We start from the raw sequence: 70,495 nt of genomic DNA on the forward strand, positions 1-70,495 counted from the left end.
TATTTGATTGAGCCTTGCAATTACACAGTTTAGTTTTTAATCAGCCTGAGCCTGTAGATGAGGCAGTGACTCACCTTTGCTACAGGAGCAGGAAAAAGCTCCTCCTCCTGACCCCCCCTCCCCCACATCAGGTAACCTGGTCAGCTGTGCTCTCTGTCTCTTTCTCTTTCCAGCCAAGGAAACAGAGAGGATCAGCCTGCTGGTATCAGTGTGAGCTCCACTTTCCTCTTTTATGCAGACTTGTAACATACAGTCAGAGGATGATCAGTGACGGATGTTCAGCGTCTTTTGTGGTCTTTTGTTTCCTGTGGAGGATCATTCCTGTCAGAGGAGGTCAGTTTGCTGCTCCTGCCTTCATCACTAAATATTTGCTCAGTTGAACCATAAACCTTTTTTTTTACAATCTCACTTTTAAAAATGTTATAAGAGAGCATTTAACTGTATGGAGCTAGATTAACTTGTTAGGATATGAAGAATTGTTTCCTTTTAGAGTTGCTTCGATCAGCTCTCAGCAGCCTGTTTGCTTTGTGAAGATGAAATAGAAATGTCAACGATCTCCTGGGTGAAAATGCCCTAGGTAAACAAAGAGCAGAGCCGCTGTTTGAATCCAGTGGTGCTGAAAAATAAACATGTGCTAATATGATCTTTATCTTGAAAGAGGAAAGGAGTCATTTTATTCGGTGTGGTCCGCCCAGCCATCATTTATTCAATAAGAGTTTTCTTTAATAGATGAAACCTGAATATTTTCAAATGTTACATTTGAGTTTAAAACATAATTATTCAGCTGTGATGAAACCCATAACCCTGGTTAATTATGGACCAGTGATGTCAGTCAGAACCACTAAGAGTGATTTTTGTGACATGCAGTGGAAAAGATGTGACGGTACAAACTTTCAGTTAAAGATTTATAAATAATGATGGTAAAAATATGAGTTTATTACTCAATTATCTGTGTGTCAAACTCAATTTTCAGTACACCTGCTTCCTGCAGCAGAGCCCCGCCCACTCTGTGGAGTGAGAAAGAGATGTTGGAGCCATTCATGATTTTACATATCATTTGGATAGCCTGTGGAAAGCACAGCATGCAAACCAGGGGATTTTAATACTGAAAGTTGGAAACTATGTTCCCTTCGCTCCAAGCATCTTCCAGATCTCGGAGCGTATGTCATCAGGGCCGGTTGCCTTGCCGTTTTTCATTTTCTCTATGGCCTTCTTGACTTCCATGGTTGAAATCGGTGGGGCGGGCCCGAGGGTGGGTTCGACACTTCTTGGAATTCTTGGTTACTGATATTGGCGAAGTAGTCTGACCATTGCTGGAGGATCGCTGGCGGGTCGCGCAGGACCTGGCCGTCAGGACCTTTGACTTGCACAACATGGCCGATATCTTGTTTGGGTCGATGGCGGGCCATGGCGAGGTGGTAGATGTTGGCCCCCTGCGGCGTGTCCAGCTGGCTGTAGAACGCCTGGTATTGGTGACTTTTTGTCGCTTCGCTGCTGATTTCAGCGATCGGTATCAGATCCAGTCGGCGCTCTGCTGCGAGTTCCACCAGGTCTTATACGCCAGCTTCTTGTGGCGTATAAGACCTGGTGATTTCAGTGAACAATACAGCAAAACATGAAGATTCACTGACGCCTTAAGTGGTCTTCAGGAAAATCATCAGATTGCCTCGTGAACACAGACTGAGAGGCGGGGAAACTGTCAGGCCCACCCCTTAAACAAAGGGTTGGGTACTTGTTCACACCACAAACACACACACACACACACACACACTCACACAGACAGATGTGAGAGAGCACCAAGAGAAGATAAGGAGAGAACATGGAGATCTGCACAGGGAGACCAGAGGACCATGACACAGGCTGATTACAGCTCTGGTTCTTGGAGAAACTTGATGCAGGACTGAACAAACTAAAAGCAGACATGTCTTTGAGGCAGTGTTGTTTCATTTATACTCGCAGATGACATTAAGAAGCTATTGTGAACTGCTCCTGGAATGAACCTTGCTTGGTGTCCTCTTACCTGATCTTTCAGATGCTGACGTGTCCTGTGTTTTTATGGAGAGATGCATCTTACCGTGCAGTTTCCAGAGCGGCTTTGATGGTATCATCCACTGGTTTCAGGTGACAGAGAGAGACCTCTACGTGCACTCATTCTACCTCAACAAAGACCAGCTTGGACACCAGGACCAGCGCTTCAGAAACAGGACTTCAGTGTTCAATGATCAGATCTCCAGAGGAAACGCCTCACTGCAGCTGACAGGGGTCAAGGTTGAGGACCAGGGCAGATATAAGTGCCACACCAGCACCATCAGAGGAGACCAGGATTCATTCATTAACCTAAAAGTGGACGGTATGAGAAACATGCAGTAATACTGAAAACTACTTGCTCTTATCAGATATTACACACGTCATTAATTCTGTTAGATACTACATATATAAATCCTGCACACACACACACACACACACACACACACCCATAAACATGCATTACCATTATGATCCCTAACTAGTGTTAGGGATCATTTTTCTAAATGCAAAAATGTATTGTTAGTATCAATAATTAGCACAAGAACCTTAAATGTTTATGGTTATATTATTGAATGTGTATTTATCTTAACAACCCGACCACAGTTATTGGTAAATGAAGGTTCGTTTTGTTTTACAGCTCTGGTGCATGAAGTCAACATCCAGCAGGTAGGAAACAGGATCACCTGCAGCTCAGAGGGGATCTACCCTGAGCCTGAGATCACCTGGTCCACCAGCCCTCCATCCAACATCACCCCCAGCACCACCACAGTGCAGCAGCCTCATCAGCATCTTTACAGCATCAGCAGTTTTCTGTTTTTTTCACACAGTGCTGCAGATGTGGGCTACAGCTGCACAGTCAGCACTCACAGAAACAGGAGGACGGCAACTTGGAGGCAGCAGAGTGAGTATGAAGTCTAAACCCAGAAATGATTCGGTTCACTTCTCCTCATAAAATACAAACTCGGATTAACGTGTTACTGAACTATGTTGAGCTGAAAGTCCTAACTTAAAGTTTTATCACTTGCTGATGTAAAAACGTCTCTGACTGAAGAACCTGTGTCATAATACGACCATGTGATGAGCTTATGATCCAACCGAAGGTACAGGTGTGAATATTCAGACCAAGAGCAGCAAGAAAACAATGATTATCTGATCTGATAAAAGGCACACAGCACATTGTCCTGGATCCTGGCTGCTTTCCTCATTTCCTGAATGAATGAATGAACGTCACAGCTCTCATTTCATTCCATGTATATTTACTCCTCTTTCCTTTAGTCTCTCTTTTCAGTCTCTCCTCCTCCTCCTTTCTGTTTCTCTCAGGGACTCTCTGTAAGTTTTCATCAGATTTATTACAGCTTGTTTCTTATTTGCTAAGCCTGCCTCTTGTATCTGTTTTCTCATTCTCATACCAGAAACTTCAGTACAGATTTTTTTATGAAACTTTCCAACTGTTCACACTTCAAATATTTTAGTTAGGACTGAGACTCGTTACTCACAGGGTTTATTTTAATAACCAGAGGATTTTGAAAATTTACCAAAACATGATCATTATTATTTCTCCAAATTAATGTTAAACCCTAAACAGGATAATCAGAAGACAGTGATTGATAAATTCATGCTGCAATGCATGAACATTACACTCAGTTGACGGTGCAACAGTTTAGGTATTATTAGGTATCATTATGATACCTAATAATACCTAGCCTTCTTTATTGTAGAGAGTGCAGCCAGTGTGGCTCAAAGATCACAACATACCCACAGTGATGTCTTGATTCATGCTTGAACTATGATTTATGAGCCCATACTGTAACCTTATGGAAAATATTATTTCATTTTTTAATGTATTATGTTTCTATTAGCAGCTCTGCAGAAACACAGTTGGTTTTGTGTCTTTGCTTCTGTTTTTCAGCTTCAGTTATTGACGGCTACTCTGAAACAACGATCTCCTGCTCCAACTTAAGCCCTTCACTAACAAGTCTTACCTGGAGATTCAACCACAGTCAGACCATCCTGACACAGAGCGGGTCTGATGGCAGCCACACCGTCTCAGAGGGGTGGAAGCAGCATGTGAAGGATGTATCAGAGTCAGGCAGCCTCACACTGCAGGACTTATCTTCAGATCAGGAGGGAACGTACACGTGTGAGCTCAGCGATGCTGAGGAGACGCACGTAATCAACACCTTTCTAAAGATACACAATATTAACGGTAAGGCAGCGCAAGCTGGCAACTCCTGTCTACAGTATCTACCTTATTAACTGTAACATCTGTGGGAAATCTAAACACTGGGGAAACACCACATGGTCTCCAGGTACTGTTGTTTTAAATGAATCTTCCTCTTCTGATCATCAGACAGCACAGCCATGCCACTGTGGGTTAGCATTTTAATAGCAGTGATGGTAGCAGCAGTGGTAGCAGCAGTGGTAGCAGTCATCCTGTTCGTGTACTGTAAAAAGAAAAAAGGTAAAGGAGCTCCTCCTTCACAGAGAATGAGCTTTAAGTTCATTTGGTGTTTGTATTGATGGTTTTTCATTTCTCAGGTCATCAGAAGAAAAACTGCAAAGAGCCACGAAATGCAAAGAGCCGAGCACTCACTCAGCTGTAAGTCAGCATTTATTGACTTAGTCATTAGTCCTTTGGAAGCTTTTCCAGCTGGGTTGGGCCAAAGGTGGAATTAGTTGCCAGGAACATCTCTAGAATGGGCGGGGGATGTTCCTGGCAACTAATTTCACAGTCAACTAAACAAGGGAAAAAAAATTAGACGAACCGCCTAAAACGAGGAAACACTCAGATATCAAATTAAATTTGATGCTGTCTGAATGAACCAGGCCAACTGCTGTGAAAACTCCATGTTTGGTTTCTGCATCCTGAAGGATGATAGACGTGAAGCTGAGAAGTTTGCATGTTTTTGCTCGCAGAGAAACGGTGAACGCTGACGCAGGCGAGGACACAACCACAACGATGCTTCATCAGAACCACGAAATTCTCCCAGAGAAGCTCCACGTGTGACTCTCTCATCATGCAGGCAAGAATCGACCAAAAATGAGGCACCGATGAATCGACGAGGCACCGATGCCTGAATGCACTCATGTTCTGACATTTATTTTCCTCCATTATGTCAGGAAAGCAGCTCAGCTGATGTTTCAGTGGAAATGTGTGTTCTGCACTTGAGATCATGAATCAGCCCAGGATGACTGATGATGGACAAAAACATTTCACTACACAGTTCTGCAAACAGTATTTCCACATCAGCCTGAGAGACCAAACAAAACCAGAAACACGCGTCCAGCCGTTGATTCTAATGTGCAGCCCTGCCATTACCTGCATGACTGACACCCTGCAGCCATGTTCATTCATTACAGCCGGCCCTGAAGAACCCTGCACGCTAACTCAAAGTCTGGCTGTGCTGAACATCGTCTGTGGCATACCTTCCAGGTAACACCTGTGAGAACTGAGAAACACTACTGCTGGTCTCTATCAAAGCTTCGAAGAAAAATCTGGATGAAGTTCAGACTATCTGCTCACAGCATGCACATGTATGCACATGCAGACTGGGATACATGCGCCTCTCCCTGGATGATACCTGTAGATCAGGTGTTGCTGTTCTACCCCAGCTGCAAACACTTCACCTTGGAATATTATAATAGTAACACATTTAATTATTTACAAGCACATTATGTGTAATATGTGACTGGGAGAGATCAGCTCACAGTGTTGGCATTCAGGGAAACTCTTCATCTTTCAGCAGCATGAAAACAAACTCCTCTGAGTCACAGCAAACTTCGTTTTCATTCAGAGGACATTTACAGTCCAATAAATCATGCTTCATTTTTTTCTTCACACACACACACACACACACACACACACACACACACACACACACACACACACACACACACACACACACACACACACACACACACACACACTTTTTAAATCCACAATATGATAAATGTCATAGTGCTTTACATAATGACGACATGTATAAAATTAAAATTATTGCAGGTTGTTTTTTTGGTCTGTTGAACAACAGCGAAGGAGGAGCACTGCCGCAAAGCGCCGTTCAATCAGATATGCTGCTCTGAAATGTATAATGACCTTTGACCTTAGTGCTGTCTTCACCGCCGTCTCTGCCGCTTCCTGATCGCGCCTCTTATGATCCTCGGCATCATCATCATCATCGTGTCTAAACGTCAATGAAGAACTAATCCAGAAGTCACCGTTTACATTCTGCTTGTGTTGCTTAAATCAAATTTGTTATATTTTATTTTTATTATTTTATTAAATCCTCTATTTCTGTGTGTGAGGACTGTATATGTTTCATACACACACACTAAAGGGGAAGAAAACTATTCTGAGTTTGATGTCGCTGATTTTATGTCCCAGACGCAAGGCCTTTACGTCACACTACGTCACACCGGCATTAAAGTGTGCGAAGTGAGACTGCGAGGCAGCGCGCAGGAGACGATGAAGCGGGGCTGGCTGGCTCTGTCCCTGCTGTGCTCCTGGACTCTGGCAGAGGAAGGTAAGACCTGCGCCGGCTGACCCGCTGACTCCGGTTTAACTGGTTTTCATGTTAACTGTGTTCCACTGTCAGTATTACAGATTTATCATCTTCAGCAAGTAGCCGAAGTGTCATAAGGTCGCTGACACACAAAGTTACACCACTTCATGCAAATGCATGTGTCAGAATTATCTTCAGATACTGATGTAAGTTATTATTATTATTATTATGCATTTAAAGGCTCTCCTCCTGGACTCCAGTGTGCCTGATGCTACTGCTGAATTTTACTAATACAGGTCCCAGTTTTACACGGGCAGCCGCCTTTTCTAACGTAACATTGTGACATTACTTTTGCACCGAATGAGTAAAACATCGTCATGTTTAATCAGCTGGGACAGCTGCTGCAGGCTTGTTTATCCTCAGAGTAACTTCATTACGTTTAAAAGGAGGGCCTGAGGGCGCTGAGCAGAGTGAAAGCAGAGTCAAATTTGATTAAGGAATCAGAACCAGCAGCAGATTAGAATCAAGTACAACAGCATCACCAGATTAATACATGCACATTACCGTGATTACCGTGTGGCATTCATTCATTCAGTGGTTTTAGTAATGCATATTTCTCAGCACAGCAGTTTCCATCCCCTTAAAGCGTGCTGGAAATGAAAGAATCAGTGAAAACATGGGGCTTCCAGCTGATTTCACATCAAAAGTCGGAACATTACCGTTTCCTGACCAGTTTGTGTTCAGCACGAGTGACCGCAGACTTCCTTTCCAAGGTAATGTAATATTTTATATAATGTGGACCAACGGAAGCCACTCTGCTTCCTGTTACTGGCACTGATGTGATCCTCGGGCTCTAAAAATGACCTCGGTCCATTTTCTTTGCAGGGCTTCTTCACAACAAACAGCAAAACAAAGTTTCATATTATTTTAAACCTAATGATCCGTTTGTTCCCGTCTATCACCTGGAACATTTGAAGGTTTGATTGTGACAGTTTTATGCTTTCACAGGCAGAACTCACCTGGGCTTCCAGTTACAGGTTTCATTTGTTTTCTCATTAATCGAGTGAGAATCTGTAGGTCTGTCAAAAGGACCAAAAGATGATTTTATTCACCTTTTGTGTCTCACCACAATTTCTCTTTACAGACATTTCTTAATGACTTTAGGCCACAGAGTCACAGCCCCATTACTCATTCTCAGACTGTCCGGGCTTTTTTCTGTCTGATGCAGCAGATCAATGTGTCCATTTCACTGACACTTCATCTGTCACGGCTGCTCCGATAAAGAGAAGCTAAAGGAATCTACAGGAAAATCGCTGCGTGTGCAGTGCTGGGAGAAGGCAGGCAGAGACATTTTAATTATGTAGCAGTCTCTGTGCATTTGTGGTCAAATGTTTACATCCACTCATCACAGGCATGAAGATCATGGTGATGATGATTGAACTGTTCTTTTTCCAGGCTGGATGATTGTACAGCAGACATCTTTAATTTAATTGATTTGAGGTGAAGTTGAAGAATTTGGAGGCGGTCCTCCTGCTTCATTATCCCATCCACTTTGTGTAGTGTACCAGTTCCACCTGCAGCAACACAGCCTGAGAGCCTGATGCTCACTGGGGGTGGTTTGACTGTTGGGTTTTCTCTGTATTATTGTAGGGTCTTTACCTTACAATATAAAGCACCTTGAGGTGACTTGTGATTTGGCGCTATATAAATAACATTAAGAGAAACTACATGAAAATGTGTGCGTGCGCTGCTGAGAGAAGATGTGCATGAACTGATCTCTGATCGCAGTTCAGTTCTGCTCAGTTTCAATAAAATCTTAGAAATCAAACAGTCTGATCACAGATTCTAAAACCATAATAACACATGCTTTATTTTCAGCATTACCATGAAACTGCATATGGCAAACTTATTAAATCGTGTTTCTATGATTCATTTAAATATTATTTGCAAATGTTTGTGCTCTGGAAGGGAATCTCCTACAAATACACACACAATAAAGCCAGCCACCAAAGTACCTGCTGCGTCCACACCTCCCAGTCAGAAAACTGCCAGCGTGACTCTTCATTAAATCCAACAGGAGCTTTTTAACACTTAAAGAAGCTTTTGCTGTGTTGCAGACTGGTTGTAAATCTGTGCCATGGACACAGTTATTTGTGCCCTTCATTAAATATGTATTAAGATTTCCTCTTAATGTGCGGAGACTCTGCCAGGACTGAAAATGCTGCAGTTATCAGCACTCTGAAACACTGACAGTGTGTTGGATTAATATCTGAATATTAAGTAACAGAAGTCTGCAGCAGTGCAGTGAGACCTTACTTACACAGGGTCCCACTGCATTATATTACTGGGCAGAAGTCCACATCACAAATGTGCTTGCTTAACGATTCCATTAACGTGAGGACGCATTTGCGTGATTACATTACACACGCTGTCCCTCCGGTCCATTCAGTGGCTTCACTCCCCTCAAGCAGGGCTGGACTGGTAATCAGGCGTACTGGGCATTTGCCCGGTGGGCCGACCGTCCTCAAGGGCCGATGCTGCTGGATTTTTTAATTTTTTTTTTTTAAGAGACCGGCCCACAATTCAGTGGGGGCGGCCCATTGGCCCATCTTCAATATAGACAGTGGATGGACCCAATCAGGACATAGGATGAAAGCGGCCCCACCCTTTCTCTGCGTGGTGCTCTGTAACTCCCGCTAGTAGTTTCAGTGTTGAGCGCGTGCGTTAAAGGAGAGGCAACATGGAGAAACCGAAGCGGCAGAAAGGAGAAGAAGTTACGTGGGAATAAACTGACAAGAGTCGCTGTAGATGCTACAAAATGTGTAAAGATCACAGACAGTGGCGGTTTCTGATATGGGCGACATGGGCAGCCGCCCAGGGCGGCATTTCATCTAGGGCGGCATGACGCCCCCCTTCCCCCAATGCATTGCGATCGCCGCAGCAGCGCCTACCGCACTACTCCACTTGTGGGGTAATGGGCGCCCTCTGCCTGCTGTGTATTGCATGTAGCTTTCTGCAATGGTCAGACAGGTTGTAACAGAAGGAAAGGGGCAGGCGGGGGATTCTCTGTCTCGCTGTCACTGCTTCACTAGATCGTCACACACACACAGCGCTGCCCCGCCCCCTTCTCCTCTCAGCCTGGGGTGCGAGTCAAGTGAAGCAGTGATGGCGTGAGAGTGAGACAGTCAGCCGGGTTCATTCATTCATGCCTGTACAATTTTGGCCTGGTTACAGCCAACAGTAACTGCTGAATTATAAATAAAGGCAACTCACCCAAAGCTCTGTATATTTACCTCCGCCAAGGAGGTTATGTTTTCGGTTGCGTTGTTTGTTTGTCTGTTTGTCTGTCTGTTTGTCAGCAGAATTACTCCAAAAGTTATGAACGGATGTCACTGAAATTTTGTGGAGCGGTTGGAAATGACAAGAGGAAGAAGTGATTAAATTTTGGTGGCGATCCAAATCACGATCTGGATCCAGGAATTTTTTTAAGGATTCTTCAGTATTGCGGGATACAGGCAGAGCCTTCCCCTTTAAGAGACACCACCCACTTTTCTCTGCCCCGTGTGTGTGTATGCGGGCTAGCGTGGGAGACGAGCGCGAGGGAAAAAGTGTGTTCGGTGGCGGTGGAAAAAGGAATAAAAGTTCTGTTGCTAAAATCCTTCGACTTGCTGCATTTCTCCGCCTTGCTGAAGCTGACCCACATGGATGAGCAAGTTAGTTACCAGCCACGAGCCAAGCGAAGTAGAGACCAGAGGTCTCCCTACTACGGTTAGGAGCCGCGATCTGGTCGAGGTATCACACTATTGCGGGATAGGGGGTTATTGTTGTCTGGGAAAGATGAAAGATTATTTCAAAGTATTTAGATACACGTATTACAGCGTCAGTGACCCTATGGCCTTGGCGGAGGTTTGCGCTCTCTGAGTGCTTCTAGTTAAATATATATCACACCTGGTGCTATTAACATGAGTTTCAATGGAGGTTTTGTTGTGTTGGGCTGGCAACTGTCAGTCAGATCTGACAACCCTGTGGATGGGCGGTGGTTATAACCCATTCAGCTTCAGTGCAAATTACGGCAGATGGAAAAGAAAAGGTCAAAGCCATCAGCTGTGCAGTTTAGGAATCAAGAATCAAGAATCAAGAATGCCTTTATTAGTCCCACAAATGGGGAAATTGCAGTTAACAGAACATCCATCCAAAACAAAAGCATAACACAGACAGGGGGGGACAGATGTCTGAGGTCATGCAACCGTTTCACAACGGCGCTACCTTTAGCAGAGAGACAGAAAGAGATACATTGGGATAGTTAGGTTCAAAAAAATCATCTCATACTGTGTTCATAAAGAACACCTTACGAGGTTCCAAAAAACACCTCAGCAAAAAGCATATTGCACATATAAAGCCGGGATAGCAGTATGGTGGGTAGGGTCAGGGTCAGGAGGGGACGCAGACGGAGACGAGAGGGTGGGGGCATTGTGGAGCCCAGATGCCAGCTCCCAGGCAAACAGTTTGCTGATAGTGATGGAAGTTCATCAGCAGCCTTGGTACACCAGATCCAGCTTCACAAATCACAGAGAGGGCTGAGGGGGATAGCGGCCTTCACACATAGTTCTGGAGAGATATGATTGCCAGCCAAGGCCGGCTAGGGAGCCGAATTCTGATAATGCAGGTGTTGTTTTGGAACAGGCTGCTTGTTTTTTCAACAGCCTTCAGTCTCACTGGGAAACCATTCAATAAATCCAATAATCCAAATTCATTAGTTACCGTCCTCACTGAGCAGAACCGTACCTTATCTCCAGATCGAACCCCTCACACCTGCTACTCCCCAAGTCTACGGCTCAGGTTCATCAGGCTTTGAGTCTGAGTCTGTACCATTCTGGTCAGCCCATCCACCTGGGTCGGCAGCCTCTGCAGATGTCGAACTGCCGTCCAGGTTTTCTTGATTTCACGGTAAATCAGGTATCCTCCAAGCCCAAACAGAAAAGATACCGCTACCAGATAGCCAAATATGTAAGCGTCTTCCACGTCTTCCACCTCTAGGGCCGAGAAGCACACAGGTCTCCACGAGCTCCAAGAGTCGATGACGTATCCAACCGGGTCTGTTCCACTCGGACACGCAGGCTCCCCTTTCCCAGATCTCATAGTGGAAAAAATTCGATCCATGGTCTTGAAGGCCCAGTTTGCCAAATCCATATTGCTCTCAATCTTATTCTTATTCGAACAGTGTGCAAGAGACGCTCTCACAGCAAGCAGCAAGCAGGAAAGATAGGGAGGGCAGGGAGAGAGATAGAATGCGACCGTCCCCGTCAGAGGCTGGAGCAAGAAAAAGAGAAAAGAACAACAGGAGAAATAAGCAAAGATGAAGGTAAGCAGAAGCTGTGTAATATTTCAGTTTCTTCCATGTTTTTTCAAATAAAATTTAAAAGAAATTCTGAGTGTGCCTGTGATGGTGGGGAGACCTTCAGTTAAAAGCTGTCTGTCAGACCATGGCAGAAAGCTACATGCACCACACAGCAGGTGCTCATTACCCCCCAAGTGGAGTAGTGCGGTAGGCGCTGCTGCGCGATTGCTATGGGGGGTTGGGGTGGGGGTGGGAGGGCGTCGGCAGGGATGCTCGCCCAGGGCGCCAAACAGGCTAGGACCGCCACTGATCACAGACTTGTTCGCTGCTGCAGCCTCCACGTCCTCTGTAACAGCAATGCTGCAGCAACAGCAGCTGTAGGCAGAGGCGATATATGCGGCTGACCACCAGGGGGCCCCCAAGCTCACCCACATTTGTCATGAAACCTTTTTGGGTTTGTTTTAATTTTTTACAAATGCCAATTTCCTAAAAGAAAGAAGAGACTATTCTAACTGTCCAGATTTGTACACTTGTGACAACAGTAATTTAATGAGTAGGCTACACTCTAATATTTCTGTCTCAGCTGAAAAGCTAATTCATGCATTTATTACTTCTAGGCTGGACTATTGTAATTCATTATTATCAGGCTGTCCTAAAAGCTCCCTGAAAAGCCTTCAGCTGATCCAAAATGCTGCAGCTAGAGTACTGACAGGGACTAGAAAGAGAGAGCAGATTTCTCCCATATTGGCTTCTCTTCATTGGCTCATAATACTGTATCACTCTCAGACTGCTGGCTTAGGATCCTTAATGGGAGGCAGAGCCTTCAGCTTTCAGGCCCCTCTTCTGTGGAACCAGCTCCCAGCTTGAGACAGTTACCCTCTCTATTTTTAAGATTAGGATGACTGATGGGTTTTCTCTTTAGTTATTGTAGGGTCTTTACCTTACAGTATAAAGTGTCTTGAGGCGACTGTTTGTTGTGAGTTGGCACTGTATAAATAAAATTGAATTGAAAAATTGAAAAGGCTGAAACAGTAATGCATCCTAAAAATATTAATACAGAACTTTAACCCTCCAGCATTAATAACGGTTAGGTTCAGGAGACAATGAAATGGTATGAAGGGGGCCCTAAATCAATGGCGATTGATTAGTATCAATTTTTATTGGTATTTGCATACTTCCCAAAATCTGGCAGATTTTAAAACATTTTTTAAAAATCACTCAAACAGGTGAAATAACAGATTTTAAAAAGCTATATGATAAGTAAAAGCTTTGTAATTTAAGCATTACTAAAGTAAGTGTAAAAAAAGTATAAAAGTATTATTAGCAAAAGGTATGCCCACGTTGAATAAGAGTAAGACAGTGTCAAATGCTTTTAAAACATAGTTGCGGGCCGGTCTTAGCCAAAAATGCCAGGGCCGATTTTTTTTTGTCCCAGTCCAGCCTTGCCCTCAACTCTCGCACCCTCAATTCTCTCTGCTTCCTCGGTCCCCTTAGCCCCTCAGGTCCCCTCAGCTGCTTCGGTCCCCTCGGCTCCCTTTGGCCGCTCTGTTTCGGTCCCCTCTACCTTGGTCCCACTAGCGGAACAAATCAGAGCCGGGCCGGGGGCGGGGCAAATGACCGGGCCCTTTACTCCCAAATACTAAAGCTCATCATAATATCATTTTACAACATACACATGCCTGCAACAGTTTTTAGTGTTAGTGTTAGCTTAGTCCGTAAAAATGCTCCACTTAGTTTACAATCTGTTGCCAAGTGACTGATGACGACGTTGGTGGACGGTTGGTGACGAGTTTTACCCACAATGCACTTGGAGAAAATATCGGCGATCCACTCGAAAATTTGCGTGTCATAAAGTTAAATGTAAGAGGAAAATCAAGCCAGTCATGCAGCACAACATTTTATTCAATATTTTACTACATCACTAAAGTCAGTCAGTCTTGAAACGTTTTAAGCAACCATGACTCAGTCCTGACTGTGGCAACCTTTAAAACCCCATGTAAGACATGAATGATGGGTGATGTAATGTACTGCTCTCATCTAGCTATACTCAGGAGTGGGCCCGCCTTCTCCAGCGCTTGTCAGACGTGCTAGAGGTCTGGCTATCTGAAATCCTATCCTCTCTCCCATCCAGGCCCCCTCTATCCCTGGGCCGGGGGCGTGGCGCCCTCCCAGCCCCTCCAGAAGCTCCGCCGCTGCTTGGTCCCCTCAGCCACCTCAGAGTCACCCCTGCCAGAACTTGCTTTAAAGCTGCTTACACTGCAGCCCCATGGTCCTGGGCCGGTGGCCCAGTGTTTTGAGTTTCGGTTCCCTTTGGCCCCTCTGTTTCGGTCCCCTCTGGTCTTTACGTCCAGGTGGATGTGCCTGCTGTGTGCGCTTTCTGTTTTGTATTTCGAGTTTCAAGTTTTCTGGGGTTTTTTGAGTTTTCGTGTTGCTGGCTCCAGTCCAGCCGTGTGTCAAGGTTTAAATAAAGATCCAGTACAAATCCAGCTCTCGCCTTCTGTCCTGCTCTGAGGGCCTCCCCGCCTTGTTAGCCGCAGCAACCGTGACACACGCGTCTTATTTGGTTCAGAGTATATCCAACATCATGAAGATAAAAAGCATTACAAAATTACTTTCACAGTGTTTCAGCGGCAGCTGTTTTACGTGCAGTCTGTGCACACGCAGCAAGCACAAAAAGGCGGAACCGTTACCGAGACGGTGAGCTCAGATGGAGCGAAAGGAAACGTTTTTCTTGCGTCCAAAGCAGCAGCGCTTTTTCCTGCAACCACCGTTAAAACCTTTACTTTGAAACAGCTGGAGGTCCTTCATCAACCACCTGATCAGTAAGTGAAGAAAAGTGAACTTTGTAGCTGCTCCATCCACCCTGTTTGTTTCACACAGGGAAAAACTGCAGTAAATTAAAATATGCAGATGGATTGTTAATACGAAAAAAATTATTTCTAATCAGATCACTCGATTAATCAATGGAATAATCCATAGTTGCAACCCTATTTTGCTGTACTGTATGAATAATCTCCATCTCCTGTAACATTAGTTGATGAGGATTGCCAGTCTGCTGGCTCAGAGGTTCTCACACACCTTGCAGTTGTGTTTTATGTTGAAATGTTAAAATATTAATAGTATTCATTTTGAAAGAGGAATTTTTTTATACCAGTTTTAATTTTGTTCTACTTTACATTAAAAAGATTTAATGCAAACCAACCCATTTGTGGTATATTTTATTCACTAACCCAATGAGAATCGATAAGAGAATCGAGAAGGAATCGAATCGATAAGTGATATCGATAACAGAATCGGAATTGCTAAATTCTTATCAATGTATGCAGCTGATCGGGCAAACAAGTCTTATCTGTTCAGAGCTGGAGGCAGTGGGAGAAACCAGGACCCTGCGGGGGACGGGGACTTTCCACCTCTCATGATGAATTATCACGAGACCACCTCCATGACCTGCGCTCCGGGGTTGACAGATGTAAACTAAAGCAAGTGGAGTGGAGTCATTAAGTTGAGAAAAGTCTGGCAGCCAAGCCGATGTTAGCCCAAGTGGGCACAGACACAGTGAGACAACAACTGGAATAATGTGTATCACAGGACAAAGGCAGCTCGCAAAATTCATTCAGCCAGAGAACACATCATCAAAAAACATTAAAACACCCAAAAATTTACTAAGCAGCAGCAGCAAGACGCACCAGCATCCACTTAACTGGAAGTTGTAGATTGTTAAATTTCTGCTTTTTATTTTGGGCAAAACTGATTTAGAGAGATGTTAATTTGAAATTAAAGGAAGGAGTCGTAAAAAAAAAGTTTGGTCTCGCCTTTGGAAGCTGCTCATAATGAGATCAGATTCTTGGAGAGAGCTCTCAGAGATTCAAGCTGTTTTCCTGAACTGAACCTTCAAGTGTTTCTCTGGTGTTTCAGATTCTGAGGTGTCCTGTGTTTTTATGGAGAGATGCATCTTACCGTGCAGGTTCCAGATTGGGGAAGAAATCGTCACCCACTGGTTTAAGGTACCAGGAGACCTTCACGTCCACTCATTCTACTACAGCAAAGACCAGCTTGGACACCAGGACCAGCGCTTCAGAAACAGGACTTCACTGTTCAAGGACCAGATCTCCAGAGGAAATGCTTCACTCCAGCTGGCAGGGGTGCAGGTTCAGGACCAGAGCAGATATAAGTGCCACACCAGCACCATCAGAGGAAACCAGGAGTCATTTATTAACCTGAAGGTGGACGGTAGGAGAAACATGCAGAATACATCAGTTCATTTCTAAATGTGCTCTCAGATTGATCATTTTAGAAATATAATCAGTCACTCTGAGATCTTTTATTTTATTGCAGCTCCAGTTCATGAAGTCAGCATTGATCAGGTAGGAAACAGGATCACCTGCAGCTCAGAGGGGATCTACCCTGAACCTCAGCTCACCTGGTCCACCAGCCCTCCATCCAACATCACCTTCACCAACACCACCACAGTGCAGCAGCCTGAACAGCTGCTTTACAGCATCACCAGCTCTTTGATGGTTTCAGCCGGTGTTTATGACCTGCTCTTTATCTGCACCATCAGCACTCGCAGGAACAGGAGGAGAGCCACTTTGAGGAAACTAGGTGAGCATTTCATCCACCTCAGCTTATCAGACTGTGGTTCAGAGCAACTGCAACTGGGTTGCAGATAAACTGGTTGACAAACATGGAAACATATATATCATGAAAGGAGTTAAATGAATGAACCACAGTTTGTCCATAATGAACACCATGTTTGAACATAAGGATGTTCATAAGTGCACATGGCACCAGGACACCCTAGGTCCCAGGTCGATGATCGATTTTGTAATCGTATCATCAGTTCTGCGGCCGTATGTTCTGGACACTCGGGTGAAGAGAGGAGCTGAGCTAGCAACTGATCACCACCCGGTGGTGAGGTGGATCAGGTGGCGGGGGAGGATGCTGGACAGACCCAATGCTCCTAAATGTATTGTGAAGGTGCACTGGGAACGCCTGGCAGAGGCCCCAATTCACGAGATCTTCAACTTCCACCTCCGGCTGAACTTTGAAAGCATTCAGAGTGAGGCTGAGGACCGAAGGGACCATGTACCGCACCTCCATTGTTGAGACTGCTGCTCAGAGCTGTGGCTGCAAGGTGGTTGGTGCCTGTGGTGGTGGTAATCCCTAGTGTTGTAGTACTTGAGACCTGTCTTGGTCTCAAGACCACTTTTTGATGGTCTCAGTCTTGTCATGGCCTTGGACAAAGGTAAATACCAACCTTCATGTATTTTGATACACAAATTGAAAAATTTTAGTTTTGCAAAGATTCCTCGAGTAACTCAATTCAATTATTAAAATTCCTCGACACAAATTTGTTGCTTCAATGTTTTGTTTTAACTCTGCAGCTCAGGTGTCTCCGTGTAAGCGCAGCATTTCATTCACGTTAGCGGCGTTAAAGGTCTCTGTCGCTGCAACGGATTTCCATCATTTGGACAAAACGACCTTTTAACACGAGTGGATCATCGCTGACAAGTTTTTCCACGCCCCCACTGCTCTGTACTGTGAGTGTGTGTGTTGTGCAGAGAATGTCAGCTGTTATTTGTTTATTTTTTTACTTCAGCTGTAGCCACCAGAACTGATCCCTTTAACTAGTGATCATGCCGGAAGGCCCCCCTCTCCACCACCTTCAGTATCGAGGGGCTCCGTCAAAATGTTTTTTATGCTTTAATCCCTGATTAGCGACTAAAAATAGACCTGCAGTAGGAACATAATTTGGAGGATGCTTGTGAATAAAAAGCATTACAGCGTTAAACTCATGCAGCCCCCAGTTTTTCGACAAAAACACAACAGCAGCTGTTTTAGGTGCAGTCTGTCTGCACACGCAGCAAGCGCAAAGAGGCGGAGCCATTACTGAGACGGTGAGCTCAGGTGGAGCGAAAGGAGCTCTTGTTCCTGTAACCACTTTAAAACCTTTACTGGAAAACAGCTGGAGGTCCTTCATCAACCACCTGATCACCAACATGAACAACAGAGAACTGTTGCTTGGATATGTAAAGTTCTGGGTCTGAATTATGTGGGACAGATTGTTTCAGGCTGTTTGGACTCCTTTATAACTGCTTGAGATTGTAGCTCTGGTTTGTTTTCTATTGTTTGCTTTCAGCTGATATCAGTGCTCCCAGCACTGGCGTAACAATCCCCTGCACCCCCCCAAACACCTCCCTCACCAACTTCAGCCTCGTCTGGAGATTCAACCACACTCAGACCATCGTGAAGCAGACCGGGACCAACGTCACCTACTCGGTGTCAGACGGGTGGAGGCAGCAGGTGGAGAAAGTGTCAGAGTCAGGCAGCCTCGTGCTGAAGGACTTATCGTCCAAACAGGAGGGGGGGTACACCTGTGAGCTCAGCAATGCTGAGGAGACTCACAGCACCAACACCCACCTGAGGATCATCAAAGGTCAGATCACGTTAAGATGAAAAATTTGAAAATTAGTGTTTTAAGGGGACAGACAGCAGGGGTACACATCTGATAGACACCACCTTGAAATGTTTCCACTCAGTTATTTATAATAAATGCTTATATATTTTTTTAATATTACTAGTTTCTGAAATTTAATGTTTAAATATTCAGACTGAGGTATTATATATCTTCTATTTTTAAGTCCTACTTTTCAAGAACAGAAATCAAACCATTGATAAAACCAGATTAAAAATGAAAAAAATAAATACATTTGTCACTACTTTGAGAATCGCTTCTGTGAGTGTTTTGATTGAACCAAAACTGGAAACATGATATGGGGACCCATTAGCATCTAAAACTATACCAAAAAAAGAGTAATGAAAAAATATATAAGTAACTTATTTCATGTGAATAGTCTTTCAAGGCCAAGTTGCCGTGTCCACATGGTGTGATAGTATTGTGTAATAGTCCAATACAAGACTCTAACCATAATGCCACGACTGCTACAGGAAAGCAGGGATCAGGCTCCCAGAATGATTGAATGCATCATCATCACCCCAATAACAACTGGTACATTAAATGCCAGAGCAACTGGCGTGAAAGATAAGATCATGGCTAAACTGGAAACCTGGATCCTGGAGACCTGTAGATCCTTGTGGTGTGGCTCAGTGAATCGATATCTCATTCACTCCTGGCATACAGCTTGATGTCATCCATTTACAGGAGTTGGCTGATGTTTGCTCCATGCTGCACTCGGTATCCGTAGCCAGTCTTGATAATGATCTGGCTGAGGGGGTTCACGCCTATGCAGAACAGCAGAGAGACAGAGCATCTCCTCGGTAAATCCCGTACTTGATGGTGACTTGGGCAGTTGGCTTCAAGTTGGCCTGTAGTGTTGTTCCACATTCCCAATGAGTTCTTGATGAAGGCTCTTGGGGTCCTGTTGATCTTGTACAGTTCTGGGCATTCTAGGATCCATGTGTGAGGCATCGAGTCATAGGCTTTGTTATAATTAATCCAGGCGGTGCACAGGTTGGTCAGTCTGGTCTTACAGTCTGGAGTTACTGCTCTATCTACCAGTAGCTGTTGTTTTGCTCCTCTGGTGTTACTGTCAATTCCTTTCTGGGCCCGCTCAAGTACTGAACCATGTGCCTGCTCATCTTAGCTGCTGCCATGATACCCGACAGGAGTTTCAGACAAGTTACTGGCTGGTAGTTGGATGGGACCAGTTCCTTCTAGAGATCCTTAGGGATCAGGACTTGTCCAGCCTTAGGTCAGCCATGCCGCATATGTTGTACCCATTAGCAGCCGGTTTATTTGTTCCCCTGCCACTGAACCTTGGATGGTTCAGTGGAGAACATCTGGTTTATTCTCCTGGTTTCGATCTCTCTAGGATCTTCAAGTGGCTAGCCAAGGCTGTGGGTCTTTAACGCTGTAACTCGTCTTCTGTTTCAGGAGGTCACACTAGCATTGCAGCAATTATTACAGCTGTGGGATTTGGAATTGTATTGATCAGCTTATTGATTGCTGCTCTAATCTACTGGATAAGCAAAAAGGTAAGAGACCATTATACTTTGCATACTTTGACTAAAGCTTTTTTTATAGTCCTGTGTTGGATCCCCATCAAGCCGACACCGTAGCTGGTGATGTCTGCATTTATACTCTGCATCGTTCTGCCATCACGATGGACTTGGAGCTGATAAATACTGAACATTTTGCAAGTTCTATGAAGCTCTAACTGAGTGCACAGCAGCAGCATTTTGTCTCAAAATATAAACAAAAAGCCAGTTTAGCAGAAATATCAGCAGTCATATGCTTTTATAAGTTATTGCTACATTGTAAACATTAGCATTAACACCTTTGAGCTCACCTTTTTAGAAGAAATGTGACCAGTTCAGCATCATCATTCATTCCTTTACTCTTCAAGAACTGTCTCCAGTCACTGCAGGAAATGGAGAACGCAACGCTGTAACCTAGACTTTATTTTGTTTAAACTATTTACCATTGAATACCATATAACAATGCAAAAGTTTATGGAGAATTATACATTAAAGGATAAAAAGATACATGTAGGATAAAATGCTTCTATGGACTAAGACTGCAGGGACTATTGTACCTATTAAGATGGACTGTAGGAATAGTGAGGCAACACCGTGAATATGATGAAAAACTAAAAACTTTCCAGCAATAATTTTAGAGAAATATTTTTAATGAACTGAAGAAAACCAGCGAGTTACAGCTGAACTGAGTGAAATCTAACAAATACCATTTATGGGGGAAAATGTAATTATGTATGCATTCATGCACCTGTTTTATATTTTGGAGATAGAAAACAGAAAACTGATTTATTGTGCATACAGATGAGCAATGAATGAATTAAAAGATGCTACGAATTCAAAGTTTTTTAAATGCTTATCTAATTTTCCACTTCTGTCCCACTTTGACTCCACCTCCAGGACATGGCTGTGCCTTCATCTGATCCACAGTCACCCACAGAGCATGCAGATACAGAGGTATGTTTGCCATCTGTGGCTATGCTGTGATTTAACTGCTGCTGTATATGTTAGACATTAATAACTTTTTGACTTATTCTGAGGGAAAGACAATGATGATTAATTCAGTTTAAGTACCAACTCTGGACAGTTTGTGCTGAGCCAGCTTTCTTTCTTGCAGGCGCAGGTGTGAAGTGACGATTTCAGACACACTGAAGACTTTCTGAGAGCCGAACCTCCTCTTCCTGTTCTAGCTGAAGGTCCACATCCTCCTTCCTGGTTATAATAAAAGATGAGTTATCTTCTTCTTCTTTTTTATTGGCGCTTGGAAAATATTGAAATTATGATGCTTTAACATCAAAAACTGGAATTAAAATCTGTCTGTAAAAACTGAATATGGCCATAAATCAGTAAATCTAGAAGATCTCGTTTCATTTTCATATTGCTGAGGGTTTGGATCTGTTGTGTTCTCTCAGCCTCATATTTCTCTAATAAAACATGTTCTGTGGTTTCATCTTCTCCACAGTAATCACATTTACCTCTATAGTGCTTAACTAACATGTAGTTTAAACCGGTGATGTGGTGATATGTCCCAGTGTGCTGCTGCACTGCATATAACATAATTAGTTAATGCTGACCTGCTGAGTCAGTCAGCCTCCCCAACACCACCCCCCCCCGAGCCCACTGCAGCACTGCATCATCTGCACACCCCGCCACTACATCCTTATTTTCCCACTATGCCCCAGGTTGCTACACTGCTGCACATTTGTATCAGATTTTGCCACAAACATGTATTTACATACCAGTATGTTGTGTATGGTTTTTATAATATTTTTTTGGTTTGCCACAAACTAGAAATGTGAGTCATGGCTTCTTTCCAAGCTACTGTAATATTTTAGTACAGCACGGATGAATAAAAGCACTGCAGTCTGTTTACTGCCATAGTTTCAATTTATGTATTTATTTTGAATTATTCATACTTTTGTGTCATTAGGACATTTATTTTGGAAATTTCTTGATAGGAACTAATATTCGGGATGTTTGTTCCCTCTGGGACAGCAAACGGCAGCAGGAAAGGCTGATTTAACTTAAGAGTTTTAAATTATTTGTAAGCAGTGTTAATTTCTTTGACGAACTATTTTCGTAATAGTTTTCGTCAACGACCCTTTTTTTCATGACAAAAACGAGATGATAACGAAAAAAAAACTACCTAAAATGATAACGATGACGAAATTAATTGACACTTTAATTGACCAATCAGAACTGATTTAATTTTGTGACAGGGCGGGACAAGTTAGGAAAACATCCAATCAAACGCACAGATGCACAAATTTGCTCTAAACCCGGGAAGACCAAACTAGCCTGTGATTGGTCGTTACTTCTATAGAACTAAGTGATGTAAACAATGTCAGCAGGGAGAAAGAAGAGCCGATGTATGGAGACATTTGTCCTTTGACGTTGTGACAAACAAAACGATGTGTAAACCATGTGGGGCGAATATCTCGGGTAAAAACACGACAAATCTTAAACATCTGCAAACCAGTCACCCAGATCTCCATGCAAAGGTCAGCATTTTAATGTCATGCAGGGTAAAGTGTTTTTCCCAGTTTGTGTTTAGAGAAAATCTCCACACCGCGGTGGATTAGCCTTTATAATCTTAGTCCTGAACACTGCCCTGTACCTTTCAGAGCGTCCTGCTGTAAAACGCTCGGATTATCTCAGTAAGGTGGTGTTAATGATCAGGTGTGTGGGAAGCAGGTGAAACGCTAATGTTAATATTATTAATAATATTCCATAACTTTGAATAAATGTTTGATTTTGTGTAAGTGTGTATAATGACTAATTCAAGGGAACTGAAGAAAAAGCATTTACATTTTACACCCTTTATATTTTAGTCGACTAAATCGACTGTAGATTTAGTCGACTATATTCTTACCATAATTCGACTAAAACTATTCAGATACTAAATTAGGACTAAAAGTAAATCAAAATTTTCTGTCAAAATGAACACTGTTTGTAAGGACATCGTTTCTACCTCTAAGCGAGGGTCAGTCAGCGAGGTGTGTTTGTTATATCATTTTATGACTTTATTTTACCTTTCTAATCTAATTGAAGTTTATGTTGTATTTTAGTTAGACAGTGGTGGAGTACTGTCATAAAGGTGTTGCTGTAACAGAAACTGTAATCTTCAACATCCCACATTAAAGCGAGCTTCATGCCATCAGTAAAAACTCTTTATTGACGATAAGAAGAGGTGGAAGTGATGCTGTCAGTGCCGTCAGCGCTCTGAGAGCGTTCTCTGAATCTTTGTGGATGCAGGCTCAGGTCTTTAAAGCAGCAGCTGTTGATGCTCCTCTGCTGAACCTGATGTCTCTCTTTACCCGGTTTTTCAGATTCTGGGGTTTTCTGCATTTTCATGAGGAGGTCCATCTCACCGTGCCGTTTCCAGCCCAGCGCTGAAGTCATTATCCACCGGATCAAGACGACAGCAGGAAACCTTCATGCACACTCATACTACCACAGGGCCAGCGCTTCAGAAGCAGGACATCACTGTTCCAGGACCAGAGCTCCAGAGGAAATGCTTCACTCCAGCTTACAGGAGGTTCAGGAGGAGAGCAGATATATGTGCTTCATAAGCACCATCAGTGCAAACAAGGATTCATTTTTCAGCTTCAAAGTGGAGTACATGTGACAACACAAGTCAGAAAAACCATAATATAGGTCATTATTTTGTTCTTATATCTGTTCAGGTGAGAGGAGCACTTTGCACAGAGGACACTGGAGGGTGCCAAAGGACAGAGTGGTGCAGAGGGTGCTGCAGGCTGCATGTGGGACTTGATGTCTGTGTTTGTGCTTTGTTGTTACAGCTCCTGCGTGTGGTTCTGAAACTGAAACGCTCTGACGTCTGTGATGGATGTTATCCTGAACTTCAACTACATCCACATCATCCAGACTCAGACCAGGAACAGCCTCACACTGCACGACTTCAGATCAGGAGGAAATATACACGCATGTGCTGCTGAGGAGACAAACAGCAAATATCTTTGAGGATAGATCATAATATAAGTAAGACAGCGTGAGTAAAGACCTCTAAAGCCATTTTCACACACTCGCTGCAGCCCTGAATGTTTCTAGAATATCCATGTTAGAGTCCAAATGTCTGTCGTTTTGAATGGAAGCAGATCTTTAACCTTCCTTCTCCCTGTTATAAAGTCTGTGTGATGTCTGAGTGTAGCCGTGTGACAGCAGTGCAGATTATGGTTATTAAAGGCCAGCAGGCCTTGTGTGTGCCTGTGTGCTCCACTCAGGCAGCCTCCTCTTGAACCACCTACAGCAGGGTAGTTAGCACAAATACATCACCTTTTGTTTTTTACCTCTCTGTTCGTGTCTGACTGTGACGTGCTCGAAGGGATCCTCAAGTTCATATTTAACACTGATGGGGGATCTCAGTCTCACACACTAACATTTTGTTTTATTAATATCACAAAGTTCTCTCCAGTAAATCTGCCCTCTACGTTTCTCCATTCAGCACATCATTCTTTCTCTTCTAGAAACAGAGCTGCTCATTTTGTTAGCAGGAGGTCAGCAAACTCTCTTGTTCCTCCTGTGGCAGCATCGAGCGTCCTGCTTCCCTATGACCTAAACTGGTTTTTGAATCTCTTTGCAGCTCTTGCATCCAGATTCAGTTTGTCCTCACGCTCCGTCCAGGCCTCAGAAGTGGAACCACGTTCTCGTGGCTCCTCACCTGGACCTGTGTTCACGGATCATAACTGGACTGTCCCAAAGCTTTTGTGTTGGTGTTAGTTCTCACTTAAACAGGTTGTTTGTGTGTAAAAACCTGCAGTGTGCGATTAAAGAAGCAGTTGTGGTGTCAGCTCGTGAGTTAAGAGTATATGTCACAGGTCCTCTACTATTACTCTGAAATACTCTGAAAACAAAAGGTTAATATTCCACTTTTCCGCTCCACATTCAGGTCCAGTTGCCAGCAGGAGCAGCTTGATTCCCATCAAGCATCAGCATGATCACTTCTGCTGATAATGCCATTAGGCTGATTCAGTTCCTTGGTCCTGGTGCATTTAAAATTGTCCCCATTCATCCATCTCAGCAGCAGCTTTTAAGCATCAAGTGTGATTCTAAATGTAACTTTGCAGTTGGATTCATGTAAGAGCAGTCCAGCTATTTTAAACTGTAATCTCTGAAGCTCTCTGCTGGATTCTGCTGAATAATGTTAAGCTTCATCTTTTTCTTCTTGTTGCTCCTCTCTGCTTCCTCTGCTCGGTCTATCTGAGCTTTGCTGTGTGATAATTCCTCAGCGTCGCGTTTTTGTCTCGCTCATCGTAGCTTCCTCAGTACCAGACCTGCTCGGTTCAGTCTCGTTAGATCAGAGTTGTCACTCAGATTTAAGCTTCTGGTCATCGACTAAAATCTTTTTTCAATAATGATGTAGATTATTTTCTGTTCTTCTGACTCCCTGCAGTTCTTCACAGATGCAGCTCCATCTTTAGGTTTTGGGTCACAGGCAGCTCACCATCTGAGTTTCCAGGTTTGCCTCAGTTTTCTGCCCTTTCTGAAATCTATCCCGTCGTCGTGTCATGCTCCATTTCCCAAATGTACCATGCCACAATCTTAACTGTATATTTTGTACAAAGTGTTGAGAGAGGGCGTGCTCTTTGTGCAGGTAAACTCCAGCTTTGGTTAGATAAGACATGCAGGTGGTCCTGTGTCTTTATGGTACAGTTGTGCCTGCTGTTTGTTTTGTGTTATGCTGTGTGATGGTGTGAGGGCTGGTGGCTCGCAGCATACAGTCCTCAGCAGGTTCAGGTCTGATTCTACACTTATGCATGAGATATATGCATTTGTGGATCTGCTCACACTCATAAAGGACATTCAGTGTCACATACTGTTATTGATGATTATTATAAATATTATAATTTGGTGCACAGACAAAGAACAAACTAAAATCTGACTAAATGCTTTTTACCTGGAGAAACAGGAAGGTCCTACAACTACCAGACTATAAGTATTCACTGGAAACAGCTGAGTTTATAACATTTTGTTTTCCTGTCACTGAGTCAGCTCACATCGCAGTGATCTCTGTTTATGTTTGGGATGATTGTTTATTCCTAGATTCAGCTCCCCAAAAGGTAAGAAACATTAATGTGTTTTTGTGCGTGTAAACACACATTTTTAAGATGCTAATTTCTTATGTTTGATCAAATATAACTGATTGCTACAATCTCGGCTAATACTTCCAGCTAATCGTTGTGGGGGCATTGTGCAAAAAGCTGAGTTGCCCATTAATGGATCATTTAATGATAACAGGAAACTTGATAACACGTTTTATGTTGTCAGTCCTTTAGACTCACCACAGGGTGCCTGCTGTCGCGCTCCTGGCTGGAATAATTTGTAGCAATATCATTTTTCTAATGTTTGGCAACAGACAACAAAAAATAAATGAGTTAATAAAAGATGAATGTAACCACTGCAATGTGATACAATAAACATCAGGCTGGAAACTTTGGAAACATTGTTGCTTCCTCTGTGATAGTAATCACAGCTGATCAAAGGTGCTTTGCTGTGAGTAGATCGATCTTCTCATTGCACAAACTGCTACATGGTGCTGCAGTGGTTAGCTCTGTTACCTCACAGCAACAACGTCCTGGGTTCTGACTGAGGCCTTTCTGTGTGGACTTTCATGTTCTCCCCGTGTCTGCGTGGGTTCTCTTTGGGTTCTCCGGTTTCCCCCCACAGTCCAAAGACATGCAGCTGCTGGGGTTAGGTTAACTGGTGATTCTAAGGTTGTCCGTCTCTCTGTGTTGGCCCTGTGACAGCTGGGATAGGCTCCAGCCCCCCTGTGACCCTGAATTGGATAAGCAGAATAAAATGAATGGATGGAGTGTTCTACTAGAAGGCCACAGGGGGGGGCACTTTTTTAAACCTTTTTTTTTTCCCCATCTAAGTCAAAAAGACATGAGCAGGAAACGCCACCGGAGTTCATTCTTCGGGCTGTTGGACCTTTCTTCAGCTTTCCTCTCACAGAACAGTGAAGCAGGTGGAGCAGGTGGAGCTGTGAGGAAGGATGGAGCTCCGCTGTTTACTGATCGGGCTCTTACTGAGGACTGTGGCTGCTGCAGAGGGAGGTGAGACCTGTTGACTGTCTGCTCTGGGCTTATAGTGGTTTTGGATTTTACATCATAGTTTAGTTTTATTTCATTTTAACATTTTTTCTATAATTTCAGTTTTAGTTAGTTTTGTAAACCCACAGTTTCAGTTACTTAAAGGTTTTGCCTTTTAAATTATCGTTTATATTGATTTCAGTTTTGGTTATTTTGTTTGTTTTTGTTAACTATAACTCGGGTCTGCTCTGGTGGCGCTAGTTTAATGTAATAATCTATGTAAAGAGCACGTGATTGTCGAACAGTTTGGTAGCACAGAACATATTCAAACTGTTTGGGAGGCCTTTAAGGCATTTTTGAGGGGTAAACTTATAGCTTATTCTTCAAGGAAAAAAAGGGAAGTCTATATAAAATTCAAGAATTGGAAAGAGGAAATCAATGAAAAGAAAATAATCTGGCTGAGCATTACAATGATTTACTCTATTGAGATATTTGAGGGCTTAAATTTCAATTAAATGAAATTTATAATAAAAAAGTGGAATATTCCCTGTTCAGGTTAAAAACTTCATTTTATGAGGAGGGGAAAAAACAGGGCGATTATTAGCAAGACAAGTTAAAAAGGAGGATTTCTTGAATACAATACCTGCTATTAAACAAGGAGAAACTCTAGTAACCTCGGCAAAAGATATAAACAGTGTGTTTAAAGGGATATTATGGGGTTCAACAAGGGCACAAACTGCTTCTGTATGCAGGTGATATTTTACCACTTATCACTCATCCACTTACATCATTGCCTCATTTAATGGACAAAGTCCTATTCCAAAATTTCAGGGTACACAATAAATTGGACTAAGTCTGAGGCCATGCCATTATCTTCTTTTGGTGATTCACATGTGATAAAACATTTTAAATTCAAGTGGACACCTGAAGGTGTGAAATATCTAGGGATTCGACTCAGTAGGGATTTTGAAGAATTACCTTTACTAAACTTTAACCCCGTGCTGTCCAAAATTAAAACAGATTTTGAAAAGTGGGAGAAGATGAAACTAACATTATGGGGTAAGATTAATATGATAAAAATGATCACCGCCCCTCAGTTTAACTATGTGGTAATGATGCTTCCTGTTATAATTCCACTTGATATTTTTAAAAGGTATGAAAATTTGATTAAACATTTTCTGTGGGGAGGTAAACGACCGAGAATAAAACTAGAAAAATTGTATGCTCCTACAGAAAGGGTGGACTAGGACTTCTGGATTTAAAGCTTTATTATTTGTCATTTGAGATGGCTAAATTAATTAAACACTGGGAAGAATGTGAGCAAGAATGGTTAAACTTTGAAACTGATATTTGTTCACCATTTGATCCGAAACACAAATTGTCTCAAAAGATCGATACAACAAACCCAGTTTATATTCATTCTTGTCAAAGGTACATAAACTGTTAAAGCTTTCTCATCAGGTGGAGAAATGTGCATCTCTCTGGAATAACCCTGCTACATGTATTGGTAAAACACCTGTGTTCTGGAAGCAGTGGCATTTGAGTGGCATATGCACCATTGGTGATTTGTATAAAGATGGACAATTCATATCTACGAGGAACTTACTCACACTTTTGATTTGGAGGGCCGGGTTAACTTTTGGAAATATTTACAAATAAGACGCTGTGTTACTTCAAAATTTAAAGACACTGTAGAGAATGATGTTCTAGACTATATTAGGATGCCTCATGACAGACATACAACTTCTCAATTTTATAAATTGTTAAATCATACTTTGAGTAGTGAATCGTCAAACATTAAACTTTTATGGCAAAGAGACTTGAGAACAGAGTACACAAAAGAAAAATGGCTAGATGTCCTATCAGAGAGTGGTAAATATGTGAAAGAGGCCAGAAATAAATGCACACAATATAAAGTGCTACATAGATATTATCACACACCTACCAGACTACACAGAATGAAACTGATGGCAGATAATATGTGTTGGAAATGTAAAAAAGAGGTTGGCACACGTCTACACTGTTTCTGGGACTGTTCTTTGGTTTCACCTTTCTGGACTGAAATCTTGGCGGTTTTGAGTGCTTGGTCGGGCTCTGAGATCCCTCAGACTCCAGAACTGTGTTTATTGGGAGACAGATCTCGACATTATAAAAGGAGTCTTCTCAGTCCTGGTGGTTGGTTTTGTGACAGCATGTAGGATCATCTTAAGACAGTCTCCTACGAGGCCGTGCTCAGCAACATGAGAGGAAGTGGAGATATTGATTGGGACAGTTTCTGGGACTCATTAAAAAGAATTAGGGCCTCTGTGTGATATGAAAGGATGAATTTTTGTTGTTGGTTATTTATTTTCTTTTGGACTTCCAGGATTATCCAGTTGTCCCAGTCGATGTATGTTTTTGGAATGGCAACACTGTAACATGCGTGTACTGTATGGTTTTTTTTTTGTTTGTTTGTTTTTTTTTTGTTTTTTGTTTTGGAAATTAAGTTTTGGTAATCAATAAAAAACTCTTAATTAAAAACAAAGAGCGTGTGATTATCCAAAATATGTTTGTGACCTCTACATGCGTCCACAAAAAGGAGCTTAATAACAAGTCTGGAATAGTTTCACTCTGTTCCTCAACCTTTTTGACTAAGACACATGTGGCTGCTCACTGAACCAGAACTAACAGATTTCCTGTAAATAACCACAAACATGAAACCAAAAGTGGATGTGATACTGCAGCCTGGAAGTGGAAACATAAATCCATCTGTGTGATTAGAAATACGCTTAATGAGGGCTGAGAAACTAAAAATGGAGTAGATGATGACATCAGTGCTGAGCAGTTCTCCTGGTTGGTATTAAAGCCAGCTGTGGACATGCACTCACCGCCCACTTTATTAAGTACACCGTTCTGGTACTGGGTTGGGCCCCCTTTAGCCCCCAGAGCCGTCTTAATTCTTCATGGCACAGATTCAACAAGGTACTGGAAACGTTCTTCAGAGATTTTGGTCCATGATAACATGACAGCATCACAAAGATGCTGCAGATTTCTCAGCTGCGCATCCATGATGGGAATCTCTCATTCCACCACATCCCAAAGGTGCTCTGTTGGACTTGGATCTGTGACTGTGGAGGCCGTTTGAGTGCTGTGAACTCACTGTTGTGTTCAAGAAACCAGTCTGACATGGTGCAGTATCCTGCTGGAAGCAGCCATCATTAGATGGGTGCACTGCGGTCATAAAGGGATGGACATGATCAGGAACAGTACTCGGGTAGACTTTACCCTGAGTGTGCCAAGAAAATATCCCCCACACCTTTAGACCACCACCATCAGCCTGAACTGTTGATACAAGGCAGGATGGATCCATGCGTTCATGTTTTTACACCAGATCTTGACCCTCCCATCTGAATATCCATCCAACTGATGTCTTTCCTGTTCTTAGCTGACAGGACTAGAGAAGTGCTGCTCACTGAATACTTTCTCTTTAGAGATGTTTGTGTGGGAAAATCCCAGCAGATCATCAGTTTCTGAAATACTCAGACCATCTGTCCATGCCACATTCAGAGCCACTTAAATCACCTCTCTTCCTCATTCTGATCCTCAGTTTGAACTTCAGCAGGTCTTGACCATGACTACATCCTTAAATGTGTTTAATTGCTGCCACGTGATTGGCTGATTAGATATTTGTGTTAACAAGCAGCTGAACAGGTGTACCTAATGAAGAGGCTGGTGCATGTATAGTGTGTGGGGTTCCTTAACTCTGCCGTCTAAAGTAGTAATCTGCCTGGTGACTGCATGCATTCAGACTTTCTGTCTCAGCCTGTAAATGCTTTGGTTCATTCTTCTCCAGCTTCACAAGAGATGATGTCAAATTTCTCCTTTCATCTAATTTCTGATGATTCCTTATGATGAGAAACCCCTAATAAAGAGGAAGAAGAGCTCTCAGAGGTCCATGCTGTTTTCCTGAACTGAACCTTCAAGTGTTTCTCTGGTGTTTCAGATTCTGAGGTGTCCTGTGTTTTTATGGAGAGATGCATCTTACCGTGCAGTTTCCAGACTGGGAAAGATATCGTCATCCACTGGTTTAAGGTACCAGGAGACCTTCACGTCCACTCATTCTACCACAACAAAGACCAGCTTGGACACCAGGACCAGCGCTTCAGAAACAGGACTTCACTGGACCAGATCTCCAGAGGAAATGCTTCACTCCAGCTGACAGGGGTGCAGGTTCAGGACCAGAGCAGATATAAGTGCCACACCAGCACCATCAGAGGAAACTTGGAGTCATTTATTAACCTGAAGGTGGACGGTAGGAGAAACATGCAGAAAACATCAGTTCATTTCTAAATGTGCTCTCAGATTGATCATTTTAGAAATATAATCAGTCACTCTGAGATCTTTTATTTTGTTGCAGCTCCAGTTCATGAAGTCAGCATTGATCAGGTAGGAAACAGAATCACCTGCAGCTCAGAGGGGATCTACCCTGAACCTCAGCTCACCTGGTCCACCAGCCCTCCATCCAACATCACCTTCACCAACACCACCACAGTGCAGCAGCCTGAACAGCTGCTTTACAGCATCACCAGCTCTTTGATGGTTTCAGCCGGTGTTTATGACCTGCTCTTTATCTGCACCATCAGCACTCGCAGGAACAGGAGGAGAGCCACTTTGAGGAAACTAGGTGAGCATTTCATCCACCTCAGCTTATCAGACTGTGAGACCAACAACCATTGCAGGTGGAGTGTGGATGATACAGATCCATCCATCCATGTCCCCCTCACTGTGGGACATGCCCGGAACACCTCACCCAAGAAGCACCCAGGAGGCGTTCTAGTCAGATCCCCGAACCACCTCAACTGGCTCCTTTGATGTGGAGCAGCGGCTCTACTTTGAGCCCCTCCTGAATGGCTGCACTCCTCACCTTATCTATAAGGGAGAGACCAGCCACCCTTCAGAGGAAGCTCATTTCTGCCACTTGTATTCGTGATTTAATTCTTTTGGTCACTACCCAAAGCTCATGGCCATAGGTGAGGGTAGGGACGTAGATCGACCGGTAAATTAACAGCTTCACTTTTACACTAAGCTCCCTCTTCACCACGACAGACTGGTGCAGCGTCCGCATCACTGCAGAAGCAGCCCCGATCCGTCTGTCGATCTCATGCTCCCTTCTCCTGTCACTTGTGAACAAGACCCCGAGATACTTGAACTCCTCCACTTGGGGCAGGAACTCGTCCCTGAGCTGGAGAGGGCACTCCACCCTTTTCCGGCTGAGGACCATGGCCTCAGACTTACAGGTGCTGATTCTCATGCCGGCCGCTTCACACTCGGCTGCGAATCGTTCCACTGCGAGCTGGAGGCCACCCCCGATGACGCCAACAGGACCGCATCATCTGCAAAGAGCAGAGATGAAAATCTGAGGCCACCAATGAAGAAGCCTTCCATCACCTGGCTACGCCTAGAAATTCTGTCCATAAAAATTATGAACAGAATCGGTGACAAAGGGCAGCCCTGACGGAGTCCAACACCCACAGGAAACGAATCCGACTTATTACCGGCTATACGGACCAAACTCTTGCTTCAGTTGTACAGGGACTGAATGGCGCGCAACAACGGGCCAGACACCCCATACTCCCGCAGGACCTCCCAAAGAACACCCCGAGGAACAGGGTCGAATTTTCCAAGTCCACAAAACACACGTAGACTGGAAGGGAAAACTCTCACACACACTCAAACATCCTCAAAAGGATGAAGAGCTGGTCCAGCGTTCCACAACCAGGACAAAAACCAAATTGTTCCTCTTGAATCCAAGGTTCAACTAATGGACGAACCTTCCTTTCCAGCACCCTGGCACAGACCTTACCATGGAGGCTGAGGAGTGTGATCCACCCGAGCCTTCAGGTACTCAGGGTGTATCTCGTCCACCCCGGTGGCTCTGCTACCAAGGAGTTGTTTAACCACCTCAGTGACCTCACCCCCCAGTGATGTGCGAGTCATCCCCAGACTCTGCTTCCACTACAGAAGGCGTGTCAGTGGGATTAAGGAGGTCCTCGAAGTATTCCATCCACCGCCTGACTATAGCTTCAGTTGAAGTCAGCAGCACCCCACCTGCACTATAGACGTGGTGTTAGTAGAACACTGCTTTCCCCCCCTGAGTCACCTGACGGTTTGTTGCTAGAATCGCTTCGAGGCCATCCGAAAGTCTTTTTTCATGGCCTCACCGAACTCCTCCCACACGTGAGTTTTTGCTTCGGCCACCACCCGAGCTGCATTCCACTTGGCCTGCTGGACTCTAAATTAAATGAATTTAGTTTTGTACAATTAAGAACAAACAAACAGATAAAGAGGAGTTCGCTGACCTTTGCGTCATTAACATTTTCTCTGGATCTTCCTTTATTGCTGATGATTGAGGGGCAGTGAGGTTTGGTGTGTGGAAGTTTAAACTTCTGAAGTGAGACCTGCCAGAAATGTTTGATTTTTCTTGTCAGCAAAATGCTTATTAACTTATTAACTTATTCACCTATTAACCTAATTCTTATTGATGAGCCCAAACTGAGGTGCCTCCTCTGCTCAGTCTAAATGGTTTCCTTGGATACATGAAGCTCCAGGTCTGAATTTCTGGGGGCTGCTTGGATTCCTTTATAACTTTTTGTTTTCTATTGTGTGCTTTCAGCTGATATCAGTGCTCCCAGCACCGAGGTAACAATCCCCTGCACCCCCCCAAACACCACCCTCACCAACTTCAGCCTCGTCTGGAGCTTCAATCACACTCAGACCATCGTGAAGCAGACCGGGACCAACGTCACCTACTCGGTGTCAGACGGGTGGAAGCAGCAGGTGAAGAAAGTGTCAGAGTCAGGCAGCCTCGTGCTGAAGGACTTATCCTCCAAACAGGAGGGGGGGTACACCTGTGAGCTCAGCAATGCTGAGGAGACTCACAGCACCAACACCCACCTGAGGATCATCAAAGGTCAGATCACGTTAAGATGAAACATTTGAAACATGCAGTAATTTGCATAAATGTCCGAAGGACAAAAGTATTAAACAAAGACCTAAATGTGTATTTTGGACAATTTCTTTCCATCAGTATAACAGGAAAATATGTTAGTATAACAAAATCTCAGCTTCTCATGAAGAACAACTTCTTACCTGTAGATTCTCACCTGTATGTGTGGGCATGCACACATTATCCCACAGTTAGCACAGGGATAACCGGCTTGGTCACTTTTTGATCCCTTGATGGATATGATAATAGCTTTTATTATTGTATTTGTATCAACAGGACCATTCAGCCAGGAAAAAATTTAATTCACTTAAAAATGATGAGATATGACTGCACAGATTGTAACCAGCACAATAATGAAAATGCAAACTGTTACAGTTATGAGTGTAAAAGTATCAAAGTGGCTCTTCAGGCTCTTTTCTTCTTATTGCAGCTGTTGAGGTGGCGCTCTAACTGCAGGTGGGGGGGGGGGTTCGTCCAGTATTTCCTCAAATAAGGAATCTGAGGGTCTGGGAGGTGAATAATTGGAGGCGAACGCTTTGCTGCATGAACCCTTTTTTGGACTTTATTAACATGTAACAAAACTCAAGTGTTTATGCTTCACTGCAGATTTTGGAGAAGTGAAACTGTTGAACCAAAGTAGATGCATGACATGTCACCCCACCCGTCAGGGGAAACTGTTGACCGCGTACATTTGTGGAAGTAAAAATGTTTCTTTCCTCTGATACAGATGCATAAATTTCCCTCAAGAAGCCCCACCATTATTTGATGAAGTGCTTTCATTTCAAAGAGAGAAACACACATTATTCACACAGTGAGCAGTGTTACTGATGAAATGGAAAAGCTTACAGATCACAAGTTAACCTGTTAACAATGTAACCAGTTTCATAATTTAACAAAAGTAATGAAACTTGGTATTACAGAATGGTCTTCTCTCTTCTGCGTATGTTTGGGGTTTGGCAGTCAGTTAACGAGTTTCCTCGTTACAGTGACATTAGAGCCTTTTTCTGATTAGTGGAATCAAACGTTGAAAAGCAAATGTGTCCAATGACGTGTGAAAGAAGCTGAGGGCCGTTACCAGCAGGAGTTTCGGGTGAAACTGCTGTGAGACTTTACCCCACCCTGTCCTGTTCAGGATAGAGTGGGGCCTGCTGAGGTCACTGGAACAAAGGTGTGAGTGGGGGTTGAGATATCTGGGGAGGGAGCTCAGGACAGCACTGTGCGGGGGGGGGATAATCCACCTCCTCTGTTCAGTGATGGTTGTTCTGTGGACACAGATGCTTCTTTCACTCCTCTTTCAAACCATCTGTCTTCCCTGTCCAAAATGTGAACATTGGCATCCTCACAGAGTGACCTTTGACCCTCAGATGCAGATGTACAGCTGAGTCTTGTCCTGTCGAGGTGGCTCTTCTATGTTGTGTGTTTGTGAAGAGGCTGTTTGGTTTCTCCAGGTCCGAGCACTCTTCACTGCACTGACAGCAGACACTACGTTGCTGATCTTGTGTTTGGGGGGTTTGTCCTTGAGATGAACCAGTTTTTAGGGTGTGACTTGGTTTGAAGTATACTGAGATGTCATGCTTGGAGAAAATTCTTGGAGTTTCTCTGACAAGCTGCCACATAAGGGATGATAATGTTCTTCCTCTTGTCCTTCCTATTCTCTCTAGTTTGTGTTTGGCCTTCATTCCTGTGCATCTTGGCTGATTTGATGAAGGCCCAGTTGGGGTAACCACACGTTTTGAGGGCTTTCTTAATATGTGTGTGTTCCTTTAGTTTCCCTTCTGCCTCAGAGGGAACACTTTCTGCCCGGTGTTGTAGGGTCCTGATCACCCCAAGTTTGTGTTGCAGAGGGTGGTGGGAGTCAAAGAGGAGATACTGGTCTGTGTGTGTGGGCTTCTGGTAAACTTCAATGTTCAGGCTTCATCTTCCTCAAGAAGCACAGTCCAGGAACTGTAACCTGTTATCTCTGGTGTCCTCCCTGGTAAAACTTATGTCTTTATCCACTGAGTTGATGTGGTCAGTGAAGGCTTCTGCTTCTTGGGTTTTGATTAAATACCTGGGTCTCTCCACCTTTTGGTTTAAGAACTGAAGAAGCCTTTAGGATGAGAGGTGAAACGTGTTCAAGAAGCAAAAAGAAGTCCAGTCGCCGTTTTTCAAGCTGCAGAGATTCCTCAGAGAGGTTCATGAGCAGGACTCGACTCCTCTTCTGTTTCAGGGGGTCACAGTAATGCTGCAGCCATCGTCACAGCTGTGCTGTTTGGAACCGTGCTGGTCGCTGCCCTTCTCTACATATACACAAAGGTAAACGTTACACACTTTGTTTGACTCGCACCATCCATACTGCAAAGGCAAAGCTTGGTTTTCTGTCTGCGTTGTTCTTCATGCTGGGCTTCATTTGTGCAGAGAAATAAACATAAAAGGATAAAATGTTGCTCTGAACCAAGTCTTATTACAATAGACTCTGTCATCAGTGAGTCTGTGCTGATGATGATGATGATGATGATGATGATGATGATGAAGAGGGACAAACAGAAAAAAAATTTTGATTTTAAGAGAAATATTTAAAATCAACTGAACGTCAGTAAAATGAAAGTTAAAACAAAAAGTTTTTTTTTTTACATCAAGGTGAAGAGACAGCATCAAAAACACCAGTGAAGATGGAGTAATGTGACAGTAAATAATAATAAGTCCAGAACAGATACATTAAAAAAAGCATTGTTGAATTAGACATGTATTCACTGCTGTTTATTTAGATGATTAATGGTACACAGAGAAAGTAATGAATGAATGGATGCTACACATGCTTTTTTTAATGCTCATCTGTTTTTCATGTTGACTCGTCCTCTAATGTTAGGTTTTGCCTTCATTTGCTCCTCGGTCACCTGCACAGGTACGTCTGTGATCTGCTTTTTGAAGCATTGAAGAAACACTTTATGAACTTCTTGTTACTCATGAAGTTCAGTAATGATTAAAGAAATCAGATTAAGCTAGATTACCTTTATTTATTTATTATTTGCAGGAGCAGGTGGGGTCTTGTTCACGAGTGACGGGATAAAGGAGATCAACAGATGTTACACAGTGCTCCTCCACATCACAGGAACCAGCTGAGGTGGTTCAGCATCTGATCAGGATGCCTCCTGGACGCCTCTTGGGTGAGGTGTCCTGGGTATGTCCTACCAGGAGGAGGCCCCGGGGCAGACCCAGGACACGCTGGACAGATTATAGCTGTTGGCTGGCCTGGGAACACCTCGATGGCCCCCCGGATGAGCTGGAGGAGATGGCTGGGTAGAGGGAGGTCTGGACTTCTCTGCTCTGGTCTGCTCTGCCTCTGTGACCCGGCCCTGGATTAGTGGAAACAGATGGACGTATTCTGAAGATTTGAGACATGCTGAAGACTTTCTGAGAGCATCCATCAGCTGTTGAAGGGTGTCTTTTTTCTGGTTTTGGCTGCAGCTGAAGGTCAGCGTCCTCCAGGAGAGTTTCTGATCTTCACACGTTGTGCTAAAAACTGTTTGTTTACAGCGTCAGCTGTACGAGGTTACCTCATCACTGCTAACGTCTCTCAGGAACACTGACCTGACCTCTGTTTGCTAATTCCATCAGTGACAACAGCTTCTTACTGTGATCACTCTACATTTTTGTGTCTAATACATTATTGTGTTACATTCCATAATTACACTAAACTTCATTATCAGACAATTATGCTGCATAAGTGAATATAAAAGTCCTTCAATTACCTGCAGGACAGGTGGACACAAAAACAATAACACACACACACCAGGAGCTTTCAGTGTGTGAACCTGATGAGTGAGAGGGGAAATAAAAGGCGTGTAAAAAAGAATAAAGTGGTAAAAACATAAATAAGCACTAATGCCAGAGCAGTGAGATGAAGGTGGGTCTGACAACGATTTGATGCAGCTGGATGAGACTGAAGTTTTTCTGAGTGACGGCCCTCAAAGTACAGAAGAGTGGGAGGAGACTTTAAACTCTGATATTGTGATATTGAAGCTCAAATTCAGATCTGGGAGAAATCATGCTGGACAAAACCAAGACTTTAGAGTGTGACTCTTGGAGGGGTGTAAAATAGATTTGAGCTTAAATATGTTTATCAGCTGTGAAAACTTCATGTGGATACTTCCTGCACTGATGAAGTTATGAAAGTTTTAAATGATTAAAAATGCAGTTTGTGGATTGATGGAACTTTCTTCCAAAATAAGATAAGATAGTGTTTATTTGTCACATGCACAGTTATACACAATACACAGTGAAATGTATTTTGTACCTGCAACCATATATACACACACATATAAATAAGAAGAATAAAAATAAGTAATTCACACTATACACTATACACACTTTACATGGAATTATAGATTATAATATTTACATAGTGCAATAATGGTCCAGTTGGGGCTCAGAGTTGAGCAGACGGATGGCTTGTGGGTAAAAACTCTTCTTCAACCTTTCAGTCTTAGTCCTCAGGCAGCGGGAACGCCGGCCTGATGGGAGAAGAGAGAGTGTCCAGGGTGGCTGGGCGGTGCTCAACATGAGCTCAACATGAGCACTGTACCAGATGAATTTTTTTTAACCTACCCACTCTACTGTGAGTCTGTTTCTTTTTTCCTGGGATTGATGGTGCTGGCGGCGCCCTAAGGGGGCAGCGGCTGCAGACACCCATCTCCCCTATGTTAGTCTTGTCTGTCCTCATCTTGGATGGTTGTTCTGAATAGAATTCTGTTGGATGTATAATGACAATAAAGTTCTATTCTATTCAATTCTGTCAGTGTGACAAACATTTCATCTAATTTTAAAGCATTTTTATTCATCGTATTTACATTTCCAGCATAATGTGAGATTTTTCACCGTTTTTCTCTGTTATAGACATGAAACACCGTGCTAAGAACAGGAGGGTGGAGAATGTGTGTTTTGTTTTAACTCAGCAGATCCGCGTGAACAGCAGCCACGCATCACGATATTAAGGTGATTTGGAAAAATCACAGGAGTGAATGTTTCTATCCTGATTTCCTGTTGCAAATGTAACAGCGGGAAAGCGGAGCAGGTGGAGCTGCGAGGATGATGAAGCGCTGTGGAGGCAGGTGAGTGACAGGTGTTCACCTTCAGTCACTCAGACCAACACAATCTAACCTACATCATCATATAGACGGTTAAGGTTATTTTTCCTCATTTCAAACTTGATCTGATTTAAACAAAGAAAGGTGAGCATTTTAAGTTTTAATGAAAAAAATGGGCACATGACTGTGCAGAAAACATTTTTTCTATACAGCAGCTTTTTTAGTTCAGCAGAGTTTCTGTTTAAAAAGAAAATCGACACTCTCACCTCAAAGCTTTGCATTTTTTCTGACATACGAGCAGCACTGAGAGTTTGTTTCAATGTTGGAGGGGATGTAGATGAAACTACCTGCAGCGTTACTGTAACATTTAAGCATATTTATCTATTATGATGTTACTCAAATGTATATTTATCCTATTATTTCACGTCTGAGGGTTGCGCTGCTTTGAAGTAAGTAGACCCAGCCCTTTGTACTTCAAGGACCTGCACCTCAGAACATATTCATACTGTGAAAGCAAAAGATTTTGCATGTGGTAAAGTTATAGTACCATAATATCAACTCTGGGGGGGTTAGGTGGGAAGCACTCTGACCTTTCTTTCCTCCATGGACTGATCTGTGTGCAGGTGAAGTGGTGAGCCAGGCTTGCAGTTATTGGAGGCTCTTTACCTTACAACAGACTGTTGTGATTTGGTGCTATAAATGAATTGAATTGTATCTTATATCAGCTTATATATCCTGGTCAGGGTCGCGGGGGGGCTGGAGCCTATCCCAGCTGTCATAGGGCGAGAGGCAGGGTACACCCTGAACAGGTCGCCAGCCTGTCACAGGGCCAACACAGAGAGACGAACAACCTTTCACACTCACATTCACACCTATGGGCAATTTAGATTAGCCAATTAACCTAACCCCAGTAAGTGCATGTCTTTGGACTGTGGGAGGCTCCAGCCCCCCCGCGACCCTGACCAGGATAAGCGGAAGTGAATGGATGGATGGATGGATCAGCTTATATAATTTCTGATGATAGAGGCTGTTTTTGAGTTGTGAATGCAAACATGTCCTTTGTGTCCTAAAACCATATTTTTGGTGGTTTTGTGTGTTTGCTGTGACTCGTTCTCCTGTTAGAGGATCTGTGAGCTGTTTGACTGCAGGTAACCTGAACCTCACACACACCACAGCAGCCTCCTAACCTTCATGCTTCATCCTGGCCATGATGCCCTTTTCTATGCAAATTACAGTTCTTACCTTGTCCTGCTGCTTTGAAATCATGGTCAAAATCTGACGCCCCACTGCAAAACTGTTAGATTCATTTTTTTATATGATATTAATTTTTTCTATAAAACAGAGAATTACCATGACAAGACACAAAAACCCTCAAACTTTGGAAGCCTGTAGTTTGTTTTTCATGTCAAATGTCATGCAGTATAAATTTGAACCTCCAGCACACTGAAAATGAGTCAAATGTAGTTCCTGCCTGTGTCTTCCTCTTACAGAGGAGATGTGTGTCAGCATGTTCGGCCTTTGCAGAGGAATTCCAGTTCAGCTGTGAACTAACACTCACGCTGGCTCCTGTCATATGACAGCTGTGAGGCTTGTGGTCTAAAACACATCTGTGCTCATGTGACACAGCAGGTACGTGGAGGACAGTTTAATGTCCAGCTCACAGTGCATTTTATTTGAAGTTGGTTTTATATTTATTAAACTGCTTCTGTTTATTGGAGGCTCATCTCCTGCCTCTGTATCCCAAACTGTAGCTGCCACCCCCCCCCCGTTGAAAGGCAAACCATCACAGGCTGCAGCAGCTTCACCCTGGACTTCAAACATGGTGGACTCTGTACCTCTCCCTTCTTCTTCTGCCCTCCAGGAACTTGATTTCCAAATGATACATGATGATATGATACATGACATGACACAGAGCTCTGTGAACAGCAGTGACCTTCTGTGGCTCACCCTCCATGTTGAGGGTGTTGATGATCATCACCTGGACAGCTGTCAGGTGTTCCCCGTGATTGTGGCTGTGTGGACTTCTGATTTCTGATCTGAGCTATAAGCCACAGTTAACTTAAAAAAAAAGAGTTGAAATATTTTACTTTACATGCACTGAATATAGAATACAGTTGTAACCTTTTTGTTAGTTAAAATAAAGAAATGAACCTTTTCATTATATTATTTTTAGAGGCACTAGAGAAGCTTCCTGTAACTGCCTTTGGTTTTGTATGGTCAGGGTTCGGGACAATCACGTGAAACAGCGGAAGTGAAACTCCAACAGTAACAGTGGGAAAGCCGAGCAGGAGGGTCTCCGAGGAGGATGAAGCTCTGCTGGGTCGCAGCATATTTGTTACTGTGGATTTTACTGTTGACTGCAGATGGAGGTGAGTGAGATGTTTACTGTCAGTCTGGTGGTAAACAGACTGTTTGACCTCTTAGGGAACTTGGTCTCAGTTTTTCACTGCATGCTCCTCTTTGCTTTGGCTGTGCTGCTCCTTCTTACAAAGGCTCATCACAGCGGGAGGCTCCCCATGTTTGATCTGGGAGTTTTGTACCGGATGTGCTTCCTGACACAGCCCCAACAGAGATTTGTGTCTCTGGCTGGAATTGAACCAGCGATCTTTTCCTTAAAGGAAACACAGATAAAGATCAGCGGTAATCACTTTCAAAGACTGTAATAATAAGATGGTAGATGGACTAGTTCTTATATAGTGCTTTTCTACTCTGAGCACTCAAAGCTCTTATACAACAACATTTACCCATTCATACAAGCACGTCCATGAGTAATTAAGCTAAGTGCTTTTATTGTCTAATATTCACACTCCAATGCTTGCATGAGAGAGAAATTTGGGGTTCAGTTGCCCAAGGATACTTTGGCACGTAGCTTGGAGCACCCAGGAATCGAACCGCTGACCTTCCAATCAATGGGTGAGCTGCTCTACAGCCACCCTAATGTTTCTCCAAAGATACATGCACTTTATGATGAGTTAGAAAATAAGCGACAGAAAAATTATTTGTTATTATCTATCGTCCACCTGGTCCTTACTCAGAGTTTCTGTCTGATTTCTCAGACTTTTTATCTGATTTAGTGCTCAGTTCAGATAAAATCATTATAGTGGGTGATTTTAACATCCATGTAGATGCTGAGAATGACAGCCTCAACACTGCATTTAATCTATTGTTAGATTCAATTGGCTTCTCTCAAAATGTAAAGGAGCCCACCCCCCACTTTAATCATACTCTGGATCTTGTCCTAACATATGGCATAGAAACTGAAGACTTAACAGTATTCCCTGAAAGCCCCCTCCTGTCTGATCATTTCTTAGTAACATTTACATTTACTTTAATGGATTACACAGCAGTGGGGAATAAGTTTTATTACAGTAGAAGTCTTTCTGAAAGTGCTGTAACTAAGTTTAAGGATCTAATTCCTTCATTGTTATGCTCTTCAGTGCCATGTGCCAACACAGTGCAGAGCAGCTACCTAAACTCTGCTCCCAGTGAGGTCGATTATCTCGTCAATAGTTTTACATCCTCACTGCGTATAACTTTGGATACTGTGGCTCCTCTGAAAAGGAAAGCTTCAAATCAGAAGTGCCTGACTCCGTGGTATAATTCACAAACGCACAGCTTAAAGCAGATAACCCGAAAGCTGGAGAGGGAATGGCGTCTCACTAAATTAGAAGATGCTCATTTAGCCTGGAAAAAGAGTTTGTTGCTCTATAAAAAAGCCCTCCGTAAAGCTAGGACATCTTACTATTCATCATTAATTGAAGAAAATAAGAACAACCCCAGGTTTGTTTTCAGCACTGTAGCCAGGCTGACAAAGAGTCAGAGCTCTGTAGAGCCGAGTATTCCTTTCACGTTAACTAGTAGTGACTTCATGGATTTCTTTACAAATAAAATTTTAGACATTCGAGAAAAAATTATTCATAACCATCTCAAAGATTATTCTTCATGTTCGGCTGCTTTCAGCACTGCTGGTATTTGTTTTGACTCTTTGGCTCCAGTTGATCTTTCAGAGTTAACTTCAATAGTTACTTCCTCCAAACCAGCAACATGTTTGTTAGATCCCATTCCTACTAGACTGTTCAAAGAAGTTTTACCAATTATTGATGCTTCAATCTTAAAAATGATCAATCAGTCTTTATTAGTTGGCTATATACCACAGACCTTCAAGGTGGCTGTAATTAAACCTCTACTTAAAAAGCCATCACTGACCCAGCTGTCTTAGCTAATTATAGGCCAATCTCCAACCTTCCTTTTCTCTCAAAGATTCTTGAAAGAGTAGTTGTAAAACAGCTAACTGATCATCTGCAGAGGAACGGTTTATTTGAAGAGTTTCAGTCAGGTTTCAGAATTCATCACAGTACAGAAACAGCATTAGTGAAGGTTACAAATGATCTTCTTAGAGCCTCTGACAGTGGACTCATCTCTGTTCTTGTCCTGTTGGACCTCAGTGCAGCTTTTGATACTGTTGACCATAACATTTTATTACAGAGATTAGAGCTTGCTATAGGTATTAAAGGTACTGCACTGCAGTGGTTTGAATCATATTTATCTCATAGACTCCAATTTGTTCATGTAAATGGGGAGTCTTCTTCACACACTAAGGTTAATTATGGAGTTCCACAGGGTTCTGTGCTAGGACCAATTTTATTTACATTATACATGCTTCCCTTAGGCAGTATTATTAGAAAGCACTGCATCAATTTTCATTGTTATGCAGATGATACTCAGCTTTACCTATCAATGAAGCCAGATGACACACATCAATTAATTAAACTGCAGGAATGTCTTAAAGACATTAAGGCCTGGATGACCTCTAATTTCCTGCTTCTAAATTCAGACAAAACTGAAATTCTTGTTCTCGGCCCCACAAATCTTAGAAACATGGTGTCTAACCAGATACTTACTCTGGATGGCATTACTTTGGCCTCCAGTAACACTGAGAAATCTTGGAGTCATTTTTGACCAGGATATGTCCTTCAATGCACATATTAAACACATATGTAGGACCGCTTTTTTGCATTTGCGCAATATTTCTAAAATTAGAAACATCCTTCCTCAGAGTGATGCTGAAAAGCTCATTCATGCATTTATTACTTCTAGGCTGGACTATTGTAATTCATTATTATCAGGCTGTCCTAAAAGCTCCCTGAAAAGCCTTCAGCTGATCCAAAATGCTGCAGCTAGAGTACTGACAGGGACTAGAAAGAGAGAGCAGATTTCTCCCATATTGGCTTCTCTTCATTGGCTCCCTGTTAAATCTAGAATAGAATTTAAAATCCTTCTCCTCACCTACAAGGTCTTGAATAATCAGGCCCCATCTTATCTCAAAGACCTCATAGTCCCATATCACCCCAACAGAGCACTTCGCTCTCAGACTGCTGGCTTACTTGTGGTTCCTAGGATACTTAAGAGTAGAATGGGAGGCAGAGCCTTCAGCTTTCAGGCCCCTCTTCTGTGGAACCAGCTCCCAGCTTGGTTTCAGGAGACAGACACCCTCTCTATTTTTAAGATTAGGCTTAAAACTTTCCTTTTTGATCAAGCTTATAGTTAGGGCTGGATCAGGTGACCCTGAACCCTCCCTTAGTTATGCTGCTATAGGCCTAGGCTGCTGGGGGGGTTCCCATGAGGCAAAAAAGAGCTCTCAGAGGTCCATGCTGTTTTCCTGAACTGAACCTTCAAGTGTTTCTCTGGTGTTTCAGATTCTGAAGTGTCCTGTGTTTTTATGGAGAGATGCATCTTACCGTGCAGTTTCCAGACTGGGAAAGAAATCGTCATCCACTGGTTTAAGGTACCAGGAGACCTTCACGTCCACTCATTCTACTACAGCAAAGACCAGCTTGGACACCAGGACCAGCGCTTCAGAAACAGGACTTCACTGTTCAAGGACCAGATCTCCAGAGGAAACGCCTCCCTGCAGCTGACAGGGGTGCAGGTTCAGGACCAGAGCAGATATAAGTGCCACACCAGCACCATCAGAGGAAACCAGGAGTCATTTATTAACCTGAAGGTGGACGGTAGGAGAAACATGCAGAAAACATCAGTTCATTTTTAAATGTGCTCTCAGATTGATCATTTTAGAAATATAATCAGTCACTCTGAGATCTTTTATTTTATTGCAGCTCCAGTTCATGAAGTCAGCATTGATCAGGTAGGAAACAGGATCACCTGCAGCTCAGAGGGGATCTACCCTGAACCTCAGCTCACCTGGTCCACCAGCCCTCCATCCAACATCACCTTCACCAACACCACCACAGTGCAGCAGCCTGAACAGCTGCTTTACAGCATCACCAGCTCTTTGATGGTTTCAGCCGGTGTTTATGACCTGCTCTTTATCTGCACCATCAGCACTCGCAGGAACAGGAGGAGAGCCACTTTGAGGAAACTAGGTGAGCATTTCATCCACCTCAGCTTATCAGACTGTGAGACCAACAACCATTGCAGGTGGAGTGTGGATGATACAGATCCATCCATCCATGTCCCCCTCACTGTGGGACATGCCCGGAACACCTCACCCAAGAAGCACCCAGGAGGCGTTCTAGTCAGATCCCCGAACCACCTCAACTGGCTCCTTTGATGTGGAGCAGCGGCTCTACTTTGAGCCCCTCCTGAATGGCTGCACTCCTCACCTTATCTATAAGGGAGAGACCAGCCACCCTTCAGAGGAAGCTCATTTCTGCCACTTGTATTCGTGATTTAATTCTTTTGGTCACTACCCAAAGCTCATGGCCATAGGTGAGGGTAGGGACGTAGATCGACCGGTAAATTAACAGCTTCACTTTTACACTAAGCTCCCTCTTCACCACGACAGACTGGTGCAGCGTCCGCATCACTGCAGAAGCAGCCCCGATCCGTCTGTCGATCTCATGCTCCCTTCTCCTGTCACTTGTGAACAAGACCCCGAGATACTTGAACTCCTCCACTTGGGGCAGGAACTCGTCCCTGAGCTGGAGAGGGCACTCCACCCTTTTCCGGCTGAGGACCATGGCCTCAGCCTTACAGGTGCTGATTCTCATGCCGGCCGCTTCACACTCGGCTGCGAATCGTTCCACTGCGAGCTGGAGGCCACCCCCGATGACGCCAACAGGCCCGCATCATCTGCAAAGAGCAGAGATGAAAATCTGAGGCCACCAATGAAGAAGCCTTCCATCACCTGGCTACGCCTAGAAATTCTGTCCATAAAAATTATGAACAGAATCGGTGACAAAGGGCAGCCCTGACGGAGTCCAACACCCACAGGAAACGAATCCGACTTATTACCGGCTATACGGACCAAACTCTTGCTTCAGTTGTACAGGGACTGAATGGCCCGCAACAACGGGCCAGACACCCCATACTCCCGCAGGACCTCCCAGAGGATACCCCGAGGAACAGGGTCGAATTTTCCAAGTCCACAAAACACACGTAGACTGGAAGGGAAAACTCTCACACACACTCAAACATCCTCAACAGCATGAAGAGCTGGTCCAGCGTTCCACAACCAGGACAAAAACCAAATTGTTCCTCTTGAATCCAAGGTGCAACTAATGGACGAACCTTCCTTTCCAGCACCCTGGCACAGACCTTACCATGGAGGCTGAGGAGTGTGATCCACCCGAGCCTTCAGGTACTCAGGGTGTATCTCGTCCACCCCGGTGGCTCTGCTACCAAGGAGTTGTTTAACCACCTCAGTGACCTCACCCCCCAGTGATGTGCGAGTCATCCCCAGACTCTGCTTCCACTACAGAAGGCGTGTCAGTGGGATTAAGGAGGTCCTCGAAGTATTCCATCCACCGCCTGACTATAGCTTCAGTTGAAGTCAGCAGCACCCCACCTGCACTATAGACGTGGTGTTAGTAGAACACTGCTTTCCCCCCCTGAGTCACCTGACGGTTTGTTGCTAGAATCGCTTCGAGGCCATCCGAAAGTCTTTTTTCATGGCCTCACCGAACTCCTCCCACACGTGAGTTTTTGCTTCGGCCACCACCCGAGCTGCATTCCACTTGGCCTGCTGGACTCTAAATTAAATGAATTTAGTTTTGTACAATTAAGAACAAACAAACAGATAAAGAGGAGTTCGCTGACCTTTGCGTCATTAACATTTTCTCTGGATCTTCCTTTATTGCTGATGATTGAGGGGCAGTGAGGTTTGGTGTGTGGAAGTTTAAACTTCTGAAGTGAGACCTGCCAGAAATGTTTGATTTTTCTTGTCAGCAAAATGCTTATTAACTTATTAACTTATTCACCTATTAACCTAATTCTTATTGATGAGCCCAAACTGAGGTGCCTCCTCTGCTCAGTCTAAATGGTTTCCTTGGATACATGAAGCTCCAGGTCTGAATTTCTGGGGGCTGCTTGGATTCCTTTATAACTTTTTGTTTTCTATTGTGTGCTTTCAGCTGATATCAGTGCTCCCAGCACCGAGGTAACAATCCCCTGCACCCCCCCAAACACCACCCTCACCAACTTCAGCCTCGTCTGGAGCTTCAATCACACTCAGACCATCGTGAAGCAGACCGGGACCAACGTCACCTACTCGGTGTCAGACGGGTGGAAGCAGCAGGTGAAGAAAGTGTCAGAGTCAGGCAGCCTCGTGCTGAAGGACTTATCCTCCAAACAGGAGGGGGGGTACACCTGTGAGCTCAGCAATGCTGAGGAGACTCACAGCACCAACACCCACCTGAGGATCATCAAAGGTCAGATCACGTTAAGATGAAACATTTGAAACATGCAGTAATTTGCATAAATGTCCGAAGGACAAAAGTATTAAACAAAGACCTAAATGTGTATTTTGGACAATTTCTTTCCATCAGTATAACAGGAAAATATGTTAGTATAACAAAATCTCAGCTTCTCATGAAGAACAACTTCTTACCTGTAGATTCTCACCTGTATGTGTGGGCATGCACACATTATCCCACAGTTAGCACAGGGATAACCGGCTTGGTCACTTTTTGATCCCTTGATGGATATGATAATAGCTTTTATTATTGTATTTGTATCAACAGGACCATTCAGCCAGGAAAAAATTTAATTCACTTAAAAATGATGAGATATGACTGCACAGATTGTAACCAGCACAATAATGAAAATGCAAACTGTTACAGTTATGAGTGTAAAAGTATCAAAGTGGCTCTTCAGGCTCTTTTCTTCTTATTGCAGCTGTTGAGGTGGCGCTCTAACTGCAGGTGGGGGGGGGGGGCTCGTCCAGTATTTCCTCAAATAAGGAATCTGAGGGTCTGGGAGGTGAATAATTGGAGGCGAACGCTTTGCTGCATGAACCCTTTTTTGGACTTTATTAACATGTAACAAAACTCAAGTGTTTATGCTTCACTGCAGATTTTGGAGAAGTGAAACTGTTGAACCAAAGTAGATGCATGACATGTCACCCCACCCGTCAGGGGAAACTGTTGACCGCGTACATTTGTGGAAGTAAAAATGTTTCTTTCCTCTGATACAGATGCATAAATTTCCCTCAAGAAGCCCCACCATTATTTGATGAAGTGCTTTCATTTCAAAGAGAGAAACACACATTATTCACACAGTGAGCAGTGTTACTGATGAAATGGAAAAGCTTACAGATCACAAGTTAACCTGTTAACAATGTAACCAGTTTCATAATTTAACAAAAGTAATGAAACTTGGTATTACAGAATGGTCTTCTCTCTTCTGCGTATGTTTGGGGTTTGGCAGTCAGTTAACGAGTTTCCTCGTTACAGTGACATTAGAGCCTTTTTCTGATTAGTGGAATCAAACGTTGAAAAGCAAATGTGTCCAATGACGTGTGAAAGAAGCTGAGGGCCGTTACCAGCAGGAGTTTCGGGTGAAACTGCTGTGAGACTTTACCCCACCCTGTCCTGTTCAGGATAGAGTGGGGCCTGCTGAGGTCACTGGAACAAAGGTGTGAGTGGGGGTTGAGATATCTGGGGAGGGAGCTCAGGACAGCACTGTGCGGGGGGGGGATAATCCACCTCCTCTGTTCAGTGATGGTTGTTCTGTGGACACAGATGCTTCTTTCACTCCTCTTTCAAACCATCTGTCTTCCCTGTCCAAAATGTGAACATTGGCATCCTCACAGAGTGACCTTTGACCCTCAGATGCAGATGTACAGCTGAGTCTTGTCCTGTCGAGGTGGCTCTTCTATGTTGTGTGTTTGTGAAGAGGCTGTTTGGTTTCTCCAGGTCCGAGCACTCTTCACTGCACTGACAGCAGACACTACGTTGCTGATCTTGTGTTTGGGGGGTTTGTCCTTGAGATGAACCAGTTTTTAGGGTGTGACTTGGTTTGAAGTATACTGAGATGTCATGCTTGGAGAAAATTCTTGGAGTTTCTCTGACAAGCTGCCACATAAGGGATGATAATGTTCTTCCTCTTGTCCTTCCTATTCTCTCTAGTTTGTGTTTGGCCTTCATTCCTGTGCATCTTGGCTGATTTGATGAAGGCCCAGTTGGGGTAACCACACGTTTTGAGGGCTTTCTTAATATGTGTGTGTTCCTTTAGTTTCCCTTCTGCCTCAGAGGGAACACTTTCTGCCCGGTGTTGTAGGGTCCTGATCACCCCAAGTTTGTGTTGCAGAGGGTGGTGGGAGTCAAAGAGGAGATACTGGTCTGTGTGTGTGGGCTTCTGGTAAACTTCAATGTTCAGGCTTCATCTTCCTCAAGAAGCACAGTCCAGGAACTGTAACCTGTTATCTCTGGTGTCCTCCCTGGTAAAACTTATGTCTTTATCCACTGAGTTGATGTGGTCAGTGAAGGCTTCTGCTTCTTGGGTTTTGATTAAATACCTGGGTCTCTCCACCTTTTGGTTTAAGAACTGAAGAAGCCTTTAGGATGAGAGGTGAAACGTGTTCAAGAAGCAAAAAGAAGTCCAGTCGCCTTTTTTCAAGCTGCAGAGATTCCTCAGAGAGGTTCATGAGCAGGACTCGACTCCTCTTCTGTTTCAGGGGGTCACAGTAATGCTGCAGCCATCGTCACAGCTGTGCTGTTTGGAACCGTGCTGGTCGCTGCCCTTCTCTACATATACACAAAGGTAAACGTTACACACTTTGTTTGACTCGCACCATCCACACTGCAAAGGCAAAGCTTGGTTTTCTGTCTGCGTTGTTCTTCATGCTGGGCTTCATTTGTGCAGAGAAATAAACATAAAAGGATAAAATGTTGCTCTGAACCAAGTCTTATTACAATAGACTCTGTCATCAGTGAGTCTGTGCTGATGATGATGATGATGATGATGATGATGATGATGATGAAGAGGGACAAACAGAAAAAAAATTTTGATTTTAAGAGAAATATTTAAAATCAACTGAACGTCAGTAAAATGAAAGTTAAAACAAAAAGTTTTTTTTTTTACATCAAGGTGAAGAGACAGCATCAAAAACACCAGTGAAGATGGAGTAATGTGACAGTAAATAATAATAAGTCCAGAACAGATACATTAAAAAAAGCATTGTTGAATTAGACATGTATTCACTGCTGTTTATTTAGATGATTAATGGTACACAGAGAAAGTAATGAATGAATGGATGCTACACATGCTTTTTTTAATGCTCATCTGTTTTTCATGTTGACTCGTCCTCTAATGTTAGGTTTTGCCTTCATTTGCTCCTCGGTCACCTGCACAGGTACGTCTGTGATCTGCTTTTTGAAGCATTGAAGAAACACTTTATGAACTTCTTGTTACTCATGAAGTTCAGTAATGATTAAAGAAATCAGATTAAGCTAGATTACCTTTATTTATTTATTATTTGCAGGAGCAGGTGGGGTCTTGTTCACGAGTGACGGGATAAAGGAGATCAACAGATGTTACACAGTGCTCCTCCACATCACAGGAACCAGCTGAGGTGGTTCAGCATCTGATCAGGATGCCTCCTGGACGCCTCTTGGGTGAGGTGTCCTGGGTATGTCCTACCAGGAGGAGGCCCCGGGGCAGACCCAGGACACGCTGGACAGATTATAGCTGTTGGCTGGCCTGGGAACACCTCGATGTCCCCCCGGATGAGCTGGAGGAGATGGCTGGGTAGAGGGAGGTCTGGACTTCTCTGCTCTGGTCTGCTCTGCCTCTGTGACCCGGCCCTGGATTAGTGGAAACAGATGGACGTATTCTGAAGATTTGAGACATGCCGAAGACTTTCTGAGAGCATCCATCAGCTGTTGAAGGGTGTCTTTTTTCTGGTTTTGGCTGCAGCTGAAGGTCAGCGTCCTCCAGGAGAGTTTCTGATCTTCACACGTTGTGCTAAAAACTGTTTGTTTACAGCGTCAGCTGTACGAGGTTACCTCATCACTGCTAACGTCTCTCAGGAACACTGACCTGACCTCTGTTTGCTAATTCCATCAGTGACAACAGCTTCTTACTGTGATCACTCTACATTTTTGTGTCTAATACATTATTGTGTTACATTCCATAATTACACTAAACTTCATTATCAGACAATTATGCTGCATAAGTGAATATAAAAGTCCTTCAATTACCTGCAGGACAGGTGGACACAAAAACAATAACACACACACACCAGGAGCTTTCAGTGTGTGAACCTGATGAGTGAGAGGGGAAATAAAAGGCGTGTAAAAAAGAATAAAGTGGTAAAAACATAAATAAGCACTAATGCCAGAGCAGTGAGATGAAGGTGGGTCTGACAACGATTTGATGCAGCTGGATGAGACTGAAGTTTTTCTGAGTGACGGCCCTCAAAGTACAGAAGAGTGGGAGGAGACTTTAAACTCTGATATTGTGATATTGAAGCTCAAATTCAGATCTGGGAGAAATCATGCTGGACAAAACCAAGACTTTAGAGTGTGACTCTTGGAGGGGTGTAAAATAGATTTGAGCTTAAATATGTTTATCAGCTGTGAAAACTTCATGTGGATACTTCCTGCACTGATGAAGTTATGAAAGTTTTAAATGATTAAAAATGCAGTTTGTGGATTGATGGAACTTTCTTCCAAAATAAGATAAGATAGTGTTTATTTGTCACATGCACAGTTATACACAATACACAGTGAAATGTATTTTGTACCTGCAACCATATATACACACACATATAAATAAGAAGAATAAAAATAAGTAATTCACACTATACACTATACACACTTTACATGGAATTATAGATTATAATATTTACATAGTGCAATAATGGTCCAGTTGGGGCTCAGAGTTGAGCAGACGGATGGCTTGTGGGTAAAAACTCTTCTTCAACCTTTCAGTCTTAGTCCTCAGGCAGCGGGAACGCCGGCCTGATGGGAGAAGAGAGAGTGTCCAGGGTGGCTGGGCGGTGCTCAACATGAGCTCAACATGAGCACTGTACCAGATGAATTTTTTTTAACCTACCCACTCTACTGTGAGTCTGTTTCTTTTTTCCTGGGATTGATGGTGCTGGCGGCGCCCTAAGGGGGCAGCGGCTGCAGACACCCATCTCCCCTATGTTAGTCTTGTCTGTCCTCATCTTGGATGGTTGTTCTGAACAGAATTCTGTTGGATGTATAATGACAATAAAGTTCTATTCTATTCAATTCTGTCAGTGTGACAAACATTTCATCTAATTTTAAAGCATTTTTATTCATCGTATTTACATTTCCAGCATAATGTGAGATTTTTCACCGTTTTTCTCTGTTATAGACATGAAACACCGTGCTAAGAACAGGAGGGTGGAGAATGTGTGTTTTGTTTTAACTCAGCAGATCCGCGTGAACAGCAGCCACGCATCACGATATTAAGGTGATTTGGAAAAATCACAGGAGTGAATGTTTCTATCCTGATTTCCTGTTGCAAATGTAACAGCGGGAAAGCGGAGCAGGTGGAGCTGCGAGGATGATGAAGCGCTGTGGAGGCAGGTGAGTGACAGGTGTTCACCTTCAGTCACTCAGACCAACACAATCTAACCTACATCATCATATAGACGGTTAAGGTTATTTTTCCTCATTTCAAACTTGATCTGATTTAAACAAAGAAAGGTGAGCATTTTAAGTTTTAATGAAAAAAATGGGCACATGACTGTGCAGAAAACATTTTTTCTATACAGCAGCTTTTTTAGTTCAGCAGAGTTTCTGTTTAAAAAGAAAATCGACACTCTCACCTCAAAGCTTTGCATTTTTTCTGACATACGAGCAGCACTGAGAGTTTGTTTCAATGTTGGAGGGGATGTAGATGAAACTACCTGCAGCGTTACTGTAACATTTAAGCATATTTATCTATTATGATGTTACTCAAATGTATATTTATCCTATTATTTCACGTCTGAGGGTTGCGCTGCTTTGAAGTAAGTAGACCCAGCCCTTTGTACTTCAAGGACCTGCACCTCAGAACATATTCATACTGTGAAAGCAAAAGATTTTGCATGTGGTAAAGTTATAGTACCATAATATCAACTCTGGGGGGGTTAGGTGGGAAGCACTCTGACCTTTCTTTCCTCCATGGACTGATCTGTGTGCAGGTGAAGTGGTGAGCCAGGCTTGCAGTTATTGGAGGCTCTTTACCTTACAACAGACTGTTGTGATTTGGTGCTATAAATGAATTGAATTGTATCTTATATCAGCTTATATATCCTGGTCAGGGTCGCGGGGGGGCTGGAGCCTATCCCAGCTGTCATAGGGCGAGAGGCAGGGTACACCCTGAACAGGTCGCCAGCCTGTCACAGGGCCAACACAGAGAGACGAACAACCTTTCACACTCACATTCACACCTATGGGCAATTTAGATTAGCCAATTAACCTAACCCCAGTAAGTGCATGTCTTTGGACTGTGGGAGGCTCCAGCCCCCCCGCGACCCTGACCAGGATAAGCGGAAGTGAATGGATGGATGGATGGATCAGCTTATATAATTTCTGATGATAGAGGCTGTTTTTGAGTTGTGAATGCAAACATGTCCTTTGTGTCCTAAAACCATATTTTTGGTGGTTTTGTGTGTTTGCTGTGACTCGTTCTCCTGTTAGAGGATCTGTGAGCTGTTTGACTGCAGGTAACCTGAACCTCACACACACCACAGCAGCCTCCTAACCTTCATGCTTCATCCTGGCCATGATGCCCTTTTCTATGCAAATTACAGTTCTTACCTTGTCCTGCTGCTTTGAAATCATGGTCAAAATCTGACGACCCACTGCAAAACTTTTAGATTCATTTTTTTATATGATATTAATTTTTTCTATAAAACAGAGAATTACCATGACAAGACACAAAAACCCTCAAACTTTGGAAGCCTGTAGTTTGTTTTTCATGTCAATGTCATGCAGTATAAATTTGAACCTCCAGCACACTGAAAATGAGTCAAATGTAGTTCCTGCCTGTGTCTTCCTCTTACAGAGGAGATGTGTGTCAGCATGTTCGGCCTTTGCAGAGGAATTCCAGTTCAGCTGTGAACTAACACTCACGCTGGCTCCTGTCATATGACAGCTGTGAGGCTTGTGGTCTAAAACACATCTGTGCTCATGTGACACAGCAGGTACGTGGAGGACAGTTTAATGTCCAGCTCACAGTGCATTTTATTTGAAGTTGGTTTTATATTTATTAAACTGCTTCTGTTTATTGGAGGCTCATCTCCTGCCTCTGTATCCCAAACTGTAGCTGCCACCCCCCCCCGTTGAAAGGCAAACCATCACAGGCTGCAGCAGCTTCACCCTGGACTTCAAACATGGTGGACTCTGTACCTCTCCCTTCTTCTTCTGCCCTCCAGGAACTTGATTTCCAAATGATACATGATGATATGATACATGACATGACACAGAGCTCTGTGAACAGCAGTGACCTTCTGTGGCTCACCCTCCATGTTGAGGGTGTTGATGATCATCACCTGGACAGCTGTCAGGTGTTCCCCGTGATTGTGGCTGTGTGGACTTCTGATTTCTGATCTGAGCTATAAGCCACAGTTAACTTAAAAAAAAAGAGTTGAAATATTTTACTTTACATGCACTGAATATAGAATACAGTTGTAACCTTTTTGTTAGTTAAAATAAAGAAATGAACCTTTTCATTATATTATTTTTAGAGGCACTAGAGAAGCTTCCTGTAACTGCCTTTGGTTTTGTATGGTCAGGGTTCGGGACAATCACGTGAAACAGCGGAAGTGAAACTCCAACAGTAACAGTGGGAAAGCCGAGCAGGAGGGTCTCCGAGGAGGATGAAGCTCTGCTGGGTCGCAGCATATTTGTTACTGTGGATTTTACTGTTGACTGCAGATGGAGGTGAGTGAGATGTTTACTGTCAGTCTGGTGGTAAACAGACTGTTTGACCTCTTAGGGAACTTGGTCTCAGTTTTTCACTGCATGCTCCTCTTTGCTTTGGCTGTGCTGCTCCTTCTTACAAAGGCTCATCACAGCGGGAGGCTCCCCATGTTTGATCTGGGAGTTTTGTACCGGATGTGCTTCCTGACACAGCCCCAACAGAGATTTGTGTCTCTGGCTGGAATTGAACCAGCGATCTTTTCCTTAAAGGAAACACAGATAAAGATCAGCGGTAATCACTTTCAAAGACTGTAATAATAAGATGGTAGATGGACTAGTTCTTATATAGCGCTTTTCTACTCTGAGCACTCAAAGCTCTTATACAACAACATTTACCCATTCATACAAGCACGTCCATGAGTAATTAAGCTAAGTGCTTTTATTGTCTAATATTCACACTCCAATGCTTGCATGAGAGAGAAATTTGGGGTTCAGTTGCCCAAGGATACTTTGGCACGTAGCTTGGAGCACCCAGGAATCGAACCGCTGACCTTCCAATCAATGGGTGAGCTGCTCTACAGCCACCCTAATGTTTCTCCAAAGATACATGCACTTTATGATGAGTTAGAAAATAAGCGACAGAAAAATTATTTGTTATTATCTATCGTCCACCTGGTCCTTACTCAGAGTTTCTGTCTGATTTCTCAGACTTTTTATCTGATTTAGTGCTCAGTTCAGATAAAATCATTATAGTGGGTGATTTTAACATCCATGTAGATGCTGAGAATGACAGCCTCAACACTGCATTTAATCTATTGTTAGATTCAATTGGCTTCTCTCAAAATGTAAAGGAGCCCACCCACCACTTTAATCATACTCTGGATCTTGTCCTAACATATGGCATAGAAACTGAAGACTTAACAGTATTCCCTGAAAGCCCCCTCCTGTCTGATCATTTCTTAGTAACATTTACATTTACTTTAATGGATTACACAGCAGTGGGGAATAAGTTTTATTACAGTAGAAGTCTTTCTGAAAGTGCTGTAACTAAGTTTAAGGATCTAATTCCTTCATTGTTATGCTCTTCAGTGCCATGTGCCAACACAGTGCAGAGCAGCTACCTAAACTCTGCTCCCAGTGAGGTCGATTATCTCGTCAATAGTTTTACATCCTCACTGCGTATAACTTTGGATACTGTGGCTCCTCTGAAAAGGAAAGCTTCAAATCAGAAGTGCCTGACTCCGTGGTATAATTCACAAACGCACAGCTTAAAGCAGATAACCCGAAAGCTGGAGAGGGAATGGCGTCTCACTAAATTAGAAGATGCTCATTTAGCCTGGAAAAAGAGTTTGTTGCTCTATAAAAAAGCCCTCCGTAAAGCTAGGACATCTTACTATTCATCATTAATTGAAGAAAATAAGAACAACCCCAGGTTTGTTTTCAGCACTGTAGCCAGGCTGACAAAGAGTCAGAGCTCTGTAGAGCCGAGTATTCCTTTCACGTTAACTAGTAGTGACTTCATGGATTTCTTTACAAATAAAATTTTAGACATTCGAGAAAAAATTATTCATAACCATCTCAAAGATTATTCTTCATGTTCGGCTGCTTTCAGCACTGCTGGTATTTGTTTTGACTCTTTGGCTCCAGTTGATCTTTCAGAGTTAACTTCAATAGTTACTTCCTCCAAACCAGCAACATGTTTATTAGATCCCATTCCTACTAGACTGTTCAAAGAAGTCTTTCCAATTATTGATGCTTCAATCTTAAAAATGATCAATCAGTCTTTATTAGTTGGCTATATACCACAGACCTTCAAGGTGGCTGTAATTAAACCTCTACTTAAAAAGCCATCACTGACCCAGCTGTCTTAGCTAATTATAGGCCAATCTCCAACCTTCCTTTTCTCTCAAAGATTCTTGAAAGAGTAGTTGTAAAACAGCTAACTGATCATCTGCAGAGGAACGGTTTATTTGAAGAGTTTCAGTCAGGTTTCAGAATTCATCACAGTACAGAAACAGCATTAGTGAAGGTTACAAATGATCTTCTTAGAGCCTCTGACAGTGGACTCATCTCTGTTCTTGTCCTGTTGGACCTCAGTGCAGCTTTTGATACTGTTGACCATAACATTTTATTACAGAGATTAGAGCTTGCTATAGGTATTAAAGGTACTGCACTGCAGTGGTTTGAATCATATTTATCTCATAGACTCCAATTTGTTCATGTAAATGGGGAGTCTTCTTCACACACTAAGGTTAATTATGGAGTTCCACAGGGTTCTGTGCTAGGACCAATTTTATTTACATTATACATGCTTCCCTTAGGCAGTATTATTAGAAAGCACTGCATCAATTTTCATTGTTATGCAGATGATACTCAGCTTTACCTATCAATGAAGCCAGATGACACACATCAATTAATTAAACTGCAGGAATGTCTTAAAGACATTAAGGCCTGGATGACCTCTAATTTCCTGCTTCTAAATTCAGACAAAACTGAAATTCTTGTTCTCGGCCCCACAAATCTTAGAAACATGGTGTCTAACCAGATACTTACTCTGGATGGCATTACTTTGGCCTCCAGTAACACTGAGAAATCTTGGAGTCATTTTTGACCAGGATATGTCCTTCAATGCACATATTAAACACATATGTAGGACCGCTTTTTTGCATTTGCGCAATATTTCTAAAATTAGAAACATCCTTCCTCAGAGTGATGCTGAAAAGCTCATTCATGCATTTATTACTTCTAGGCTGGACTATTGTAATTCATTATTATCAGGCTGTCCTAAAAGCTCCCTGAAAAGCCTTCAGCTGATCCAAAATGCTGCAGCTAGAGTACTGACAGGGACTAGAAAGAGAGAGCAGATTTCTCCCATATTGGCTTCTCTTCATTGGCTCCCTGTTAAATCTAGAATAGAATTTAAAATCCTTCTCCTCACCTACAAGGTCTTGAATAATCAGGCCCCATCTTATCTCAAAGACCTCATAGTCCCATATCACCCCAACAGAGCACTTCGCTCTCAGACTGCTGGCTTACTTGTGGTTCCTAGGATACTTAAGAGTAGAATGGGAGGCAGAGCCTTCAGCTTTCAGGCCCCTCTTCTGTGGAACCAGCTCCCAGCTTGGTTTCAGGAGACAGACACCCCTCTCTATTTTTAAGATTAGGCTTAAAACTTTCCTTTTTGATCAAGCTTATAGTTAGGGCTGGATCAGGTGACCCTGAACCCTCCCTTAGTTATGCTGCTATAGGCCTAGGCTGCTGGGGGGGTTCCCATGAGGCAAAAAAGAGCTCTCAGAGGTCCATGCTGTTTTCCTGAACTGAACCTTCAAGTGTTTCTCTGGTGTTTCAGATTCTGAAGTGTCCTGTGTTTTTATGGAGAGATGCATCTTACCGTGCAGTTTCCAGACTGGGAAAGAAATCGTCATCCACTGGTTTAAGGTACCAGGAGACCTTCACGTCCACTCATTCTACTACAGCAAAGACCAGCTTGGACACCAGGACCAGCGCTTCAGAAACAGGACTTCACTGTTCAAGGACCAGATCTCCAGAGGAAACGCCTCCCTGCAGCTGACAGGGGTGCAGGTTCAGGACCAGAGCAGATATAAGTGCCACACCAGCACCATCAGAGGAAACCAGGAGTCATTTATTAACCTGAAGGTGGACGGTAGGAGAAACATGCAGAAAACATCAGTTCATTTTTAAATGTGCTCTCAGATTGATCATTTTAGAAATATAATCAGTCACTCTGAGATCTTTTATTTTATTGCAGCTCCAGTTCATGAAGTCAGCATTGATCAGGTAGGAAACAGGATCACCTGCAGCTCAGAGGGGATCTACCCTGAACCTCAGCTCACCTGGTCCACCAGCCCTCCATCCAACATCACCTTCACCAACACCACCACAGTGCAGCAGCCTGAACAGCTGCTTTACAGCATCACCAGCTCTTTGATGGTTTCAGCCGGTGTTTATGACCTGCTCTTTATCTGCACCATCAGCACTCGCAGGAACAGGAGGAGAGCCACTTTGAGGAAACTAGGTGAGCATTTCATCCACCTCAGCTTATCAGACTGTGAGACCAACAACCATTGCAGGTGGAGTGTGGATGATACAGATCCATCCATCCATGTCCCCCTCACTGTGGGACATGCCCGGAACACCTCACCCAAGAAGCACCCAGGAGGCGTTCTAGTCAGATCCCCGAACCACCTCAACTGGCTCCTTTGATGTGGAGCAGCGGCTCTACTTTGAGCCCCTCCTGAATGGCTGCACTCCTCACCTTATCTATAAGGGAGAGACCAGCCACCCTTCAGAGGAAGCTCATTTCTGCCACTTGTATTCGTGATTTAATTCTTTTGGTCACTACCCAAAGCTCATGGCCATAGGTGAGGGTAGGGACGTAGATCGACCGGTAAATTAACAGCTTCACTTTTACACTAAGCTCCCTCTTCACCACGACAGACTGGTGCAGCGTCCGCATCACTGCAGAAGCAGCCCCGATCCGTCTGTCGATCTCATGCTCCCTTCTCCTGTCACTTGTGAACAAGACCCCGAGATACTTGAACTCCTCCACTTGGGGCAGGAACTCGTCCCTGAGCTGGAGAGGGCACTCCACCCTTTTCCGGCTGAGGACCATGGCCTCAGACTTACAGGTGCTGATTCTCATGCCGGCCGCTTCACACTCGGCTGCGAATCGTTCCACTGCGAGCTGGAGGCCACCCCCGATGACGCCAACAGGACCGCATCATCTGCAAAGAGCAGAGATGAAAATCTGAGGCCACCAATGAAGAAGCCTTCCATCACCTGGCTACGCCTAGAAATTCTGTCCATAAAAATTATGAACAGAATCGGTGACAAAGGGCAGCCCTGACGGAGTCCAACACCCACAGGAAACGAATCCGACTTATTACCGGCTATACGGACCAAACTCTTGCTTCAGTTGTACAGGGACTGAATGGCCCGCAACAACGGGCCAGACACCCCATACTCCCGCAGGACCTCCCAGAGGATACCCCGAGGCACAGGGTCGAATTTTCCAAGTCCACAAAACACACGTAGACTGGAAGGGAAAACTCTCACACACACTCAAACATCCTCAAAAGGATGAAGAGCTGGTCCAGCGTTCCACAACCAGGACAAAAACCAAATTGTTCCTCTTGAATCCAAGGTTCAACTAATGGACGAACCTTCCTTTCCAGCACCCTGGCACAGACCTTACCATGGAGGCTGAGGAGTGTGATCCACCCGAGCCTTCAGGTACTCAGGGTGTATCTCGTCCACCCCGGTGGCTCTGCTACCAAGGAGTTGTTTAACCACCTCAGTGACCTCACCCCCCAGTGATGTGCGAGTCATCCCCAGACTCTGCTTCCACTACAGAAGGCGTGTCAGTGGGATTAAGGAGGTCCTCGAAGTATTCCATCCACCGCCTGACTATAGCTTCAGTTGAAGTCAGCAGCACCCCACCTGCACTATAGACGTGGTGTTAGTAGAACACTGCTTTCCCCCCCTGAGTCACCTGACGGTTTGTTGCTAGAATCGCTTCGAGGCCATCCGAAAGTCTTTTTTCATGGCCTCACCGAACTCCTCCCACACGTGAGTTTTTGCTTCGGCCACCACCCGAGCTGCATTCCACTTGGCCTGCTGGACTCTAAATTAAATGAATTTAGTTTTGTACAATTAAGAACAAACAAACAGATAAAGAGGAGTTCGCTGACCTTTGCGTCATTAACATTTTCTCTGGATCTTCCTTTATTGCTGATGATTGAGGGGCAGTGAGGTTTGGTGTGTGGAAGTTTAAACTTCTGAAGTGAGACCTGCCAGAAATGTTTGATTTTTCTTGTCAGCAAAATGCTTATTAACTTATTCACCTATTAACCTAATTCTTATTGATGAGCCCAAACTGAGGTGCCTCCTCTGCTCAGTCTAAATGGTTTCCTTGGATACATGAAGCTCCAGGTCTGAATTTCTGGGGGCTGCTTGGACTCCTTTATAACTTTTTGTTTTCTATTGTGTGCTTTCAGCTGATATCAGTGCTCCCAGCACCAAGGTAACAATCCCCTGCACCCCCCCAAACACCACCCTCACCAACTTCAGCCTCGTCTGGAGCTTCAATCACACTCAGACCATCGTGAAGCAGACCGGGACCAACGTCACCTACTCGGTGTCAGACGGGTGGAAGCAGCAGGTGAAGGAAGTGTCAGAGTCAGGCAGCCTCGTGCTGAAGGACTTATCCTCCAAACAGGAGGGGGGGTACACCTGTGAGCTCAGCAATGCTGAGGAGACTCACAGCACCAACACCCACCTGAGGATCATCAAAGGTCAGATCACGTTAAGATGAAACATTTGAAACATGCAGTAATTTGCATAAATGTCCGAAGGACAAAAGTATTAAACAAAGACCTAAATGTGTATTTTGAACAATTTCTTTCCATCAGTATAACAGGAAAATATGTTAGTATAACAAAATCTCAGCTTCTCATGAAGAACAACTTCTTACCTGTAGATTCTCACCTGTATGTGTGGGCATGCACACATTATCCCACAGTTAGCACAGGGATAACCGGCTTGGTCACTTTTTGATCCCTTGATGGATATGATAATAGCTTTTATTATTGTATTTGTATCAACAGGACCATTCAGCCAGGAAAAAATTTAATTCACTTAAAAATGATGAGATATGACTGCACAGATTGTAACCAGCACAATAATGAAAATGCAAACTGTTACAGTTATGAGTGTAAAAGTATCAAAGTGGCTCTTCAGGCTCTTTTCTTCTTATTGCAGCTGTTGAGGTGGCGCTCTAACTGCAGGTGGGGGGGGGGGTTCGGCCAGTATTTCCTCAAATAAGGAATCTGAGGGTCTGGGAGGTGAATAATTGGAGGCGAACGCTTTGCTGCATGAACCCTTTTTTGGACTTTATTAACATGTAACAAAACTCAAGTGTTTATGCTTCACTGCAGATTTTGGAGAAGTGAAACTGTTGAACCAAAGTAGATGCATGACATGTCACCCCACCCGTCAGGGGAAACTGTTGACCGCGTACATTTGTGGAAGTAAAAATGTTTCTTTCCTCTGATACAGATGCATAAATTTCCCTCAAGAAGCCCCACCATTATTTGATGAAGTGCTTTCATTTCAAAGAGAGAAACACACATTATTCACACAGTGAGCAGTGTTACTGATGAAATGGAAAAGCTTACAGATCACAAGTTAACCTGTTAACAATGTAACCAGTTTCATAATTTAACAAAAGTAATGGAACTTGGTATTACAGAATGGTCTTCTCTCTTCTGCGTATGTTTGGGGTTTGGCAGTCAGTTAACGAGTTTCCTCGTTACAGTGACATTAGAGCCTTTTTCTGATTAGTGGAATCAAACGTTGAAAAGCAAATGTGTCCAATGACGTGTGAAAGAAGCTGAGGGCCGTTACCAGCAGGAGTTTCGGGTGAAACTGCTGTGAGACTTTACCCCACCCTGTCCTGTTCAGGATAGAGTGATAGAGGATAGAGGATAGACCTGCTGAGGTCACTGGAACAAAGGTGTGAGTGGGGGTTGAGATATCTGGGGAGGGAGCTCAGGACAGCACTGTGGGGGGGGGGATAATCCACCTCCTCTGTTCAGTGATGGTTGTTCAGTGGACACAGATGCTTCTTTCACTCCTCTTTCAAACCATCTGTCTTCCCTGTCCAAAATGTGAACATTGGCATCCTCACAGAGTGACCTTTGACCCTCAGATGCAGATGTACAGCTGAGTCTTGTCCTGTCGAGGTGGCTCTTCTATGTTGTGTGTTTGTGAAGAGGCTGTTTGGTTTCTCCAGGTCCGAGCACTCTTCACTGCACTGACAGCAGACACTACGTTGCTGATCTTGTGTTTGGGGGGTTTGTCCTTGAGATGAACCAGTTTTTAGGGTGTGACTTGGTTTGAAGTATACTGAGATGTCATGCTTGGAGAAAATTCTTGGAGTTTCTCTGACAAGCTGCCACATAAGGGATGATAATGTTGTTCCTCTTGTCCTTCTTATTCTCTGTAGTTTGTGTTTGGCCTTCATTCCTGTGCATCTTAGCTGATTTGATGAAAGCCCAGTTGGGGTAACCGCACGTTTTGAGGGCTTTCTTAATATGTGTGTGTTCCTTTAGTTTCCCTTCTGCCTCAGAGGGAACACTTTCTGCCCGGTGTTGTAGGGTCCTGATCACCCCAAGTTTGTGTTGCAGAGGGTGGTGGGAGTCAAAGAGGAGATACTGGTCTGTGTGTGTGGGCTTCTGGTAAACTTCAATGTTCAGGCTTCATCTTCCTCAAGAAGCACAGTCCAGGAACTGTAACCTGTTATCTCTGGTGTCCTCCCTGGTAAAACTTATGTCTTTATCCACTGAGTTGATGTGGTCAGTGAAGGCTTCTGCTTCTTGGGTTTTGATTAAATACCTGGGTCTCTCCACCTTTTGGTTTAAGAACTGAAGAAGCCTTTAGGATGAGAGGTGAAACGTGTTCAAGAAGCAAAAAGAAGTCCAGTCGCCTTTTTTCAAGCTGCAGAGATCCCTCAGAGAGGTTCATGAGCAGGACTCGACTCCTCTTCTGTTTCAGGGGGTCACAGTAATGCTGCAGCCATCGTCACAGCTGTGCTGTTTGGAACCGTGCTGGTCGCTGCCCTTCTCTACATATACACAAAGGTAAACGTTACACACTTTGTTTGACTCGCACCATCCACACTGCAAAGGCAAAGCTTGGTTTTCTGTCTGCGTTGTTCTTCATGCTGGGCTTCATTTGTGCAGAGAAATAAACATAAAAGGATAAAATGTTGCTCTGAACCGAGTCTTATTACAATAGACTCTGTCATCAGTGAGTCTGTGCTGATGATGATGATGATGATGATGATGAAGAGGGACAAACAGAAAAAAAATTTTGATTTTAAGAGAAATATTTAAAATCAACTGAACGTCAGTAAAATGAAAGTTAAAACAAAAAGTTTTTTTTTTTACATCAAGGTGAAGAGACAGCATCAAAAACACCAGTGAAGATGGAGTAATGTGACAGTAAATAATAATAAGTCCAGAACAGATACATTAAAAAAAGCATTGTTGAATTAGACATGTATTCACTGCTGTTTATTTAGATGATTAATGGTACACAGAGAAAGTAATGAATGAATGGATGCTACACATGCTTTTTTTAATGCTCATCTGTTTTTCATGTTGACTCGTCCTCTAATGTTAGGTTTTGCCTTCATTTGCTCCTCGGTCACCTGCACAGGTACGTCTGTGATCTGCTTTTTGAAGCATTGAAGAAACACTTAATGAACTTCTTGTTACTCATGAAGTTCAGTAATGATTAAAGAAATCAGATTAAGCTAGATTACCTTTATTTATTTATTATTTGCAGGAGCAGGTGGGGTCTTGTTCACGAGTGACGGGATAAAGGAGATCAACAGATGTTACACAGTGCTCCTCCACATCACAGGAACCAGCTGAGGTGGTTCAGCATCTGATCAGGATGCCACCTGGACGCCTCTTGGGTGAGGTGTCCTGGGTATGTCCTACCAGGAGGAGGCCCCGGGGCAGACCCAGGACACGCTGGACAGATTATAGCTGTTGGCTGGCCTGGGAACACCTCGATGTCCCCCCGGATGAGCTGGAGGAGATGGCTGGGTAGAGGGAGGTCTGGACTTCTCTGCTCTGGTCTGCTCTGCCTCTGTGACCCGGCCCTGGATTAGTGGAAACAGATGGACGTATTCTGAAGATTTGAGACATGCTGAAGACTTTCTGAGAGCATCCATCAGCTGTTGAAGGGTGTCTTTTTTCTGGTTTTGGCTGCAGCTGAAGGTCAGCGTCCTCCAGGAGAGTTTCTGATCTTCACACGTTGTGCTAAAAACTGTTTGTTTACAGCGTCAGCTGTACGAGGTTACCTCATCACTGCTAACGTCTCTCAGGAACACTGACCTGACCTCTGTTTGCTAATTCCATCAGTGACAACAGCTTCTTACTGTGATCACTCTACATTTTTGTGTCTAATACATTATTGTGTTACATTCCATAATTACACTAAACTTCATTATCAGACAATTATGCTGCATAAGTGAATATAAAAGTCCTTCAATTACCTGCAGGACAGGTGGACACAAAAACAATAACACACACACACCAGGAGCTTTCAGTGTGTGAACCTGATGAGTGAGAGGGGAAATAAAAGGCGTGTAAAAAAGAATAAAGTGGTAAAAACATAAATAAGCACTAATGCCAGAGCAGTGAGATGAAGGTGGGTCTGACAACGATTTGATGCAGCTGGATGAGACTGAAGTTTTTCTGAGTGACGGCCCTCAAAGTACAGAAGAGTGGGAGGAGACTTTAAACTCTGATATTGTGATATTGAAGCTCAAATTCAGATCTGGGAGAAATCATGCTGGACAAAACCAAGACTTTAGAGTGTGACTCTTGGAGGGGTGTAAAATAGATTTGAGCTTAAATATGTTTATCAGCTGTGAAAACTTCATGTGGATACTTCCTGCACTGATGAAGTTATGAAAGTTTTAAATGATTAAAAATGCAGTTTGTGGATTGATGGAACTTTCTTCCAAAATAAGATAAGATAGTGTTTATTTGTCACATGCACAGTTATACACAATACACAGTGAAATGTATTTTGTACCTGCAACCATATATACACACACATATAAATAAGAAGAATAAAAATAAATAATTCACACTATACACTATACACACTTTACATGGAATTATAGATTATAATATTTACATAGTGCAATAATGGTCCAGTTGGGGCTCAGAGTTGAGCAGACGGATGGCTTGTGGGTAAAAACTCTTCTTCAACCTTTCAGTCTTAGTCCTCAGGCAGCGGGAACGCCGGCCTGATGGGAGAAGAGAGAGTGTCCAGGGTGGCTGGGCGGTGCTCAACATGAGCTCAACATGAGCACTGTACCAGATGAATTTTTTTTAACCTACCCACTCTACTGTGAGTCTGTTTCTTTTTTCCTGGGATTGATGGTGCTGGCGGCGCCCTAAGGGGGCAGCGGCTGCAGACACCCATCTCCCCTATGTTAGTCTTGTCTGTCCTCATCTTGGATGGTTGTTCTGAACAGAATTCTGTTGGATGTATAATGACAATAAAGTTCTATTCTATTCAATTCTGTCAGTGTGACAAACATTTCATCTAATTTTAAAGCATTTTTATTCATCGTATTTACATTTCCAGCATAATGTGAGATTTTTCACCGTTTTTCTCTGTTATAGACATGAAACACCGTGCTAAGAACAGGAGGGTGGAGAATGTGTGTTTTGTTTTAACTCAGCAGATCCGCGTGAACAGCAGCCACGCATCACGATATTAAGGTGATTTGGAAAAATCACAGGAGTGAATGTTTCTATCCTGATTTCCTGTTGCAAATGTAACAGCGGGAAAGCGGAGCAGGTGGAGCTGCGAGGATGATGAAGCGCTGTGGAGGCAGGTGAGTGACAGGTGTTCACCTTCAGTCACTCAGACCAACACAATCTAACCTACATCATCATATAGACGGTTAAGGTTATTTTTCCTCATTTCAAACTTGATCTGATTTAAACAAAGAAAGGTGAGCATTTTAAGTTTTAATGAAAAAAATGGGCACATGACTGTGCAGAAAACATTTTTTCTATACAGCAGCTTTTTTTGTTCAGCAGAGTTTCTGTTTAAAAAGAAAATCGACACTCTCACCTCAAAGCTTTGCATTTTTTCTGACATACGAGCAGCACTGAGAGTTTGTTTCAATGTTGGAGGGGATGTAGATGAAACTACCTGCAGCGTTACTGTAACATTTAAGCATATTTATCTATTATGATGTTACTCAAATGTATATTTATCCTATTATTTCACGTCTGAGGGTTGCGCTGCTTTGAAGTAAGTAGACCCAGCCCTTTGTACTTCAAGGACCTGCACCTCAGAACATATTCATACTGTGAAAGCAAAAGATTTTGCATGTGGTAAAGTTATAGTACCATAATATCAACTCTGGGGGGGTTAGGTGGGAAGCACTCTGACCTTTCTTTCCTCCATGGACTGATCTGTGTGCAGGTGAAGTGGTGAGCCAGGCTTGCAGTTATTGGAGGCTCTTTACCTTACAACAGACTGTTGTGATTTGGTGCTATAAATGAATTGAATTGTATCTTATATCAGCTTATATAATTTCTGATGATAGAGGCTGTTTTTGAGTTGTGAATGCAAACATGTCCTTTGTGTCCTAAAACCATATTTTTGGTGGTTTTGTGTGTTTGCTGTGACTCGTTCTCCTGTTAGAGGATCTGTGAGCTGTTTGACTGCAGGTAACCTGAACCTCACACACACCACAGCAGCCTCCTAACCTTCATGCTTCATCCTGGCCATGATGCCCTTTTCTATGCAAATTACAGTTCTTACCTTGTCCTGCTGCTTTGAAATCATGGTCAAAATCTGACGACCCACTGCAAAACTTTTAGATTCATTTTTTTATATGATATTAATTTTTTCTATAAAACAGAGAATTACCATGACAAGACACAAAAACCCACAAACTTTGGAAGCCTGTAGTTTGTTTTTCATGTCAGATGTCATGCAGTATAAATTTGAACCTCCAGCACACTGAAAATGAGTCAAATGTAGTTCCTGCCTGTGTCTTCCTCTTACAGAGGAGATGTGTGTCAGCATGTTCGGCCTTTGCAGAGGAATTCCAGTTCAGCTGTGAACTAACACTCACGCTGGCTCCTGTCATATGACAGCTGTGAGGCTTGTGGTCTAAAACACATCTGTGCTCATGTGACACAGCAGGTACGTGGAGGACAGTTTAATGTCCAGCTCACAGTGCATTTTATTTGAAGTTGGTTTTATATTTATTAAACTGCTTCTGTTTATTGGAGGCTCATCTCCTGCCTCTGTATCCCAAACTGTAGCTGCCACCCCCCCCGTTGAAAGGCAAACCATCACAGGCTGCAGCAACTTCACCCTGGACTTCAAACATGGTGGACTCTGTACCTCTCCCTTCTTCTTCTGCCCTCCAGGAACTTGATTTCCAAATGATACATGATGATATGATACATGACATGACACAGAGCTCTGTGAACAGCAGTGACCTTCTGTGGCTCACCCTCCATGTTGAGGGTGTTGATGATCATCACCTGGACAGCTGTCAGGTGTTCCCCGTGATTGTGGCTGTGTGGACTTCTGATTTCTGATCTGAGCTATAAGCCACAGTTAACTTAAAAAAAAAGAGTTGAAATATTTTACTTTACATGCACTGAATATAGAATACAGTTGTAACCTTTTTGTTAGTTAAAATAAAGAAATGAACCTTTTCATTATATTATTTTTAGAGGCACTAGAGAAGCTTCCTGTAACTGCCTTTGGTTTTGTATGGTCAGGGTTCGGGACAATCACGTGAAACAGCGGAAGTGAAACTCCAACAGTAACAGTGGGAAAGCCGAGCAGGAGGGTCTCCGAGGAGGATGAAGCTCTGCTGGGTCGCAGCATATTTGTTACTGTGGATTTTACTGTTGACTGCAGATGGAGGTGAGTGAGATGTTTACTGTCAGTCTGGTGGTAAACAGACTGTTTGACCTCTTAGGGAACTTGGTCTCAGTTTTTCACTGCATGCTCCTCTTTGCTTTGGCTGTGCTGCTCCTTCTTACAAAGGCTCATCACAGCGGGAGGCTCCCCATGTTTGATCTGGGAGTTTTGTACCGGATGTGCTTCCTGACACAGCCCCAACAGAGATTTGTGTCTCTGGCTGGAATTGAACCAGCGATCTTTTCCTTAAAGGAAACACAGATAAAGATCAGCGGTAATCACTTTCAAAGACTGTAGGCTGCAATAATAAGATGGTAGATGGACTAGTTCTTATATAGCGCTTTTCTACTCTGAGCACTCAAAGCTCTTATACAACAACATTTACCCATTCATACAAGCACGTCCATGAGTAATTAAGCTAAGTGCTTTTATTGTCTAACATTCACACTCCAATGCTTGCATGAGAGAGAAATTTGGGGTTCAGTTGCCCAAGGATACTTTGGCACGTAGCTTGGAGCACCCAGGAATCGAACCGCTGACCTTCCAATCAATGGGTGAGCTGCTCTACAGCCACCCTAATGTTTCTCCAAAGATACATGCACTTTATGATGAGTTAGAAAATAAGCGACAGAAAAATTATTTGTTATTATCTATCGTCCACCTGGTCCTTACTCAGAGTTTCTGTCTGATTTCTCTTTTTATCTGATTTAGTGCTCAGTTCAGATAAAATAATTATAGTGGGTGATTTTAACATCCATGTAGATGCTGAGAATGACAGCCTCAACACTGCATTTAATCTATTGTTAGATTCAATTGGCTTCTCTCAAAATGTAAAGGAGCCCACCCACCACTTTAATCATACTCTGGATCTTGTCCTAACATATGGCATAGAAACTGAAGACTTAACAGTATTCCCTGAAAGCCCCCTCCTGTCTGATCATTTCTTTTTTTTTTTTTTTTTTTCTTTTTTTTTTTTTTAAGCCTGTCATGTCTGGTAGATCTTGCAAGCAGAACTGTGATCTGAATGCGTTGTTGTGCCAAACATATTTGCTATTTCAAGATGAGCTCTATAGGTTCTCAATAGGCTCTTCTTGTTGATGTTTTAACCCTTTATTTTATTTATCTGAGTTATTTTTCCACATACTATGTAACAGCCAGAGCTGACAGGCTGAAGAAGAGGAAAATAAAGAGAAGAAAAAGGGAGAGAGAAAGGGAGCAAAAAAAAAAAAAAGGGGAAAGAGCACAAGTCTATTAATCAGATACTTCATCACTTTAACATATAAAAAAATACTATCAATACTTGCAAAAATAAATTTGTGTGTGAAAAACAAAACTAACAAAGCATGTTACGCACACCAACAATTTTGTTGAGTTGTGATTGAGTGGGCGTTTGTGTCTGTGTCATGTTTGTGTCTGTGTCATGGAACGTACTTACCAATGAGGGCAAAACGCTGCAGCTCCACCCATCAGAAGCCAGAGGCAGGTACGGAAAGCCCCCGGAACCCCAGGCCACCAGCAGCCCACCAAGAGCCAGGAAGACCCCCGGCCACTCAGTCCAAAGACAACCGCACACCTACCCCAGCAGACGGGAGAGGGTGGTCTCAGACGGAGCCCCCCCAGTCGAGGAGCGAGGGCTCCAGGGAACCCAAGGCGATGAGAAGCCAGCCCCCCCCCAGCGGCCAGCCCCCTGCACTGGCCGGCGGCAGGGCTCCCGGGCCCACGGCACCCAAGGACCGCCCGACCCTCCACAGAGCCCCCCCCCACGCCGAAGAAGCCAACGCAGCCCCGCACCGCACCCCCAAGGGGGGCAGGCCAGCACCCACGCCAGAACACCCAGCCCCACCCAGGAACCCCGAGGCACCCCCATCCCAGGGGGGTAGGGGGGAGGAGGCAACCAGC

At 43.5% G+C, this 70,495-nt stretch overlaps 4 protein-coding genes across 7 annotated transcripts; all 4 read left to right on the forward strand.

Moving 5' to 3' along the window:
- Nucleotides 1–6,403: 6,403 nt before the first annotated feature.
- Nucleotides 6,404–21,123, forward strand: LOC115799197 (CD276 antigen-like). The gene is made up of 7 exons (XM_030756219.1): nucleotides 6,404–6,551; nucleotides 15,784–16,098; nucleotides 16,204–16,470; nucleotides 18,008–18,304; nucleotides 19,763–19,863; nucleotides 20,764–20,820; nucleotides 20,981–21,123. The coding sequence occupies exons 1-7, from the start codon at nucleotides 6,404–6,406 to the stop codon at nucleotides 20,990–20,992; spliced, it is 1,197 nt and encodes a 398-aa protein (XP_030612079.1). The 3' UTR covers nucleotides 20,993–21,123.
- Nucleotides 21,124–23,495: 2,372 nt separating this feature from the next.
- Nucleotides 23,496–37,082, forward strand: LOC115799295 (CD276 antigen-like). Of its 2 annotated transcripts, XM_030756381.1 has the most exons (10): nucleotides 23,496–23,520; nucleotides 23,667–23,875; nucleotides 25,277–25,342; nucleotides 26,760–26,939; nucleotides 30,898–31,206; nucleotides 31,312–31,578; nucleotides 33,568–33,864; nucleotides 36,110–36,195; nucleotides 36,749–36,784; nucleotides 36,914–37,082. In XM_030756381.1, exons 4-10 carry the CDS (start codon nucleotides 26,879–26,881, stop codon nucleotides 36,947–36,949), a joined length of 1,092 nt encoding a protein of 363 aa, XP_030612241.1. In that variant the 5' UTR covers nucleotides 23,496–23,520; nucleotides 23,667–23,875; nucleotides 25,277–25,342; nucleotides 26,760–26,878; the 3' UTR covers nucleotides 36,950–37,082. The 2 variants fall into 2 exon arrangements, with proteins under 2 accessions (XP_030612241.1, XP_030612242.1); XM_030756382.1 differs by lacking the exons at nucleotides 23,496–23,520; nucleotides 23,667–23,875; nucleotides 25,277–25,342 and having other exon boundaries at nucleotides 26,646–26,939.
- A 4,161-nt stretch (nucleotides 37,083–41,243) lies between these two features.
- On the forward strand, nucleotides 41,244–52,003 carry LOC115799293 (CD276 antigen-like). Of its 2 annotated transcripts, XM_030756377.1 has the most exons (7): nucleotides 41,244–41,335; nucleotides 44,663–44,977; nucleotides 45,083–45,349; nucleotides 47,339–47,635; nucleotides 49,882–49,967; nucleotides 50,524–50,559; nucleotides 50,689–52,003. In XM_030756377.1, the coding sequence occupies exons 1-7, from the start codon at nucleotides 41,272–41,274 to the stop codon at nucleotides 50,722–50,724; spliced, it is 1,101 nt and encodes a 366-aa protein (XP_030612237.1). In that variant the 5' UTR covers nucleotides 41,244–41,271; the 3' UTR covers nucleotides 50,725–52,003. The 2 variants fall into 2 exon arrangements, with proteins under 2 accessions (XP_030612237.1, XP_030612238.1); XM_030756378.1 differs by lacking the exon at nucleotides 50,524–50,559.
- A 3,013-nt stretch (nucleotides 52,004–55,016) lies between these two features.
- Nucleotides 55,017–65,754, forward strand: LOC115799294 (CD276 antigen-like). 2 transcript variants are annotated; one of them, XM_030756379.1, is made up of 7 exons: nucleotides 55,017–55,108; nucleotides 58,437–58,751; nucleotides 58,857–59,123; nucleotides 61,105–61,401; nucleotides 63,662–63,747; nucleotides 64,292–64,327; nucleotides 64,457–65,754. In XM_030756379.1, the coding sequence occupies exons 1-7, from the start codon at nucleotides 55,045–55,047 to the stop codon at nucleotides 64,490–64,492; spliced, it is 1,101 nt and encodes a 366-aa protein (XP_030612239.1). In that variant the 5' UTR covers nucleotides 55,017–55,044; the 3' UTR covers nucleotides 64,493–65,754. The 2 variants fall into 2 exon arrangements, with proteins under 2 accessions (XP_030612239.1, XP_030612240.1); XM_030756380.1 differs by lacking the exon at nucleotides 64,292–64,327.
- Nucleotides 65,755–70,495: the final 4,741 nt, after the last annotated feature.

Source organism: Archocentrus centrarchus, chromosome 20 (assembly GCF_007364275.1).
Source record: "Archocentrus centrarchus isolate MPI-CPG fArcCen1 chromosome 20, fArcCen1, whole genome shotgun sequence".
In the NCBI taxonomy this organism is placed as follows: domain Eukaryota; kingdom Metazoa; phylum Chordata; class Actinopteri; order Cichliformes; family Cichlidae; genus Archocentrus; species Archocentrus centrarchus.

What these genes read in the sequence shown, in the direction of transcription:
- LOC115799197 (XM_030756219.1), top strand. Translation starts at nt 6,404, where the DNA reads ATGTCCCAGACGCAAGGCCTTTACGTCACACTACGTCACACCGGCATT. An exon ending in CTGGACTCTGGCAGAGGAAG is followed by an intron (nt 6,552 to 15,783) that starts GTAAGACCTGCG and finishes CTGGTGTTTCAG; the next exon opens with ATTCTGAGGTGTCCTGTGTT. An exon ending in AGCCACTTTGAGGAAACTAG is followed by an intron (nt 16,471 to 18,007) that starts GTGAGCATTTCA and finishes GTTTGCTTTCAG; the next exon opens with CTGATATCAGTGCTCCCAGC.
- LOC115799295 (XM_030756381.1), top strand. Translation starts at nt 26,879, where the DNA reads ATGGAGCTCCGCTGTTTACTGATCGGGCTCTTACTGAGGACTGTGGCT. An exon ending in TATTAACCTGAAGGTGGACG is followed by an intron (nt 31,207 to 31,311) that starts GTAGGAGAAACA and finishes ATTTTGTTGCAG; the next exon opens with CTCCAGTTCATGAAGTCAGC. An exon ending in TTCTCTACATATACACAAAG is followed by an intron (nt 36,196 to 36,748) that starts GTAAACGTTACA and finishes CTCTAATGTTAG; the next exon opens with GTTTTGCCTTCATTTGCTCC.
- LOC115799293 (XM_030756377.1), top strand. Translation starts at nt 41,272, where the DNA reads ATGAAGCTCTGCTGGGTCGCAGCATATTTGTTACTGTGGATTTTACTG. An exon ending in CCACCTGAGGATCATCAAAG is followed by an intron (nt 47,636 to 49,881) that starts GTCAGATCACGT and finishes CTTCTGTTTCAG; the next exon opens with GGGGTCACAGTAATGCTGCA. An exon ending in TTCTCTACATATACACAAAG is followed by an intron (nt 49,968 to 50,523) that starts GTAAACGTTACA and finishes CTCTAATGTTAG; the next exon opens with GTTTTGCCTTCATTTGCTCC.
- LOC115799294 (XM_030756379.1), top strand. Translation starts at nt 55,045, where the DNA reads ATGAAGCTCTGCTGGGTCGCAGCATATTTGTTACTGTGGATTTTACTG. An exon ending in TATTAACCTGAAGGTGGACG is followed by an intron (nt 58,752 to 58,856) that starts GTAGGAGAAACA and finishes ATTTTATTGCAG; the next exon opens with CTCCAGTTCATGAAGTCAGC. An exon ending in TTCTCTACATATACACAAAG is followed by an intron (nt 63,748 to 64,291) that starts GTAAACGTTACA and finishes CTCTAATGTTAG; the next exon opens with GTTTTGCCTTCATTTGCTCC.